Source organism: Polyodon spathula, chromosome 1, assembly GCF_017654505.1.
Source record: "Polyodon spathula isolate WHYD16114869_AA chromosome 1, ASM1765450v1, whole genome shotgun sequence".
Lineage (NCBI taxonomy): Eukaryota > Metazoa > Chordata > Actinopteri > Acipenseriformes > Polyodontidae > Polyodon > Polyodon spathula.
Genome location: NC_054534.1, coordinates 78,621,890 through 78,693,978, shown reverse-complemented (window position 1 = coordinate 78,693,978; position 72,089 = coordinate 78,621,890). Strand labels below are relative to the sequence as shown.

General features: G+C 37.9%; 2 protein-coding genes across 2 annotated transcripts; one reads left to right on the top strand and one right to left on the bottom strand.

Annotated features, from left to right (window-relative positions):
* The first annotated feature begins 26,318 nt into the window (after positions 1-26,318).
* LOC121299886 (apelin receptor early endogenous ligand-like) lies at positions 26,319-31,119 on the top strand. Its single transcript, XM_041228128.1, has 3 exons — positions 26,319-26,719; positions 28,107-28,196; positions 30,465-31,119. The coding sequence occupies exons 1-2, from the start codon at positions 26,638-26,640 to the stop codon at positions 28,193-28,195; spliced, it is 171 nt and encodes a 56-aa protein (XP_041084062.1). The 5' UTR covers positions 26,319-26,637; the 3' UTR covers position 28,196; positions 30,465-31,119.
* A 3,298-nt stretch (positions 31,120-34,417) lies between these two features.
* LOC121299829 (transmembrane protein 192-like) lies at positions 34,418-71,220 on the bottom strand. Its single transcript, XM_041227989.1, has 6 exons — positions 71,004-71,220; positions 60,631-60,774; positions 58,635-58,884; positions 55,888-56,010; positions 39,117-39,192; positions 34,418-35,257 (listed from the first exon to the last, which is right to left on the bottom strand). The coding sequence occupies exons 1-6, from the start codon at positions 71,100-71,102 to the stop codon at positions 35,137-35,139; spliced, it is 813 nt and encodes a 270-aa protein (XP_041083923.1). The 5' UTR covers positions 71,103-71,220; the 3' UTR covers positions 34,418-35,136.
* Positions 71,221-72,089: the final 869 nt, after the last annotated feature.

Below are 72,089 nucleotides of genomic sequence, written 5' to 3'. Positions count from 1 at the left end.
CAGTCAAGACACAGGCATGGTTTGGTTGTCAAGGATAGGCAATAACTAGTAATACAGTATAATGCCTCGGAGATTGTGGCAATATTGAAAAAAATAGTAATATCTCCCTTTTCATTTTTCCACGGGATGATCTTTTGATATCCGTAAATCAAAAATAAAGTTTAAAAGGATATAAGTAAAACATACATAAAATACAATAAGAACTACTATTGTTAGAGTATTCAAAACTGTTCAGTCATGAATTGCAACAATAACTGAGAACTGAGCTAAGAATATAAATAAAAGCTGATAATTTAAAAAAAAGAGATGTCAATTTACATTTTTAAATGAAGCAGTTGCTTTAATTAATAAGAAATAAATATAAACAGTATTTCTAATAATATACACTATTTTCAATAGTATTTTTAATAATAGACAATTTTAATAATGTGTAGACAATACATATAAGGAGAAAGGATATTTAACAGACATCAACCTATGACAAGCTTTTTAAAGGAATACATCTTTTTAATGAAACCGTTGCTATTAATGATTTCCATTACAGGTAGATATTAAACTTCATGCTGATTTGAATTTGCCAAGATAAGCACCAAATAAGATGATTAAACTAATGTGATCCATCTGCATCTCCATCCATTTGCGTTGCTTTCCATCTGATGATATAGATAGACTTCTGTCTGATGTTGATTGCTGAAGTGTAATGCTGGCTCCAGGGATCAGCTTATTTTGCCTCCCCAGCACATCAGCACACACAACAGCTGTGATGCTGGCTCCAGGGATCAACCCAGTGTGGTCTTCCCAGTGCATCAGCATGACAACCGTTTGGATTGAGCTAAATAGGGTACATCTCTGGGGTCTTCATGTGGGCACCTTCTATCCTCTGTGTTTCGTTGACTAGCCACAACCCCCCCCCCCCCCCCCCAAATTAATTCTGTGGATGCCCATGTGACAGTGACAATTTCTAACAGCACTTTGGCGATAAAGAGCTCATGTCAGGCCAGGTGAAAACATTGATTGTAGAAATAAAAACTACTCTAGCTGAATGCAATCCTTTTGAAAAGAGAAGGCTTGGAATAGGAAATGAGGCAAATTTTACATTATATAGATAAGGGAAAATTCGCTACCAGAACTCTTTGGATTCCCATGATGCACTGCTTAGGCAAGGATGGAAGTTCCAATGATAAATCAGTCCTGATGAAGATCTCTTGCAGATCGAAATGTTGATAATAATATATAAATAATATGTTGATAATAAAATCTAAACACTTTGGAGAATAATATATAAGTGTGCAGGTACTATGTCTGTTTAACTTTAAAATCTATCTGACCTAAACAATGCACACAATGGAACTAAACCCTGCAATACCAACAGATGCAAAACCTGTCCTCATATCTCTAAATGGAATACCATCCTCACAGCACAAGGGAAACTGGAGATAAAATGATAATTTACCAGCAGATCCAAAAATGTAATCTACATGATTAAATGTAGCAAATGCTCCGATAAGACTTATTTAGGAGAAACCAAACAATATCTTCGGACAAGGAGGAATACTACACCATCAGCAACAAAATTACCAGCACTCCTATTGGCAACCATTTCAACATGCCAAACCATTCTCTGCATGATCTAACGGTTTTTGTTTCAAAGAGCAACTTAAAAAACACGCAAGACAGGAGAACTTGGTAACTTAAATTTATAAAATTCCTGGAATCAAAAAACAAAGGACTCAATTGGAATACTAGTTTTCTACCTCATTACAATGTATAGTACTTGTGTACATACATTGCATATATATATGTGTGTGTGTATATATATATATACACACACATATACAGTGCGTGTGTGTATGTATATATGTATTTGTATATACAGTGGCTTGCAAAAGTATTCAGACCCCTGACCAATTCTCTCATATTACCGAATTACAAATGGTACATTGAAATTTTGTTCTGTTTGATATTTTATTTTTAAACAATGAAACTCAGAATCAATTATTGTATGGTGACATTGGTTGTATGTTGGGAAATATTTTTAAGAAAAATAAAAAACTGAAATATCTTGCTTGCATAAGTATTCAACGCCTCTGCTGTGGAAGCTCCCAGTTTGCTCCGATGAAAGAAATTGCCTTAATGAGGACACAATTACCTTACCATTGGCCTCCATCTGTGAACCATTAAAGTTGCTGTCACATTTTGTATCACTTCACAATCACAATCACTTTGAAGGAGCTACAGAGTTCAGTGGCTGGGAGTGGAGTAATGGTGCACCAGTCAACCATATCAAGAGCTCTGCATAACACTGGCCTGTATGGGAGGGTGGCAAGAAAGAAACCGTTACTCAAAAAGTACCATCTGAAAGCACGTCTGGAGTTTGCCAGAAAGCATGAGAGTGACCCAGCTGCGATGTGGGAAAAGGTTTTGTGGTTGAGACCAAGATAGAGCTTTTTGGCCAAAACTCAAAGCGCTATGTGTGGCGCAAACCTAACATTGCCCATGCCTCAAGACACATCATCCCTACCGTGAAATATGCTGGTGGCAGCATCATGCTGTGGGGTTGCTTCTGATCAGCAGGGACTGGGCATCTTGTTACAACTGAAGGAAGAATGGATGCAGCAAAATACAGGAAAATACTGCAAGAGAATCTGCTTCAGTCCGCTAAAAAACTAAAGCTTGGGAGGAAATTCACCTTTCAGCAGGACAATGATCCCAAGCACAAGGCCAAAGCAACATTGGAGTGGCTCAAGAACAAAAATGTGAATGTCCTACAGTGGTCCAGTCAAAGTCCTGATCTCAATCCCATTGAGAATCTGTGGCACTATTTGAAAATTGCGGTCCACAAGCGTCGTCCAACCAACCTGAACAACCTGGAGCAAATCTGCCAAGAAGAATGGGCCAAAATCACTCCAACACTGTGTGCAAAGCTGGTACATACTTATGAGGTGGTTCTACCAAATATTAACGTTTGGGGGTTGAATACTTATGCAAGCAAGATATTTCAGTTTTTTTTATTTTTCTTACAAATATTTCCCAACATAAAACCAATGTCACCTTACAATAATTGATTTTGAGTTTAAGTGTTTTAAAATAAAATATTGAACAGAATGAAATTTCAATGTACCATTTGTAATGCAATAATATGAGAAGGGTCTGAATACTTTTGCATACTATAATATATATATATATATATATATATATATATATATTTTCGAATTCCCTGCTCTGGTAGGCTGTGGCTGCAGCTGGGGTAGTTTTATATATATAGCTGCATAATATTCGAATTCCCTGCTCTGGAGGCTGCTGCAGCTGGGTAGTTTTCTGGCTGGGCTGGCTGCTGCTGCTGCTGCCTTTTCACTCTGCCGTTGCTGCACAGTGCAGAGGCTCAGGGGCTGAGGGCTCTGTGTGGTCTCGAAGGTGGGGGGCTCCTGTGCACTGGGGGGCGGCTAGGCATGCTCCTGATCTTGATGTAGGTGCTGGTGGTGTCTCGGCCCAGGGTGGTGTCCTTGAGGACTTTAGCAAACAGCCTCACGCCCTCCCGGTTGAGGTGCACCAGGTCGTAGAGATGATGGTGCCGGATTTCACGGTGATGTGCCAGGTGCACGTTTGGCCGCAGGGTGCAGCCTCGAGACACCTCCACGTTGATGCAATGGATGTCTTGTTGTGGCACGTCTGCTCTGGGCAGTAGGGTGGAGATGATAACCTTGCCTGATTGGAATTCCTTGGTGGCTTTAGCTGCTACCTGCCTCAGGGCTTTGGCCACATCACCCCTGTGTGCGCTCAGGTTGTTGGTCCCAGTGTGGAATGTGTTTGGGGTTACTCATTCTTTGTCCCGACAGCAACTCCAGGGCTGCCTATGTTGTTGGGCACCAGATCTTTACTCTTTTGCCAGGGAAGAGGCGCTTCTCATTTGGATACTTCCCATTTGAATCACTCAGGATGACAATTTCTGCACCGGTCTGCTGCACCATGTGTATAATGTGGTATAAAATATTTCCCAACATAAAACCAATGTCACCTTACAATAATTGGTTTTGAGTTTAAGTGTTTTAAAATAAAATATCGAACAGAATGAAATTTCAGTATACCATTTGTAATTCAGTAATATGAGAGAATTGGTCAGGGGTCTGAATACTTTTGCAAGTATATATATATATTGACGTTCTCTGTGTTTATCCATGTTTTCTTTTGTTGTGCTCCATCTGTTAAAAGCATTAACTGCCACTGTGTTGTTCGTGTGTGTGCTCCATTGTCTGTGATGTAGTTCTTCAGCGCCCCTGTCTGTAACCATATTGTGTTATTACTGTTGCTCTGGGTATGCTATGATTTGAGTGGCTGTTAAAATGTCTAAAATGTCTGTTCTTATTTGGTCAAGTTCGAGGGTAGGGCCAGTCGAATGTGTGTCGGTTTCCACACCTTTATTCGCATATAAGGGTGCTGGACTGAAGGAATAAAGGGGGCTGTGCTCACCAGTCTTGTTCTTTTTGTTCCTGGAAGCAGTGTTGCTGTCAGAGCTTTGGACTGTCTGCAAGAGCAGCATCAATAAGTATAATTTTCCCAAGAGTGTCTTCACTGTTTTCTTCTGCCTTGCTGACACATACATTGGTGCCAGAGTGTGATGGAGATCGATCCAGGCAGCGTGACGCAAGAGTGGACAGGAGACCGAGGGATGATCGGCATACTGGAGCAGCTGCTTCAGAGCAACAGGGAGTTCTCCCATGAGGCGGACCTAGTCTTGGCCACTGCCAGAGAATGGCGACTACCGGCAGTTGCAAGCATAAAGCCCGACTGTCTCTTGGAAGCACTCTGTTGAGCACTCAGACAGAACGAGCTGGGGAAGCAGAGTAACCATCAGTCAATGGCGGAGAGTTGTGCCTACCGACGGCATAGCGCATTGGGCCCGGCTGGGTCCCAAAGAACGCCATGCCGGATAACCAGACCAGAGAGAGACAAGCGGAACATCGGGCAAGCCAGCCTGACAGCAGCGATGTCATGACGGGACGGGGGCCTGCGAAGCTGGACAGTTTTGACAGCACCACTAGCTGGGAGGCATTTCATGCCCATTTGGTGGTGCTGGGCAAACTGTGCAGCTGGAGCAAAGAGTGGTGCTGCTGAATGTGGCCGAGGAGGAGATGGACAGTTGCAACTGGAGGTGAGAGCGAGCAGCGGGAGAGAAGCTGGCCTAGCTGGAGAGGGAAGCCAGGCGAAAAAATATGCTTTTATGAAAAAGTCTGTAATAGGGCTTCTCCTGTATCTGAACAGAATCATAATCTGTTTATTGGGGGACCCACATGCATAACTGCCATATTGGTATCTGGCATATCAGTGGTGTTCCCGCAAAAATCTCCCAAAAACCATATGCACTATATGTATTGTATGTCCTCTGCCAACCTCTTTGTAACACGCGCAGCTGAGTAACCACAATGTATACGCACAGTGGCCCACAGTGGAACATTGCCCAGTCACCTTGTCCACAACCAAAAAAAACCAGCCTGCTTCCTCAGCTCCCTCCCTCCAAATGAGAAGCATAGGCCTCCTTTTATATCAGGTGGCTGAGCGCTGATTGATCGTTAATCAACCTAATCACTAATCAACCCAGCCACCTGAACACAATGAACCCAGGCAGGTAGGTGAATTTAACCCCTTCCCTGCCAATTTAAAAGGGCAGAGCTGTGCTCTGCCACAAACCTCCCCCCATGTCCAACGTACACAGGCCGCAATCGGCCAACTCCCCCTCCCCCCCCCCCCCCCCCCCCCCCCCCCCCCTCCTCCCCCAGAGTCCCACGTCCCTTGGGTTGCTGTATGTGGGTGTGGGCGGGTTGATGTAGAGGAGGCCAGTCAACAACCTTTTGCGGCGGGCCCGCTCCCTCTGGTGGCGGAGGCGGCGGCACGGCTCCCTCTGGTGGCGGAGTCGGCGACTGCGGCCCGGCTCCCTCTGTTGGCGGAGGCGGCGACGGCGGCCCGGTTCCCTCTGGTGGCGGAGGCGGCGACGTCGGGCCGGCTCCCTCTGGTGGCGGAGGTGGCGGCCTGGCTCCCTCTGGTGGTGGAGGCGGCGGCGGCGGCCCGGCTCCGTGTGGTGGCGGAGGCGGCGGCGGCGGCGCCGCTCCCTCTGGTGGCGGAGGCGGCCCGGCTCCCTCTGGTGGCGGAGGCGGCAGCGGCGGCGGCCCGGCTCCCTCTGGTGGCGGAGGCGGCGACGGGCGGCGGCCCGGCTCCCTCTGGTGGCGGAGGCGGCGGCGGCGGCTCGGCTCCCTCTGGTGGCGGCGGCGGCCCGGATCCCTCTGGTGGCGGATGCGGCGACGGCGGACCGCTCCCTCTGGTGGCGGAGGCGGCGGCGACGGCGGACCGGCTCCCCCCGGTGGCGGAGGCGGCCCGGCTCCCTCTGGTGCCGGAGGCGGAGGCGGAGGCCCGGCTCCCTCTGGTGCGGAAGGCGGTCCCTGCTCCCTTCTGTGTGGGGCGGAGGTTGCGGAGGCGGCGATGGCGGCCCTGCTCCCTCTAGTGGCGGAGGCGGCGGCGGCGGCCACGGCTCCCTCTGGTGGCGGAAGCGGCGGCCCGGCTCCCTCTGGTGGCAGAAGTGGGGACGGCGGCCCGGCTCCCTCTGGAGGCGGAGGCGGCGACGGCGGACCGGCTCCGTCTGGTGGCGGAGGCGGCGACTGCGGCCAGGCTCCCTCTGTGGCGGAAAAGCAACCAGTGGTATACGCACAATAAACTCTTAATAATAATAATAATAATAATAATAATAATAATAATAATAATAATAAACCTTATTTTCTATAACGCCTTTCATGTACAAACATCACAAAGCACTGTATAGTTCATTAAAAAAACCACATAGCAGACATTAAACTGTAGAGATTTAAACATTAAGAAATACTAGTGTGTAAAAATATGTTTTAAGATGTGACTTAGAAATACCCAAAGTCTCAGAGTCCTTGATCACCCCAGGAGAGAATTCCACAATCTTGGTGCATGACTACAGAATGCTCTGTCGCCCGTTGAATGTAGCCTTGTTTTTGGAATAATTAAAAGACCAGAGTCCATTGACAGCAAATTCCATGAAGGAATATATAGTAGTTGTGTACTAATTTTTTTTATGTAGCATGACAAATCCGTTGAAGGATTTATAGGTCATCAACAGAATTTTAAAATCAATCCTAGACAGGCAACCAATGCAAGGGTGCCAAAACAGGAGTTATATGTTCGTATGATTTACATTTTGTTACAACCCAAGCAGCCGAAGTCTAAACATACTGCAGCCTGTTGAGGGCCTTCTTAGAGACACCGGCAAGCAGAGCATTGCAGTAATCAGGTCTAGAAGAGACAAAGGCATGTACTACTGTAACTTCTCAGCATCAGACAAAGACAGAATAAAGCTTTGCTCTGCCACACAGACAAAGACAGAATAAAATGTAATTGGCCAATTTTATGTAAATGAAAAAACTGTTTCTCATGGGTAAGCTTGTGGGACCCAAGAGCAAAACACTTTTGTGCCCAGATGAGCCAGCAGGAGATGCCTAAAAAAATAAACATTTAAATTCATTGAGCTAACAATTTTAAACAACTTTGGTCTCACAGGATGTTGAACTGTGAAGGCTATTCATAGTGAAACTCAATAAGCCGCTGTGGCAGAGCTCAGCACTGCTCTTTAGAAATTGGCAGGGATGAGGTTAAATTCCCCTACCTGCCTTGGTTCATTATGTTCAGGTGGCTGGGGTTGATTAGATGATTAGTTTAATTAACGATCAATCAGCGCCCAGCCACCTGACATAAAAGGAGGCCTCTGCTTTTCATTTGGGAGGAGGGAGCTGAGGAAGCAGGTTGGTGGTTTTTGGTGTGTGATTTTTGAGATTTGTGAATCCAGTGAAGGCACTGCCCAGCCTGGAAATTGTTATTTTTGTTAGTTTTGTTTTTTTGTCTTTCTTTTTGTGTTTAAATTGCTTTGTTTTGGCCATTGTGCCCTTTTATTTTTGTGTATTTATAATAAAATAATTATTTTTTTGAACTACAGACTGTCTCTGGACCTCTATCCACTTGCCAGCCTGCCACAGCCGCAAAGACTCATTAACACTTTTCTAGTAAAGCCAACTATAATGCTATAAAATATTTTTTAATGGGCAACAGATTAGGACAATGTATAACCCTTTAACTGTCTCTGCAGAAAAAGAAGATCTATACCAGCAATACAAGACGCTCAAACACAATTCAAAGAAGAAGAGCAAGAAGATGTTTCTTTCAATAATGGATAATGTGGTATAAGAAATAGCAGCACTCTTATAGTTTCTAGAGCCTTGCTTACAACTAAAGACCGTCTTTATGGCCTCCTTGTTGGAGCAAGAGGCACAGCCACTGATCTGCTGGAATTCAAATGTGACTATAATGCTTAATGGAGTGTGGGTGAAGGACAACCTTTGGCACCTCTTCAGAAGGGGGAACAAATAATTTGTGCTGTGAACGGTGACCTTACTGACCAAATAGTCTTGCTTGCACCCAAAGAAACATTTTTGTTTTACTTCTTATTTTATCATAGATTTATTTTATAGTTTATAAAACTTAATTTTAATATTTATGAACACACTGTTTGACTACAGCTAAAATAACATACATTGTACCACATTAATTTGTATATATTATGCAACCTTTTTACTGCTTTGTTGAAGCTACAGACAAGAAGGTTATTTTAAATTATTTAAGTAATACATTCAAATAATTAAATTGGAGGATTTTCTATGTGTTGGTAATCTGAATCTTGCATTTTAATTAGATGCTATAAAGAGCATATTCACTTAATATCAACACAATAATAACTGTCAAAGCATTTGTAGAGTAAATTACTTTTTTTTCAAGATGTTTGGCACTTAGGCGGACATCTGTGAATATTGGCCTGATAACATAATGCATTAAAATGCACTGTTTCCTAACACAGTGTTCTCCCTTTATAACACTGTAGTTAGGAGTCATAGTGTAGTTACAAGACTGGGTTATTTGGGTTCTGCATTATAACAAGTATGAATGTGCCTCTGTAATGACATTATGGGGCAAATGGGAGCCAGGACAATGGAGCCTTATAACCAATTTTGCAGTATAACGGGCTGTACTGCTATAATACTGCCATGATTCTTTTTATTAAATTAATTTACATAGCCAATTCAGTGAATGCTGTTGTATAATTGTTGGTATGAAAATAACCATACTATACAGACTAGGATTTGTCATGTTATAAACTCAACGTAAACTTAATAAAATAGATCTGATTGAGTTAATAAATCCAAACACTGTTGGTCTGTGGTCAGTTCAACAGGACTCTCCCCAATAGGCGCTGCCCCACCAGTTATGAAATAGGAAAACCATGTGGTTTTCAAAGTCTTGCCTGCTGCCCATCTGCTGTTGGCATCTGGAATATGGCTTCCAAAGGAGGAGCCCTCTTATAGGACAGGCATCCTGATGAAAATGTATTGCTGAACAGATGGTGTTTGTTTCTCAAAGGTATTTTACTCTGCCTGAAAAGAGGTGTGATGCCATTTTGAAAGGGATGTGCAGCCTGTGTTATGCAATTGCAAATTAAGAGCTTGTTTTGCAAGTTTTCATGGCATTTACCAATTAGGATGCAGGAGTCATGTTGCAGTACAAGTGGAGCTTCTTATGGCTAAGCCAATTAGCCTCTTCCCAAACTGTATATTGAATTTCAAAAGTTCATTCAGCAAATCAGAGGTTCATGCAGCACAGTGAACATGAATAAGAATACTGTAACCTTTCTGTATAAACCTTGACAAGCTTCCACAGCACAAAAAGAGAAAAAAAAGGAAGACAGCCTTTTACATTTCATCTGTGGAGTGACTCACTCCAGGTGCATTTACATTTCATCTGTGGAGTGACTCACTCCAGGTGCATTTACATTTCATCTGTGGAGTGACTTGCTCCAGGTGCATTTACATTTCATCTGTGGAGTGACTCACTCCAGGTGCATTTACATTTCATCTGTGGAGTGACTCACTCCAGGTGCATTTACATTTCATCTGTGGAGTGACTCACTCCAGGTGCATTTACATTTCATCTGTGGAGTGACTTGCTCCAGGTGCTTTTATTACTAGAAAGTGTCTCGTATTATTTGTTTATTGAGCAGACACCCTTATCCTAGGCAACTTACAGAGACTAGGTAGTGTGAACTATGCATCAGCAGCAGAGTCACTTACAACAACATCTCACCCGAAAGACAGAGAACAAGGAGGTTAAGGTACTTGCACAGGGTCACACAATGAGTGAGCTGAGATTTGAAATGTGGACCTCATGGTTACAAGCCCTTTTCTTTAACCACTGGACCACACAGCCTAATTACTAACTACTAAGCAGACCTTATGGAAGAGCACTCGACTGGAGCTAATACAACCTGTACCATGCCTAGAAGATGTTCACATCCTGATCTGTCAAAGTTAAACTAATTTGAACCCTGCCTAGCATTCTATCCTAGCCAACCAAAGAAACAAAGTTGCAAGTGCCCAGTACCCCTAAAATTGTCCTTGTAATTCTTTTGGGGCTACTTCCCTAAGGAAAAGGATCTGGTGCTTTTTCTCATTTAAACGTATAGTGCTCCATATGGGTTTACATTTATGTCATGATTTTAATGTCATGCCTTTGTCAGCATAAAAAATTAGCTCCTCTGTAGCCCCAATACAGCTCTAATAATCAAGTCTAACCTCAAAGATTTCCCAGTGTAAGCATTATTTCCATCTCTTTGCAACACTGCCCCCTAGTGGATTGTAGAAAAACACATTTATTCACATAGCACTGGTGTTTTTCTTATTACATCTAGAGCAGGGTCTCCAACCCTGGTCCTAGAGAGCTATTGTGGCTGCTGGTTTTCATTTCAGCCAATCTCTCAGTTACTTAACTATTGGCTTAATTAGTCAAGATTATCGGGTGTTCCAGGTCTTTAGCCACTGATGATGTAAAGACACCTATAAAACCTGCTGGATAGGGGATTTCCAGGACTAAGGACCAAACCCCTCATCTAGAGGGAGGGTATAGCAGGGTGCCAGTGTTTACACATTGGTGTTCTAGATACACTTAGAGGTTGGACTGGGGTGCTTTAAACTTTGGAGCTTTCAAGACACCATTATGTGACAACAGAAGTGAATCTAAACACATTTTTTTTTTATATATATGAATTGTTAAGCAACCAACATTCCATTTCAGAAGCTTGGTTGAAGCTGGTCTCTGATAAATCTTTGTGCACAGAAAGATATAGGAATGTAAATGATCCATTAGTCTACAAGGTAACATGATTGTGGAACACTGCAGCTTTATACAGCGGCAGACCATGATACTGTCTAAACAAAAACTAAGCTTTGTTAGCTTTGTTTATTCTCCAAACAATTGAAATGAACTCACAATGCTCCAAAATGGTGTTCTGAAGAATTATTCTGCTTGCATGTTCCAGATTACTAATCACTTTGGTTTGATCATGTTACAGTGATCCATAAAGTTCATGGAGTGTGCAGATAGATGGCGTCCCAGGGCAGCTTTAATGTTAGTGGTTGGCTATGCCCTGTGTAGTTGCACCACATGGTGAGTTACCGTTTATTTGCAATAAGATGCTGCAACCTCACTACTAGGCCTCTAGATTGTACTGGGTAAGTGACACAACAGAAGACAGTGTAACTGAAATTGTTTTGGTCAGTCTTGAGATAAACTTTCTATTTCACATCTGATAACTATACATATGAGGAAAACTCAGGTGACCGCAATGACTGTCCAAAAATCTTGATATCATGTCTCAATAAGTGGGAACCAAGCCAAAGATTTCAGAAATAAATAACACACAGAGTTACTTGATATTGAAAGCACCAAAAACAAACAAGCAAATAAATAAATAAATAAATAAATAAATAAATAAATAGATACTTCCTGTCAGTTATGTATATTGGTGTTTCTGAATGTAAAATATCTAAAATATTAATAAAAAATAACATATGCTATTGTTTATAAAGCCAAAAGAAAATCAATGAAAATATTTTGGATTATATTGCTATAACAATTCAACACTTTAAAGTGAGCTGCCAGTATACCCCTACCGTGCATGCGTCCTGACTAATTAACACCTGAAGGTTAGCAGAATATCTGCACAAATGACAACTGCTTTTAAGTACTGTCAATCAACATGCAAAGGGATTTAAATTTATACAAAAACAAACAATAACAGAACAAAACTTCCAGCTGCGCAAGGGTGTAAGATATTCATAATTTTGAAGAATGTAAGATATTAAGTAGTTACAGTGTCAAGTGTCTTCTTTTAAAAGAGTGGGATGATTTTGTTTTTTAAATATGGCACATAAACTGTACATGTATACTGAGTCTGAACAATATATATGAAGATTTACTTATATGGTCTTTCCTGCCAATTGAGATCAATCTTTAATGTATTGATTATTGCCTTTTCTTTTTGCTCTGCTTTTGTGTAAGGCATCAGGCTGTGTTTCGTCAAGCTGATATTGTTTGTCTGAATAAAGAGTTTTCAGTTATGTTATGATTGCTTTCCTCCAACATTTCACGATCCTATGTAGTCACATCCTTGTTCTTTTATTAGATTTTTTTTTTTTTTTAATTTAAACCACTATATGTCTGTCTTCCTTTATTGTAATGTGATTAACTGTAGCTTCTGGCCAACGCTAAGGTTTCTGCTTGGATATGACTTCAAATGGTTTTCAGGAATACGTGAAAATATTATTTTGAGAATGTGCGTTTATTTCAAACAAACACCTCACAAAGTAAAAGAATATGCAGAGTGTACCCTACAGCTAAACATGGTGTGCTACTATTTTCCCCGCTGTGCACATGTTTTTTGTGTCAAAAAGTGAGGGGGCATGGTGAACTTTTATCAGAAACAAGACCTGTGACAATCCCTCAATGCTCACTTTCCTGTACTGACCTAAGCTTTGCATTAGGATTTGGTGATAAAGCTACTCAAGTGTTTGTATAGTTATCTGAAAATGGCTCTTTAAATTGATTACATTCAGACATTAACACAACTCTGTACAAACTAGCATATTTTTAATAGGCCTTCAGGAGACCCTCTACAACAATCAAATGAAGACAAACAGATCTTCCTGTAGTATCTGGGCCCCAATTTGAATAAGTATTAATCAAAAAGATTGGTTATTCAATCCCTTTTACACAGCCTCAGGGGATTTATTTTAAACTGCAACATTTCTTCAAATTCAAAGTACTTTGTTAACTAATGTGTTCAACAAACTAGCAACTTTTGTAATACATATTGTGTATCAAACTAGTACGTTTCAATCATTTTAAAAGAGTTGACATTGTTTGATGTTAAACTTCTAACCACACCTCTGTGAAAAATATGCCACTACAAACTATGACTAAAAAAGTTCCAACCAACATGACTCAATGAAGAGAAATATGTCAATGCCAATGAGCTTCATAGCACTTTGACTTTTTAACAACAAAACTAACCAAATGACAGGGCCTGGAAAGATGCTTCAGGTTAAGGGTTGAACCTATTAAAGTGCTTTAGGCTAGCATTTTTTAAATTTTACCTGGTTAGAAAAATATTGGCATGGGGTCCCAAGTTAATCACTTGGTCTTTAAGCTGCAGTTTGAGTACCACCAGTTATATAGACCAATAAAACACATTGCTATGAGCCCCTTTGTTGCTGGGTGCTTGAAAGAAGAATAAAAGACCAGCTTGAAACAGACTGGAGAGGTTGGCTCTGGCTTTAAGTTCACAGCTAGGCCTTAGAGTAGTCATAAAGTTTAAGGGTTAGGGTTTTAGGTTTTGCTATTGGGTTCGATATTCTGTTAACATGAAAAAAAGAACATGGAAAAGTAAGTGTTATGTACATGTACCATACCAATTCAGAGCCAAATCATTTCTAATGTTTTTTTTTTTTTTTTTTTTTTTTAACAGTGCAGTTTATAAATTGACCTTTGTTTTTTATATTTGTCCTTTTATCCTACATTAATTCCTGTTATTATGTTTTAGTTTCATTGTCCTCTGTACAATGTTTGAATAAAAGCACACAGGTTATCACATTTTTACATCTACCAGTTCCAGCTCAGCAATTCTGGGGCCAAGCAATTCCACAGTGTCTTACCCTCAAGCAAATCTCAAAGTGTTTTTCTTACTGCTAGAATATGCTTATGACATCTAAAAGATTAAATGTCATTTTCCCAGAAGAGGACAATTGCATCCTTTAACACTTACGCCATGTAAACTGGTGGCTATAGAGAGAGCAGTCATGTGAAACTGTTGCACTGCACCATGAATGCTTTTTTTATACAACCATATTAATTAAACATAAGATAAACCATAAAATATCAAGACATCTGCCAATTAAGTGAATGAGTATTACTAGCATCAAAGTATTAACACTGATTGAGTAATCTGAAAGGTTAGTCTTGTAGTTTTGACATCTGGGTATTTTTACATATTCAAAATGTTGATGTATGTGGAACATCCAAGACTGCAATAGAACACAGTCTAATTTTTAAATCAATATACAAAGCCTATCGATAGAACAACAGGGCCAGCATACAGTACAACCAAACAGCTTGCTTATTGTACAGTTTTGTTCAAAGAATCAAAGGTTGATCTGGCTGGCTTCATCACAGGACTATTAGTCATCAAAGAAACATGAACTATTGAAGTAGCAAACCTTCCTCACCAATGGTGGCCTCTTTTGTTAAAGTACTTGTTGATCAAAGCCATTTAAAGTTCATAAGAATTACATGAAACCCTATGTTAATGATACTAACTTTCATGTTGTGTAGTTACACTGGAATTCAAACAGACTATGTTAGACCATAGAAGGCAGAAACTGGTTACAAACTGGGTTGCAGATGACCTTAAATGTACAGGATAAATTATCCCAACATTACCATTGAATTTGCAAAAAGATTAAGAGTTGAGCAAATAAAAAAAAAAACAAACCCAGTACATACCCCACCTCCCAAAATTGATTGCCTAACTGATGGAACAAGGATTTATTAGGAAGTCCAAAGCTACGAAGTTGCTTTCCAATCATGTTTATTTCCAGGTCATGTTTATTAATTGATATGTGCGTTTGTAAGAAAACAGTTATTAAGTACAATAAGTTAATTGAAGAGTATTCCATACTGTGTTTTGGAGCAGACAAAATGCGCCTGAATTGTTTTAACCTTTAAACTGTAAAACATGTAATACTTTTGCAGTATTTCAATTCTAAAAGTTCTGTGGTTTGACAAACAGAAATAGTCCAACAAATACCTGTATAGTATAATAGCTGTACTAAATTTTTGGCACAGCTTGGAAGAACAAAATGTCAGTTTTTACTCCAACACTTTAAAGTCTATACAAGACCTTGGTATTTTTTGTGCAATAAACAGTCACTGTACATAACATTTAAACACAAACTATCTCAGGTTTAGAGATTTTAGGTTTTAAAAAGAGTTTAAAAGATTTTTAAATGTTACAATTGGGCTTCAGAGTTTAACCAATTGTTTTGTTCTCACTCCACCACCCTTAAGTCCCTGTTGGCTAATGAGAGATTAGTGCTGTGTGAGCAGCTAATCAGGGTGAATGAAAAAGTTGAATTTTCTGCTCCTGCCTTTTGTTTTCAAGGCCGGGGCAAGGCAAATAGGGTCCACAACAAAGAGTTCCTGTCTGAAGCCCAAACAGAGTCAGTGATACTGACAACACGGCTCCGGTTCATCGCAGGCCAACCAGGGCATAAGTAATGGTTTTATATGTATGTCTATAGCTGATGGAGCTTCAAAGCAATGGGTCAGAAAGTCTTGGGAGTAACTCTTTGTAAGATTGACGGCATGGCTTAAATGGACATTACAATGTATTCTATTACAATGTGCAGGGCCCGTTGCCTCAACCATCCAAACATCTGTATATTTAAAGCTGTATTATTTAAACCTCATACATAGATCATACACTCGTTGTAAAAGAACATTTTGAATTCTCTGAATTCTATCTTTTTTGCCAAAACCAAAGAAAATATAGAAATGTTTTATAAACATTGGCACCAAGGTTATGAAGTGTCCCACAGACACTCAATATCCCTATTGGAACAGTGGATCATATTTTCCCTTACCATGGTAAATTTGCACTCCAATACTGCAGCTTCCCATGCGTATACTATACATTTACTCTGGTTTAACCATGCTGCAAAGTAATTATTGGTGCTTAATGATGCTTGCATGTTCTTATGCTTAACTGACCTTTGCTATGCTTTTAAAATGGTATACTACAGTAAATAGGATTCATTGTTAACTATAAATCTTCAATATTGGTAAATTTAGAAATACAAAAAAAAAAAAAGAAAAAACTTACTAAATTTACTATGTATTGCAAATATATGTTTTTAGTGAATTTAATGAATATGTTCTGTACAGTCTTATAGTTCCGTTTTTTAAATCTAAACATTTACTGTTGAGCACTTTTCTCATTTTATACTTCATGCTTTGGATTTAAAGACATTTTTATGTTTCGGATTGTGGTGAATTTTTTCAGTAGTTAAAAAAATGGAATAAGGAATACAAATATGAAAATAGGGATTGGCGTTATGAAGTGTTTTTTTCAAGATTACACCAAAAGATACTGTAATATATGCAATTATTTCCAGTGGTATATACATTGTAAAAAAGTTGTAAATGGGCCCTTGCAGTTATTTTGCAAGTGCTGCAATGTATATTGCAGTTAGATAAAAAAAATATACATCTGGTCTTCAGCAATGGAGCACTGCATGGAGAAAGAGTAAATAATTAGAGTGGAATCAGCTGAAGAGGCCATTTAACAGTTTGGGCTGCATCTGCAAGAAAATTAGCCCAATTATTCTGTAAATTAGATGAAGTGCAGTGCAGACCTAGTGTCTGACAGTATTTTGCTGTTCAGTCAAGTTAAAGCATATTAATTGCTGACAGAGGAATAAGCTAAACAATCTCACATTTCATATATTTTAGTTTTAGACTTAGCAATATGTTTATAAAAAAGCTAAACCAATTACATTTGAATACCAGTATGAGTAAAATTGGCTGGTTGCTTGCGATTGTGTAAGTTGTGAACTTACTAGCAGCTGGATTCCCAGCACCCTTATGGCCTGGCTGGTTACCAACTGCCATGCAGCCAGTTGCTAAGGTACAAAGTGACTAAGGGACCTCTTTCTTAGTGGACATATACATCCGTTCCACCAAGGACAATGGGGGATGTGTTTTGGTCACAGATACTCACCCTTTTGTGTTTCTTTCAACACACTGACAGAATGCCAGCAAAAAAAAATTAAATTAAAAAAAAATCCATATGTTTAAAAATAAGTTTAAAAAAAAAATGTTTAAGAAGCTAATACTATATATATATATATATATATATATATATATATATATATATATATATATATATATATATATATGTATATATATATATAATATATATATATATATATATATATTTTTTTTACCTAACTGATATGTAATGGGAAATAGCATTGCTCAAGATGAGAGATATTTAATAGTCTGAGGCAGTTTAATCCTCTTGCTAATATGCCTAGGTATAAGGGCTGCAAGCACCTCAGTGGTTAAAGTGCAAGCATGGGGCACAGAAGGTTGGGAGCCCTTAACCTTTTAAAAAATGATTTCAGGCTTGAATCCAGGTGCCCCTCAATTAGATCCAGCTGTGATTGATTAGCGCGATGTCAGGACCTCTTGCTTCCATATCCCTACACTCCGATATTTCCACTGTCCCATAATTTGATATCTTGTTGTGGTTGTTGTAGCCACTATGTGTTTCCAAACTATTTAGTGTGATGCAAAAGACGTAACCCTAGAGGTGAAAGCTCCTTATTTTATAGCAGGAAACAGGAAACGTGCAGGAATTTTATGATCCCTTGGGAATTCTTTTTTTTTTTTTTGGATAGTACGGTACAGCTATTCACATTGTTTTGGATTTACCCATTAAATATATCCAAGAACAACACAGTATTTGTTGTACTATCATAGCATTACTCCCTGAGACATGGTTGGCAACAGATCCTGAAGGAGCCACAGGGAAGCTCTCAGTAATAGTCCATCACACAATGAAACTTTTTAATGGAAACAAATGTTCTCTGTGTTAGTGAAGACACATTATGGAATCAAACGGGTAAGAAAATAAAGAGTCACTGTCCACACCACTCACTTCTTTAATAAGGAATAAGAAAACTAGGTCGCTCTCCAGTAATGCTCTATTTTATTTGAATTGTACAATCACTGAAGCCAATGAAAAACCTTTCAGGCTTCCCCAACTAACACTAACCCATAATCTAGCTTTCTGAAACAATATTTGATTACACTATCAGTATTCACCAACATTCATGTCTTTTAGAAGTTACCCAGCATTTACAGAGTGCATGGTTCTAAATTCACCTGACTTGACCATCAAATGTTTACAATTATGCAGAGTAAAACCATGCTGGGTAAATGTGGTGGAGAGCAGTTATTTGGCAGATTGCAAAACTAGTTTGTACTGTCATAGCATGTTTCAGCTCCCTATGTAGTACGTGTCAGTGATATTAACGTCTTCCCCATGGTCTACCATTGCTGCCAGTCAGGTTTCACTGCTGGAGAATATTTTTTACTTGGAATTCATGGTAAAGAGGTAAATAGGTTTTTTAACCACCCTGCACATTTGAGACAATGTATGTTTTTGCACCTATATGTGTTTAATCATTAGATATTTCCAGGTTAAATAATGTTAAACACGTTTAAAAGTAACTTAAATGTGTACAGGTATATGCAAATTGCACAAAAGTGTTTAAAACAGTGCACAATAGCTCATGCGCTGTTCCTGGCTTTGGCCTTTGTTAAAATCTGGTTTAGAGCATATGTTAAGTGAGGTTGGGGGTCTCAAATTAGCTGCAGTAAAACAACCTCACAAAAATAGCACACAATTTGGCACAGTTGGCAAAAGAGAGGAGCCTGATTGGATGGATATGAAGACTGTAGTGCTTCATCCCCACCAATTAGGATTGTGCCTCCAGAAAGGGCCCAAATTCTGTGGCTATAATAAGAGGCTGCCAATCCAGAATATGGTATTTAAAGCAAAAAAAAAAAAAAATTTTTACTTGGCAAATGGAAAGCACTGGTAATGTCTGTAACTTGAAGCTCCTGTTTTCTCAATTCTTATGCAGATGCTAATAACGACAGGTGCTTGTGGCCCTACGCTTAACATATCAATTGCTTTATAGGCAAAAGATTTGAAAAAAAAAACCTCTTGTTTATATGTGTGAACCAGTGAAAGGTCCACAGCTTGACCCTTCTCTACGTAATAAAACACTATAAGAAAGTTTTAGATTCAACAGCTAAGTGATTATAAAGCATGCACTCCCAGCTCCTACACAGATGATTGAGATGTGGCTCTATGCTCAGCAGAACAATGCCCAAGTAAGGTAACAAAATACATAATAAAACTATGGGTGCTTATGTGGCAAAGAGAGCTTCAAATATGACGTTTAGACTTTTGGATTATATTCAGGAAACTCCAATACTGAAAATAAAATACTGTTTTTTATTTTTTATAAATTTGGTCATTGCCAATTATTTTTATTTTCTCCTAATTTGAAAATGGGCAATTATTATTTAGGCTCGGCTGACCGCTACCACCCCTGCGCTGACTTGGGAGCAGCGAAGACGAACACACGCTGTCCTCTGAAGCGTGTGCCGTCAGCCGCCTGCTTCTTTACACACTGAAGATTCACCATGCAGCTGCCCAGGAGGACAACGCAGCTCCCGGGCAGCTAACAGGCAAATCCGCAGCCGCCCGGCCAGACTATAGCGGTCGCTGGTGCGCGGTGAGCCGAGAACACCCTGGCCAACCTAGACCCCCTGGCGATGCTCAGCCAATTGAACGCCGCCTCCTGGGAACTCCCGTCCACGGTCAGCTGTGGAATAGTCCAGACTGGAACCAGAGATGTCCAGGCTACAGGGCACATCCTGCACTCACCCAGAGCGCCTTTACTGGCCTTTACAGTGCAGTGAATTGAAAAAGTAAATGTGGCAGCCATTGTGCAGTCAGAAATAATACCTCATACAGCCTCATGTTTCAGTTCAGGCATAGATTTGGTTTAGTGTTATGGACCAATGCCCCCTCAGAGCCAAACTTGAGACCAACAGAAATGTTCACTTTAAACCAGGCAAAGGCTTAAAAACACATTTACAACCTCAAATATAAATAATTTGTGGCCAGAAATCCAAATTAAATACTGCCACACTAAACATTTTTTTTTAAAACCTGGTAAAATAAATAAATAAATAACGAAATATTTTAACTAAGAATTTTTTTAAATGCATTTACACCAGCAATCTAAATATATTTGTGTTTTGATTTCTAAATACAACATGAACTTATTTGTTTTCGGTCAAACCATTCCATTTAGCCAAAGTAAGGTATAAATCCATCAGTTTTGCTTAATTAACTAATGACTGACTGATACCAAAATGTTATGGTAACATTTGCTTTTGTAACTTATCTCCTTATGGAATTTTATTATTTGATGCTACCAACTGACATTGCTTTATCTTAGGCTGCTTGAGATCTAAGACTTAATGCGTTTCATGGCATCAAACATTCTAAATTTCATTTCACTACATGTCGGCCACTTTATCACTAAATAAAACAACACTTTTGGTGATATAGTTGTTTAAAGATCAAATTGCAGCTAGTATGCCTCCTCTGTAAACTGGAATGCCACTGCCTTGTTTGAAATGTGATTCATTGCCAATGCCTAAAGAGCTTGAAGGTGATATGGCAATTCTATAGTAAATCAGAAACAGATATTTAAAGTCTCAGCAAACTGAATGTCTTTGGATTAGAAAAGCATTGATCTAAATCTGATCACTCAGATACAGAAAGGTGAGTAAACATGTCCCACTTAGATTTAATTTAGTTTTTTCCTCCTGGGCACTAGAATTAGCTGCAATCTGCATAGTTCCCTCTTATGGATAGATAAGCACCTCTGACCAGCAATATAAACCCATTGCTCTGCTGTTGAGACTGTCAATAACTTAAACTGTTCATCTAGAGAAAAATCCCGCATTGATTTTTGGTGGTGTCAGACAAACCAAGCCATTTTATTATTTTTTCCATCCAGGAATTATCACCTCAGTAAAGATCAATTAAATAATTAACTCAAAAATAAAATTTGAAAAACTAAAAATCACTGTCAACATTGACAATGGCCATAGTCTTTTGAAAAACAAAACAAAAAATAAATGAATAATTAACCAGTTCAAAGGTGAACGTTATTTTATATCCGTAGGTCAAGTACACAAGAAATGACACATCTTGAACAAATCCCATCTTATTACATGTACAATAATGTAATCTGTTTGTAAACTACCAGAGGTACGAATCATTTAACACATTACAATACAGCACACCTGCTCAGCAGGGTTAATTATAATGCCAGACACCCCCAGTGATAACACTATCTAACACAATTTTTGTTCCTGGGTAGTAAGTGTTATTTCCTAATTGCTTATGCCTCAAAAGTATAGAAAATGGCTAATATTCCCCAAAAACTTTGCTTTTGTGACCAGGACAGTAATATTTCAAAATATCACTATTTCCAACGGGAAAACGGGAACATGTGTGTCTTTTCGTTCACATAAAGTCAGAAAAAAATAACATATGAATCCAAATTAACATGTATTTATACTAAAGTAATACCAAAATGACTACAAAAGATTTAGAAGTGAGTAGTTTTTCGAGATGTACGATTATACTGTATTTACAGTATAATCGTAAATCTCGAAAAACTACTCACTTCTAAAAGACACACATTTGCATGTTTTCCCGTTGGAAATAGTGATTTTTTTAAATATCACTGTCCTGGTCACAAAAGCAAAGTTTTTGTGGAATATTAGCCATTTTCTATACTTTTGAGGCATAAGCAATTTAGAAATAACACTTACTACCCAGGAACAAAAAATAAATAAATAAATAAATTGTTACACAGTGTAATCTGTATTTAATCTTGGGGTATTAAGTGCAATAACAGAACTTCACTCTTACTAGAAAGTTTACATGCCTGTGTCTTTTTTTTTTTTATTGATTTTTATTACCTCATAAGTGGTAATTACAAAACTGAACTTTGGGTTTCTGAAGTAATGTGAAATATATGTAGGCTTTCCCCTTTTACAGAAATATTTGCAGTTGGAGAATTCTGCACAGCCCAGGCAAAAGGAAACAACTGTAATTGACATACTGAAACAATTTTCCAATAAGACAGCATGATCGATCCAGTTTAAAAAAAAAAAAAAAAAAAGTTTAATTTTAATTTTATATCATTTAAAAATGATTGTATTAGTGGTAAATTTAATGTAAATTAAAATATATACTGTACTGTACAATATTACTTATTTTGAAATGTAGTGTTAAAGCATGATTAGTCTTAGTCCATGTTCATCCATGACAACATTTTTTTGTTGTCAACAAGTAGGTTAGTTAGACACTCCCTCTCCAAGATTGTAAATACAAAATTAGAGCTATCAGACCTAACCTGAAAAAGCTTAGCACTGTGATCTGTATCCATCAAATGTACATAAAAATGGACAGAGACGGATAGAAGGAAAGGTTCCTCCATCTACATCACCAGCAAGGGATAATAAACTTTAATTTCAGTTTCAACACCTACTGAATGCAACATCTGGAGAAGAAGAGAGAGACCAAGACTACCTTTGTTGTCTAAAATTAGATTATATGTGTATATGTTACATGTTACATGTTACAAGGCACCAGATCTTTGTGTTTAAACCCTGACATGTTCTTTCTGTTATAATTAGAAGACTTTTATTTTTGATTGTATAAATTAGATTTTTGAGGACTACATCACACCTTCTATGAAATGTTTTAGTATGCTTCTACTAAATATAAAGTTCTGTAAATTTAGTTGAAGACAGATTTACTAATCTTCAGCCACTGTACAAAGTTTACACCACTTTTTATAGTAACACCTTATTTTAAAGGGTAACTTTTTTTGGTACTGTATATTCATTGTTAAGATATAGTTTACAAATGATTTTCGATTTTGTATTATTTTGTGTTAACAGTAAATAATAGATTTTATAAATTACTTTTAAACCTATATATATAATATAATAATTTATATATATATATATATATAAACATGTTACAAAACTGCTAAACATTACTAATCATGCCATTGTACCCCATTTCCGTCAGACGATCGGCTTGGTACAGTAGGGATCTGGTGTTTGCTGAACAGTTTTAGTTGCTTTTTAAAAATTTGTTACTATATATTAACATACCATGAACAAATGATCAAATATAGAAGTTCCCTTTAAAATATATTATGACGCTTGAAAAAAAAACAAAAAACAAAAGACATGTTGTAAAACATGAAAAATTCTAGATGTTAATTAATGACTGTGGTAAAGTGGGTTATAGTGTGCAGGTGTAGAGGTGATGCAGTGCTCCAAACAACAACAAACAAAGTTCTAATGAAGTGATGTGTTTTTAATTGTAATCCAATGGTCGAAACTGACCAACAGAAGTTACAAATTAAATACAGGCAGTACACAACAGTGTGTACTCCTCTGTATAATTAATGCATGGGGAAGTTCCAAATGGTAAAACATGATAATTCACAAAAGACACACACACAGTACACATACATGATCACCAGTCCTCAGTGAGTGCAATAGTGCTTGTGGTGAATATACAATTTATTGTGCTCTGGTACAGTAGTGTTCTGGGTACATGCTGGCCTCTGGCGACAGTTCTGGAACTTGTTTTAGCCATCTAATAAACAACAAGTAACAATTAGACAAACAAACAAAACACTCAAAATACAACAATATGAGTCCTTTCGGGTTCAATACTTTTAACCAAAACGAAGGAACAGATTATGTCACTCCGTTCCTTATACCATCACTCATGACCCCTTGGCAAACAATTGCAGCCGCTCCCCCAATCCACGGCTGCCACATCATTTCCCTTCCGGGGCGATGAGTTAATGTACTGAAGCTACGCCTTTTTCTAAATGACCGGCATCCTTTTAACCCTAGGAATGAAGTGTCTGGCCAAGCAGTCCAGGGTACTCTATTTCCATTACTTAACGCCCTCACAGGTCGGGAGGGAGATTTACCACCAAGAATTTCTGTCACAATGACTTCTGCAGGTACCAACATTGTTTCCCATATAAGTCATTGTGGAGCAACAGTTTAGTAAATATCAATTATATGGAATATCTCATTTGCATATTTTGGCCGGCAGAAGATATATACTATTTCATATATTTACCAGTCGTTTGATAACTTTTACAGCTATCACTTTGGTGACTGTACAGATTGCTTACATTTTCATATTTTACTTTTACACCTGAGCCAGAGTAGTCAGATCAAGTAAAACATAAATGAACCCAAGACCTTTGAATCCCCTTGGATTAGCTATGACACTTAATTGAAGATGACAGATTATCTGGAATTCAGTCAAAACATTTATTTATTTTTTTTTATCTTTGTGTAAAATCTATACAAATGTTTCACTACTTTATTAGAAGCATAAAGGCTGCACAACTCTTTTTCAACTCTTTTCAACTGATCTAAATGATGGCAGATCTAAATACTGTAGCCATTTAATTAAAACAATCAAAATGGTTATCCCCTGAACAGCAGAGGTATATAGATTGAATACTATTTAGACTGAATTGATATCAGTATCTCTTAAATGGAGTACAGAGCAAGGATGCAACTGTTTAGCACCGTTGTTACAGGTCCTATAATGAGTTGCATAATAAGCAGTAGCTGGAGCCTTAATATACCAAGCAGAAAATGAAACAATGAACATTGCTTTTTAATGAACGTGTTCACACACAGTTAAAAAAAAAAGCAATCAAGTCAAACAGATGGTCTTTCAAATGTCAGATAACTCAGGGGATCAATAAAAAAAGGGTTTGTGAAGGTTTTACAGATAACCAAAGCAAAGTAAACGACAACTTTAGCACATTCTGCTTCTTTAAAAGTTTAAGCATTACCATGAGGAATGTTTGACTTAGTGCCAGCATTTCTGCAAACATAATAAAGTAATAAATTAACTTTGTAAGAAAACAGCAAATTGCCCAGAAGAAAAAGTAAAAAGCAGACAGTAAGAGGACCCAAGTAGCCAGCGATTTTTCCCCTACCCTCAAATAAGAAACAAAAAACCATCAGTAACTCATGCTGAGTTTTAATCCTAGTTGGCCAATACATTTCATCTTAATGTGTTAATTCATTCGCTTTGGCCCAGGACTGTCTATGTCTAAAGGCCTAGTATAAAGATTAAATGCTTACACATTATCTCTAAAATGTTGTTTTGCAGCAGCAATTTAAAAATTATACTAGGCTATATGTACTGCACTATGTAAATATGGCATCAATATATGTGCTATCCATAACTTATGTAAAACAAGGTGGGTGCTGTTACCAAAACACATCAATTAGCAAGCAGTCTATAAATGTATCTTGTGTATTTATGTATCCTGTATTGTATTGAAGTTCAATTTAAAAATCTAATTTAAGCTGGGGTTTTTTGTTTTTGTTTTATTTATTTATTTATTTTTAAATTGTAGGCAAGGAAAAAATAATGCACAAGCAATTGCATGTTTATGTTTTTAGTAAAAAGTTTAAAAATGAAATATTCTTATCTATTTATAATCTACACATTTTTCAATATAAACATATATTGGTAACACATATATAAATTGTAATTAATTCCCTTTTAAACCCAAATGTATTAAAAGACTCAAAGGTTTATGTTATGTATTTTCATAAGATTTTTCCTTATTGAAAACAGCAAACAGACCCATATATTTAATAACCCATGTTATGCATATTTAACCTATTGCAGTAAATGTGCTAAACAAATTGTCTTTTTTTATATCCAAACTCCAAATGTGACACTAGATAGAGTTTCCGAACCTAGGATGTTCTTAGCCTCCCAGGAAAATATCATGACACAAAAGCAACTCATTAAGCTTAACAGCTTACAGATTCAGTTTGAATGGGCGCCACTTTGCAGTTAGTTTACGTACCATTCAGCAAAATAGTTGCAAGCTGAAGCCCAATGTTTCTGGGGCACTAAAGTATGCGCAAAAAGTGTGTTGGGGGGGGGGGGGGGGGGGTTGGGCTTCCTGTCAGTTCCCTTACCTTCTTCATGTAGGGGTAATATGTGCAATACAAAGTGTATCAGTTGCAAATAGGGGAGGCACTCCAGTTTACATATTCCACCCTCTTTCCTATGTATAAAGAGGGGGTAGCTATAGCTTTGTTCAGATAGTCTTCCACTGGGAGACAACCACTGTTTACATGGCTATTTTCTTCTAGGATTTTTGTCTATAGAAAGAAAAGGGGTGTGAGTTTACAGCTTATAAAAGAGAGGGGGATAAGAGAGAGAGAGTGAGAAAGAGACTCTCACAGCAACCAGTAACCAATAGCCTTGCCTGATTTGATCATTAACCTTGTTAGCAAATGCAGCAAGCAGGCAATTCACGCTGAGACTTGCCAATGTGATTAGAATTGGGATACTAGATTGCAGCTAACTTGAAAGGATTTTTCTTTTTGCTCCAATTGGATAGTAACCAAGGAATCTGTTCTACATCAGCCTGACCAAAAATGAAAATGAGACTACAGAACCTCTTCTACATCTTTTTTCTCATAGTAATGAGTCTTTTACTTATAAATGGACAGAGACCAGGTATGTGACAATTCAATAGCAATAATCACTAAACTGCACACACTGATGGATGATTGATACCTTTTTATTTTTATAAATGTATTGGTATTTTTTTTTATTGTAATGTAATCATTTTATACCTATATGCTGCCTTTAATATTGGATTAAGAGTAAACTATAATTCTGAATTAGTTTTCTTTTTTTTGCATTAAATGAAAATGACATAGGGTTTTATGTTAAATCAATTAAAAAGTTTAGTAAACCAATTAAAATATTGGTAAATATTGGTTCCTATGTGATTAAATTGCAGGTCAGGGATTGAATGGCTAATTTAAAGTGACCTTTAAAACAATCAAGTGGCTCATAGACCAGGTCAGCATCTAAGTGAACCCTTTCCAGCCCTGCAGCGCACTGAGGACACCTGATAATGTTATTATAAATTGACCTAGGATGCAGGAAGCGTGTAGCACAAAAGCAAATAGATTTTAGTTTTAGACAAATTATTAATGCATTGCTGTTGGTTATAATGATTTGATTCTAAACTCGCTTTGACATTTGGGATTGTGAACAGCATTTCAAGCTCATAGATTGTGGTTAATCATAGAATTATCAGTTTATTTTACTTAGACAAAAAAAAAAAAAAAAGTTCTATAATAAATTTAAAATGAAAATGCATTACCGGTACATAAAATTTCTTACTTAATTATCCAATTAAGTTTATTTGTTGTCATTTTACTATTATAAAGTATATTTGTTTGGAGTTTCATTCTCTAAACAAATGTGTTTTACAGTCTGCATTTTTGGAATTATATATTTAAATAATGTTAACTAGCATTTACTGTAGTATTTATACAGAAAACAGAATGGCATGTTTTTATGATTAGCCAACTGTTTTCTGTTTACTTCATATCATGTAATGTAATTGCAGAGAGGTTAATTGGCCATAGTGGTGCCAGACTAGCAGGCTGCATTCCTGACTCTGTGCCTTATTGTTGTCGTGATGCTCAATCAATGGCTAAGATGTTGACCACTGATTTCCATTCTACCATGAAGTTGCTCTTAACAGAGGGATAACTCAAACAATTGAGTGAGAAAGACTGCCAAACCTATATCTGAGCTTTAGCTGGAACTCTACATTTCAAAGAGTTTTTCTGTTACACACAGAAATAATAATAAAATAATAAATAAATAAATAAATAAATAAACAAACAATAATGTAATCCATATTTTGATACTGTATCTCCCTCTCACTAATTAAGGGTTAGTGTTTGTTTATTTTTCCTTAGGCAACAGTTTCTTCAGATTTATCTCACAACTACATTTTCTATAAGATGATATTTTGTGTCAAATGGGTTCTGTATATTAAGCGCTCATTAAATATTAATGTTTCCCTGTCTTTTAATTTCAGGAAACTTCACCCAAAGGAGAAAATTCCATAGGCATCTCTGCCCACACAGAAGATGCCTGCCCCTTCATTCACGAGTCCCATTTCCCTAAGGTATGTAGAGGCTTTACTTCACTTTCTTAAGCGAGGATTATAAAAAACATATTTCTTCCATGCATTTTGGTTTATAGGATATGTATCTGGCAACACTTAAATAATGTGGCATTCTTTCTCAACAAAGCGTGTGTTTTGTATATTTCACCTTATTATCTTGAAAAAAAAACAATCATACATTTGACCTGACAACCAACATCAAAGCACAAGTCTTAATTGTAGATTACTATTGCTGCCTAGCATTGTCGAAGGCTTTCCCTTCTACTGAGAACTGATTCAAAGAATACATGACACATTCATATGATATATGTTCTGAGAACACAATTACATTTTAAACCTAACTTAAAGGTAGCAGGTTAAATATTTCACAGGGATGAACCCCACCAGAAAAAAAAGATCTGGGATCTGTATTTATTTATTTATTTATTTAAATGTAAATTTAGCATCACCCTTGACTGGTCTTTTATATTTGACCTCCCAATTTATTTATTTATTTTGAGCAAAATGTAAATTTACCATCATCAAGGTCTTAGGTATTGCAACTATTGTGACCTCCCAAATCCTTTATAACCATTTTGAGCAAAATGAACTGCCAATGGCTGCAGGATCAAGGTCTTAGGTATTGCAACTATTGTATCAAACTCAAAAAAGTTATTTACCCAGACAGATAGCAAATTACAATCTCCCACCTGTTTATACTGCACTCCAGCATTTGCATTTTTTGTTGTATTATCTATATAACTGCCAATGATAAAAACTCAGTGAGCCATAAACAAAGTAAGTAGGGTACCAGTAGCCAGATGGGTTTTATGACTAGAGGTTTGAAAGATTTAATTAGCTCTCTCTTTTTTTGCTGTGAGAACATGAACAAACTCATGATCGAAATAGTCAATAGCTGAGTCCTGGTCCCCATTGCTGAAAATCATGACTCAAGATACCCTGGGTATCATTAAATTGTCTCAGCTGATAACTTTTCAAATACGTACTCAGTCACTTAGCTTAAAAAATAATCACACTAACAATGTATTCAGATTTTCTTTGTGGATGTGACTTAATTCACAATAGCATCTTCTTGACCATTCAGCCGTCGTATATTAGGTGTTTCTGGTTTTCAAATGTTAGCTCAGCCTACGTGAGTCTCACTCAGGTCACACTGACCCCACGTTAACAGTTTTTCTATGACTTAAAAAAAAAGTTAATTGTATAATATTCTCACCAAACAGTGAAATTGAGTGGGAGGAGGACCCAACAAAAATACAGTAGCTCAGTCGGAGTTCATCTAAATTTACAATAGCTGAAATGAGTAGGATGAAACTACATGTTATTGTTTGCAGTAAAGGTGTTCTCAGAAGTCTTATCAAGCACTGATCATTAAGACTGAAAGCTGGAACCCCCCCCCCCCATATAAACCTCCTTTAGAGGCTTTACCAGTTTACTGAAGTTAAACAAAAGTTAACAAGGGCAAAGGGGGTTATTTGCTGATGACTGCATCAAATGCAGTTAGCAGGAAGCTGACAGCTGAATTGAAGGCCAATACTGACAAACACTCCACCTTATTGGTACAAACAAATTGGCTTACAGACAACAAGCCTGATTGATCACTCATTCACTGTCCCCTAATCACTGTTTCTAATTTAGGAAGCATGATCTATGGAATGTGGCATTCCAATTTAAAACCGTTTACCAGAAAAGAGGCTTCATGTGCATTTTTGAGTTTTTCAATCTTCCTTAAACAATTGGGTATAGAGGGGACTACTTAAAAGTCTTTGTTAGTAATCATGGTTCGGCTATGAGCATATCTATGCAACAATGGAATGATCATGCACTGTGCAGCGTTGTGCAACACAAGACCAACTATTGGCATGTGCCAACAAACCATATGCTCTTACACAAGAGCAAATCCAACCAACATTGTTGTTGTAGTGGCAGCTCACAGAAAAATAGGGTTAAACCATTTTTTAACCACCAGATAAACAAGTGCATTTTCAACTGTGTCGCAGAAGGTTAACTGCATGTAACACTTGACCAAAAATCTGCTAAGGTCAAAAGCATTTTTAGATGTTGTGGTGTGTGGTGTAGCAGGTGTTAATAGGATATGCAGCTGTTAGTTGTAGGGTGGTCCTCTTTTTTAATTTTTATTTTATTCAGCAGGTTTTAAAGGAAATGTATTTTTTACCAAAACTAAAAATAAGTGGGAAACCAAATTAAAAATAGCAATTGTAAAAAAAATTTTGCAGTCTAACTTAATTTGCTTTTTCTGTCCTTCAGGCTTACATTTTGCTGCCAAAACTGTGAGAAGATGAAGATGAAATGGAGCCAAGTGGTGCTGCCTGGACACAGCTTTAATTCTTACAGTGACAGGGACTTGGCACGGCTCTCAATAGCTCCTCTTCAGAGTCTGTTTACTAAGCAGTCACCTTCAGACTGCAACCCACTGACACTAAGCTATGGCAACCAAATTAAAACTCCCAAAAGCAAATAGACTTTAAAAAGAGAGATTATAATTTATTTACCAAGTACTCCCCGGGATTGTGATATGCAAATGCCACATATAGTTTCTGGAAAGGGACTGTGCTTGCAGTTTATTAGATATTTAAGAGAAAGTATTAACATAGCAATCTTTTAACCATTATAGCCTGTAGGACATGCTGATACAAATCACATGTTTTAATAATGGGGGTTATTTAGAGCCATTGCCATTGCTGGGTCTGGCCTGTGAATATATATTGTTTGTGATCACTTGACTTTAACGCGTGTAAAGGAACTTCAATGTAAGTTGACATCTATTCAACATATAATGTACATGGTTGCTTGATGAAGTAAAACATATCTAGAAACAAGACATTTTCACTACTCTTTGTATAAATTACTGTGCTCTCTGGTGTACATACAATATCACACTACTTTTCTCTTAGTAGTTATAACGTGCACTAAATATGTATTACTATATAAGAAGTTTATAAGCAAGTTATGCACTTCAAACATTTTATTAATGTCATGTTAATAAAATTTGTACAGTTTTCAATATTGGCTATTTATTTCGTCTTTGTATGGCTGAACAATTGAAACCTTCTATATTACTTATATGTGTGTCCAACATTTCTGTTTTAAATCTAATTTTATAACAGCTACCTACTGGTATTTCTGCTTTACACAATCCTCAGGGTTCAACTATGAAGTAAAAGAAACAGCATATCTATCCACTACACTGGAGTCATTGACTATTTAGCCCAACTTTCTTCCTTTTGCTATTTAAGAGCTGCTAGACAAAACTAAATCAGTATTAACTTTATCTGAACCCTTTTTGCTAACATCATCACATTAAACAAAATGTTGAGAGTGTGGCAAAGTGGTGAGTGGATACAGGTGAGTGCAGTGCAGTGCAGGTAAGAATTACTCAGACAATTATGAGCAGGTGCAAGGGTGTTTATTGAAATTACGTCTATATGTCCAGAGCCTTATGGCAAACACCTGTAAATAATAAATGATGGAAGTGAATAAAGCGGCGTGTATCACTTAGTTTGTAAGAATCCCACTGGTTTGACCCGCAACCAAAAGTCCAGTTTAACACACCAACACTAAACACAAAACACAAACACAGTTCTTAGTGATAGTGAATAAGTGCTAGTGGTGAATTACAGTTCTCCGTGAAATGCAGGGGTGAAAGTGATGTCCGGGTTTATACTGGCTTTCGCTACAGCTCTGGATCGTGCTACGGTAGTCTATTAAAAAACAGACAACAGTTAACAAACACAAGACAAAACTCAGTTCACAATACAGCAACAAAGACTCCTTATAGGTTAAAACACTAACCATTTACCAAGGAACAGATCACTCACACTACACCCCCTATTTATACCCTCGCTCATGACCCCTAGGTTAATGAGCGCATCCGCTCTTCCAATCCTCGGATGCCACGTCGTTTCCTATCCGAGTCATTGAGCTTGGGTGCCGTAGCTCCGCCCCCTTCCTAGATGACCGACTTCCACCTACCCTAAGGAATAAATTGTCATGCTATTTTCTTAAGGGTACTCTGTTCCTTTTATACAGTGCCCTCATAGGTTGGGAGGGAGATCTAACACCAAAAATCATTCGATCTGTCACAGCGAGGCAACACTCGACATGTTTCTATACATCTGGAAACCCACTTTTCCAATTGTGATAGAACTTTGCGTTAACATTATTTAGCATAATCTATTAAGACTTTTAGATTGTAGGAATGTATGGCGGTGTCTGTCTGTCTATACATTTTCCCATCTGCATGTCACATTAACCATTTTGCATATGTCTGGAAAACATCTAATTAACTTGTAATGAAACTTGGTATTAACATTATTCACCATAAATTAAGAACATCAGATTGTGGGGATATATGGAGGTGTCTACCTGTCTATACATCCATCCATCTGTATTGTCATTGTCAGAAGTTATTTCACATACTCAATCATAGGAGAACACAAAAATGTATTCCACATACTCATATAATCATTTTTATATACATTACCATGATACGTAACCTAATGACATATGGTGTAGGTCCTAATTACCACTGAACCAATTTTCATGAAACTATTAAATTTCAATTTCTTAGTCTATACTGTTGTGTACATCGTGATCATCAACTCTAATTTTGAGCCGATTGGATGTATAAACCTGACATACTTGTTTAGGATGCACAGCTAATAGCAATGTTACTATTATACTGTGCCCAAGTTTTTTTTTTTTTTTTAAGGGCAAACAGTACAGTATGTAAATGCCTTGCAGGCTTTGTATTACCAAACTACTGTTTCATTTACCTGCACTGGTGTATTATTTTGTGTAAATCCTCAAAGGTCTTACACTGTAATGCAACAGATCTTACAGGTTAACCTCAAAATAAGTAAAGCCACAATGCAATGAGGACATAAAAAGTTATTGACAGGAAGTTATTACTAACATAGATGTAAGATAGTGTTAGTTCTAAGAAAAATAAAAATGCTTACAAGATATACCATCCATCATTTTGTCAATTAGAAACTGTGCTCGTTAGAATAATTGAGTCCCAGTTTTAATGCTATCGTTACTACCTATATTCCTATAAAAACACAATCTCTGAAAAGTCTATCAGAATAAGTAAGTACTACAGCAACAAAAGGTTGGCCAAAATGTCATCCCCGCCAGCAAAAAAAAAAAGAATCTATGCAAAAGCAAAAGGGGAGCACATCAACATTAATGCAAGAACAGAACACAGTTAACCTTCAAAGCACCTCCCTCGTTGTTATAACATCATATTAAAAACTACATGACTGCATGTAAACCTGGAAGAAATTAAAAAAACAAATATAAAATTATCTTTTCTTTTTTGTTTTTGTAAAAGGATTTCAAATACATATTTTATACTGCCCCAAAACAAGAATAAAATCTCTGAAATAGAAGTAGATTTTCAAAAGATCTTTTTCATTGCATATATGCTATTTATCTGGTGTGGCCCGAATATGCACTAGCTTTTGTTAATTTACATAAGGATTGAAAATATATTGTATAAGCATAAGTTGTAAAAAAAAAAAAAAAAAAAAAAAAGAAAGAAAAAATTGAGTACTTTTAAAGTTACATTTTTACTATGGTTAACTTGTCAGGGTGGGGTGGAGCTGTAATTACAACAAACCAAATTTTTCCATCCATGTTACACACCCCTAAACAATCACATAATGCATTGACTGAAGAGAAGAAAACAGCCTGAATTTCAAAAACAGAGAGGGGAGGGGGGGAGGTTATGTTTGCTTTAATTTGCATTAGTAGGGACAGGTTGGGGTGAAGGGGAAAGCCACAAAGTAGTTGCATTGTCTTTGTGGGCATCATCTTACAGGAGTCAAAAACTTTATCAGAACAAATTAAGGGAAAAGACAGGGTCTAAATAAGGATTTTAGTTTTTTTTTTTTTCTTTCAAAAGGGAAATACTGATAAGTTCATAATGAGCCTTATCAGAACCTCTATGTCTTTCACAGTATTAGTAGTTGACAGTTGCTACAAAGTAAATGCATACCAGTGTACATTACTGATTAAATACGTACATACATCTCAAATGACAGATTTGGACTCCAATCACTTGGAAAAACTTACCACAGCACTTTATTTTTTACACATCCTGCAAAGCATTGGTTAATAATTTCATTTAAAAAATTAAAAGGACACAGGTTTGTAAATGTATATTTGGCCATTTCTGGTTGTTTACAAATACCCCCATGTTATATTGATTTAAAAAAAAAAAATAGGCAGTATTTGGCCTGTCAATATTCTTCACAGAAAACACTGTACAATAAAAAATACAAATAGTTTTAACCTTATGTTAAACAAATGATGTACTGTTAAGCCTATTTTTTGGTAAGTTTTATCCAAGATCATTGCTGACAAAGTAAGTCCTATAGGAAAGGCATTCTGACTGTTTTTAGAATAAGCACAGCCTACATAATTCCTAACAAGAACAGAAAACTCACACATTTGTCATTTTAGTGCAGCAATGCTTAAATAACAAAATGTAACAATAGCAATTAACTGCTTAAATGAAAGAAATGAAAAACAACAAAAAAAAATAAAAATATACAAAAAATGCTCTCAGATACCAAAACATACTATGTAGGTAATTTATGGGGCTGTTTTGAAAGCATTAACTAGAGGGTTAACCATATATTAGTGTCACAAACTACACCAATATCTTAAAAACACATTTTGTAACATGTCACAGTTATAAATTAAACTTTTTTTTTGTTTTAAAAAACTATTTTGTTTATTTATTTTTTAATTACCATGGGTTTGTTGTACTATTAAAATCCCTTAGTAGTATAAATTAAAAACACAAGCAACAGAAATCTGCTCACATTAATCCAAATGCATTTTTTTCAGAGCTCCCTTACTTGCCAAATATGTATTGAGCTCTATTTTTACCCTTTTATTTTGTGTGTCTTCAATCACGGACCTGCTTTGATGTCAAGGACAGAAGCTGTTCACTAAGTAATCTATTCTGTTGCTTCAGATACTCTATTAAATCTGCTTGCTTCTCCATAACTTCCACACTTGAGCTATTCCTGCAAACAAAAGAAATACATAAGTAAATAAATCAATAAAACTTTAAGTCTTAATCACAACCCTTTGGGAGATTTGTATTTAACAAAAAATGAATTTATTTTCTTTCTTACATTTGTTGGAAGAATTATGAATAAATTGATAAATGAGATGATCTCGACTAAGTCAGATCAATATTTAAAACATGTAATAAAATAGTGCCTATTACTAAGTTTTAAGAACAGTTGCCCATTTTTAACATAAAGGGATGCAAATAACACATATCCCCTGCCAAGTTTACAAATAACACATTGCAGGAGTCAGTAGCATAAAAAGTAATCAGCATCTAGCTTCACTGAAAAAAATATAATAAAAAACCATATATATTTTAATTTAATCAATTCATGAAAATGTTTCCCAAGATATATCATTCAAATATTCAGCTAATCAGGTGCTGCTTGGGTTAACTGTACACTTGTGGTTAGTTCCTAGTTTCCACATTTCCACATTTGCATAAGCAGAAGACTTTAACTAGCCTTCAAATCTGACTTATGTAATAGAAAAAACCCACAAACATTAAATGTTTATAGAATACATTAAACTATAGTATCACCCTATGGTAGTTAGTATGTGGGGCTCCATTTCAGTTACACTTTCTGTTACTGTTAATGTTCAAAGCCCCCATAGGGTATCAGAGGTATAATCTATCAACACCCCACCATGGTGTGTGTCTGTTCGCTATCCTTTAAATGAAAACCTAGTTCCTTCTTTGTAGATGTTAATCATCCCATGGTGCTTATCAATGAAGAGCAGGGCAATTGACCCCAGACTCCCCTCAAGCATCACATCTACATCCTGCAAAATGGACGTGGCTCCGTTTGAAAGGAGCAAATAATACAGAGAGAAACCAGAAACCTACAAAACGTGTATATGGTCATAGGCAAAAGATTATTTAGCAAATCGCATTGGTTAACATGAAGCCATAAGCTATTTATCAACTGCTTATACTCCTTTAATAGGGACTGCTATTTTAAACAGTAAAATACTATATTTACAAATGTACATTTTTTAAAATTATTTGTGTGTGTGTGTGTCTATATATATATATATATATATATATATATATATATATATATATATATATAGTAAAAGATTCACACCACTCACACAGTTTGTTGCCCCTTTAAAATAGACCCAAGACTCAAGAAATTGATTTTTACAGCGCTGACGCGCACTTTTAATAAACAGAAATAAACAAAACAGAAAATAAACACCTAGCTCCCATTCGGAGCACTAAGTATAACACAATCTGGAACCTAACTGAAACAGGACAGCTAAGCTGTTTACCTGTAACACTCAAAACAAAAAGACGTATACACACTCGCGTACCCTTTCGGCACCACAATATTTTACGGTTGCCTTGCCGCAACCGGGCTCTTCACTCACAGCAGCCCTGAGCAAACTGGCTGCTCTCTATAAATACCCTGCACCTGGGTTTAATTTAACAATAGCTACCTGGTGCAGGTGATAATTAATAATAAAACAATTACCAAAATGTGCATACGCACATGTTTTCTCTAGGGAGTATATTAACCCCCTCCCTGCTGTATTACAATATATATAATATATATATATATATATATATATATATATATATATATATATATTATATATATATATATATATATATACACACACATTGTATATATAGCCAACCTTGGTTAACTTGACTGCACCTTTGCTCAATTGTGCCTCTTATTTTTTAATTCAACACCATGCTTTACTCTAACTCGACACTTATTACCAGTAGCGAGGGATAAAAAGTATTAAAAAGACTAGTGGATAACTCGACACTGCCGTTTCACATGACTGAACTCTGACTGGAAATGGATAGTTCATACATTGAATCACAACTACCAAGTGCTACTGATTACTGGATCTGTGCACTGCACTATGAGTCAGAAGTGAAAAATTTCTTCTCCTTCAATTGGCTTTAAAGCTCAGGCCTGTCAGCAGTTCATTATATATAATGTACGTTTGTTAATTTTTGCTATTTAAGTCATCAAATTAGACAATACAGGCCAATACATAAAAGTATATCCATCTGTGCACAGTTTGTAGATGGATTGTTTTTGTAAAAATAACGCTGTACTTATTTTATTCATTCTTATCTCAGTCAAACTATACCTGTTGTACTGAGTGTAGCATCCAGAAATGTTCTGCTGCCTCTTTAGGAAATACAACATAACCAGTACAATAGTAGCACAAAGGAAGTAAGGTCAAGAACCGAAGGATTAGACAGACACTGCAAAGCAGCAGAGCTGTAATAAACATTAATGTTACTGGATAAACCATGGAATAAAAGTTAATGTGAATTGAGACCCACTTGTGCATCCAAATCTTCATTACATGTTTACTAAAGAGTAAGGACATTACAATGAGTTTGTACAGTACTGTAATTGATTCATTCACTGAGCAGTTCTTTCAACCGTTTTCATAAGGACATTTAACATAAAAATAAACTTGTAAATACTGTAATACTGTAACTGTGTGAGTTCAGTTACTTATATGCATGTTAATGCCATGGCTCATGTGCACTTGTGGTAAACTCAACACCTCGGATAAGTAGACACTAAATGGCATCCCCGTGAGGTGTCGAGTTAAACGTGGTTGACTGTGCATAGATAGATTATATATTACGTCACCTACCAGCTCTGCTGCTGCCTTCCCTCGTACGTGCTACAGTATATTATTTATAACAAACAAAAGATTTTACACTTTAACAGTATGTAACCAATATTCTTCTTGCCTGCACTCTGCTCGTTTAGTTCATTGAGTACAGGTGTCGGATATAGTGAGAAGGAATTCCATAGAAGTGTCAGAGGTGAAACAATAGCGATTATTAATACAATTGGAAACTTTAATGAGGTGTCAGCGTACTGATTAAATGTGTGACTTTTACAAGGAAAGAGCATTAAGAATACGAGAAGAACGGATACAAAGGAAGTCTGCAGAATAAAACAATTATTTTGACCTTGAAGTAGGAACTCATTAAACCAAGATCCCATGACTCTACCTATAAACCAGTCTATTTCCTACACCTTCAGGTTACTTTCTCAGTATTTTACATGTGTTAATCAGCCAATCATATGCTCTCTAATATGTGTGTGTAGGTCTCCCATGACCTACTTGAAAAATCAAAGGTTCCATATCAATCAACATATTTATATGCCATAAAATAATTGGATTAGAAACAGATCAGATTAGCTAATCCAAATACATATTTACTTGGTGCTTGGATTCACAATCTCACTATAATTCTGCAACCTAATTATATAAAAGTACTGTATTCATGAATGTTATTTGTGTAGGTCTGAACATCTGTGTTTGTTGTATTTCTTTTATGTTTGTGGCTGATTTTTACTAGTTCAGTAGTCGTGATGTGTGATGGAAAATGAACAGAATTATCATTCAAATTGCTATATATACAAAAACAAAATTAGTTACCATGTCATCAAATACCTAGAGGTTTTTGAAACATACACTCCCTTGAGTGTAAAGAAAGTTAGTATTGAATTAGTAAATGCATGGCATGGTGTTTTCTGTTTATTTTTTGTTTATTTTTATTTTTTTAGTATGGTTAGTTTAATAAACCAGGCAGAGGCTGCGAAATATCAGATATAATTAATTCATATCTGTGAATTAAGTAATATACAACGACTGAACAAAACACCTGCTATAACACTTTCAACAGGGTGCTCATTTGGTACAAAACCTTAGATGCTACCATAATTATTATTTTTTTTAAAGTTAATAATTTAAAAATTGATGGAACCATATCACAAGTACAACGAAATGTGAGCTTTGCGTCAAATACTATACCTGAAGTCGATCTTTGAGAGCCCTTCCTGGTTGATGTCTGCTGCTAGTTTCTTTGTGTTGAAGTGCATTACCTTCACTGAAGGAAAAATAAAAAATAAAAAAAATTATATTAAGGACTTTTTTTCTTACCACTTCATAAACCTACAAAAGCCATATATAAAATGTAATTTAAAAGAGCCTATGACATGGAATTTGACTTTTACCAAAAACATAAAAAATAATATTAACAGGTCTCACTTGAAGATATAAATCACATTAATTTTACCAAATTATGTTTAGTCGCGCTACAGTTAATAAAATAATACCCAGAAATACACAGAGGGTGATCTCCATTTCCTGATTCGGAGCCAGGAGACTGTGATGTCGCAGAGGGAGATAACCACAGGCTCCTTGCATCTGTCAGTATGGCTGACAGCGACAGTAACAGTGAAAGTTAGAGTAGCCTAATTTGATCAGTTTCAGACACCTCTTATGAATGCAAATCATGTAATGATGAATCTGACGTAGAGACAGAGAACAGGGATTGTCTCCTGTATCAATTTGAGCCATATGCCTCCGAATCAGAAGAGTCAAACTCGGAGAGACTCCAACACCAACGTGGATGGACCAGAGGGACAGCAGATGTCCGCAGAGAATCAGCATCTTGGCAACATGGAATGGTTAATAAAAACCCTTACATTTAACATAGATTGATACTTAAAATATTACCCATAATTGTATAGTTATGTCAGTCCTTTAGTTAACACTAGCACTGGCATAGCTACTTTTTGAACGGCTTTTGCAATTCAAATTTAAATATCTCTGTGTATGTGAATATCTCGTGCATGTCCATTTTTAAGTGTTACTAAATATTTGAAATAAATACCTATATGGTGCTTCAGCTGCAGAATCATAAAAATGAATAAGTTATAAGCCAGGGCCGGCATCAGGAGGGGAGCGAGAGATTAGACTGTACCTGGGCTCAGCCTCTGCTGGGGCCCATATCAAAGACATTCTATAATATCTTTTCCCATACCAATTTTATTTTATTTATTTATTTATTTATTGAAATCCATTATCGAAAAACCAAAACCAAAAAAAATGTTATCCCTGCGGATAAAAAATAAACCGTGGCAAAGTTGTACTGTCAGTCAAAACACACATTATCAAATCAGAGCTACGTAGGCGGGACTCAGCGTGAAACTTTATAATAGGTCAGTGATTAAAAAACAACAGACTGTTCGGGGGGGGGGGGGGGGGGGGGGGGGGGGGTGCAGCTGCTGTTTATAAAGATTGTAACAAATAGTTTACTAACATGGTTTATAATCACAAATACTTCTGAAAAAGATTAATTCATAGGCCAATCAGCCAACTTTAATTCTCTGTGAGAATTACATCACACCTCAATTTTCCATAATAGACTTGCCTGGTTAAAAAAAAAAAAACAAGTAAGCGAAGTTGTGGTAATAACTACATAACGTCAAACACACGAAAGTCTAGTTGTTCAAAGCGGAAAAAGCAGAAAAGACAGTGTAGAGTAAATGGTTTTAAAGTGGGCAGACAAAAGCAGATGGAAGTATAGTGTGCCAGCAGAACTGCAACAGTTGAGCCAGAGGAAAGACCTGAATCAGAGATATCGGATTGTAAATATACAACAGCAGCAAATACAAGGTACTGAATCATGTACTGTAAACCCGGTACCCAGTCAGTCACCTTTATGTGATTTTTATGATCCAGCTACTTGGCCTGACTTTTGTACCAATGAGCTAAGAGTTGAAATCATGAAACATAAACCTGTGCAGCTAAATAAACTGACATTGAATTCACCAAAAATCACAATTTTTGGGGGGGGGGGGGGGGGGGGGTTTGGTGGCTACTTCACACTCTTGCACCAGGGTCCAGTGACTCCTAACAACAGCCCTGTTATAAGCACTTGCTTCTTCAACCGCCAGACTCATAGTTTATGCGGCATATTGAAACCAATAGAATATAGCCAACAATTTAGTCTGGGCTTTGTAATAAAATCAAAGTCATTGTGAAAGAATATATTATAATCCTGTTGAGTGCTAGAAACGCTGATGAAAGTCATTCTACACATGATTCCCATTACATGTGAGTAGATGTTAAAACTTCCTGCTGATTTGAACTTGGCTCTCGCCAAGATAAGCACCAAATAAGACGTAGCTTTGCAGTAAACTAATGTGATCCATCTGCATCTCCAAACATTTGCGTTTCTTTCCATCTGTTGATGTAGATATCCTTCTGTCTGGTGTTGATGGCTGAAGTGTAACGCTGGCTTCGGGGATGAACCATAGTGTGGTCTCCCCAGCACATCAGCATGACAACCGTCTGGACTGAGCTAAGTAGGGTACCTCTCTGGGGTCTTCAAGTGAGCACCTTCTGTCCTCAGTGTTTCGTCGACTAGCCAATGATACCTCAAGAGGGCTCAACAGTGATTCTGGCGTCCCAGCATCACCCCCCTCCGCTGCCTACTCAACTCAGCCCAGCTTAGTTACCCATACATCAGCGCTGCTTTCTTTCTATTGTGCTTGAGATCCCCATCCAGAATCCTTCCATCTCAACCACAGCCCTGCTCCTTTCTGTTACTTCAGATAAGTTCTTCACTGTGCGATGCAACTCTTGGCCACTAAACCCGACATCTCTGAGAAACCGAGTGTGCCACAAATCCTCAACAACCCACCTCCACTGGGTAAACTCGGACTCTCCATCCTCGCTGTTCCGCTTCAGTTGAGCAGTTGAGCATGCCAAAGTTTCTTCCTCTCATACACATCATCCACAGCATCCTCCCATGGCACTGTTAACTCTACCAGATGAACAAGGCATGCTGATCCAAACAACAAGACAATGTCTGGTCGAAGGTTAGTGGTGGCAATCTCAGGTGTAATAATAAGCCGTTGACCAACATCTGCCAGCATCTTCCAGTCTCTAGAAGCTTTCAATTGTCCCTGGCGAGGCTTGGTTTTAACACCTTTTCTTGGTGGTTGCTCTCCTGGACAGAGAAATATTGTTTTTTGTGTGTAATGCTTTGATGGAACTGGTGGCAACCTATTGGTCAGGTTACATTTGTCTTTCAATGCTTAGGCCAAACATCGCAGCACCTCGTCATGGGGCCAAATAAACCGTCCTTGGCTAAGATCCTCCTTACATCCTGTCAAAATGTGCCTTAATGTTGCAGGTGATGAACACAAAGGACATGAGGGATCCTCACCCACCTAGAGGTTTAGGTTTTGTGGTGATGGGAGAACATCATATGTTGATCTTGCCAGCCGATCTTGCATTGTTCCACATTTTCCCATCTCATCCATTCTCCCTGCTTGGCCCAGGAAACGGCCTTTACACACCTGATCCTCTCCTCCTGCTTTTGCCCCTCATTGACTACCAGCTTCCTCCACTAGAACTGGGGTTGCCCTGTGCCATATAGTAGGCGCTGAACTGAGACCAAAACCTCCTTTTCCATGCTGAACTTGCCCCATAATATCTCTGATTTGAAGAGCAACCTTAGCATCTTCCACAGCTTTCTTTACCGCCCATTTTCTTCCAGTTTTCAACACAGGTGCTGCCTCCCTTACGCATCTGTCGCGTGAATCTACTATTGTCATTTCACTTAAACTCCTCGGTCAGAGCAGAGACTGGTAGCTGCAGTATTCCTTTACCATAAAGTCTCACTCTGCTGAGGCAGCGTGGAACTCCCAACCATGTCCTGACGTATGAACTAATTAAAGCTTCCAGCTTCTCAACTGTTGTCAAGTAAACCTCATACATAGTCACAAGCACAAGAGTTTCAGTTTACCTGGTAAAGTGCTCTATGCTCTTCAACTCTTCCACTGCTTGTTGTCTAACTTCTCCCACACAAACTGTATCCTTTAGATCCCCATCGTACCATCCCCTAGACTTTTCACTGGCTTCTCAGACACTGTTGGTATTGCCTCACCGTTAATGTAGAAAACATTTTATCTACTACTTTACCCTTAATTATAGAGATGCTTCTTGATTTAGTGGGCTTGAATTGCATTATTGATTAATTTGCCCAAAAACCAATTCATGCAGGCTACTGTTGTAGTCATTGTTGTCATGTCATCCAAGTATTTTCGAATTGGTGTTAGTCACATTCCAGAAGCAAAGTGCTCTCCTCCCATTACCCTAGTGATGCACTAATAATTACTTCCATTGCCATGGTAAGAGCCAGTGGAGAAATGGTACATCCTGCCATTATTCCAACTTCTAGGCATATTATTTACACTACATTTCTCAGGCAAAACGACTGTGCCACGCTGAGTACGACTGTGCAAATTTTTTTTTTTTTTAAATGTGCATATTCTAAGCTCTCTGCACAGATCAATGACCATCAGGACTGATGCTAAACGAAAGCCAGAGACTGTTGCATTTTACAATGCAACGAAGTATGGTGTGGATGGCACGGCTGTATTCTGTCAAAGGTGGTACTCGCAGGTGGCCTGTGGCTGTTTTTTATAATGTTTTGGACCTGGCAGCCATCAACGCCTTGGTTTTGTGCAAGGAGTGCACTGGCAACACAATCACTCAGAGGGACTTCATTTTGCAGCTAGCCCTGGAGCTACGGCAGAAACATTTTGATAAGAGACACAAAAGCCGGCTGGCAAATGCCCCTCAGCCTTCAGCCAACGCTGCGCCCACTGGCACATGGAATAAAAGACAATGCCAGGTTGCTAATTGCAATAAAAACAGAACTTTTGATGTCTGCGCCCATTGTGAAAAGGCAGTCTGTGGTAAATGCACTGGTACAATTGAAAACCGTATTTTCTGCATAGATTGTACTTAGAAACCTAATAGAACTCTGAACAGACAGACAGAGCCTTTGAACTTCGTTTCACTCAAAGTGCTTTCACGTTGCATAAGATATATTTTAGTTTTATGCTATTTGTATAACTAGTTGTTTATGTTTTATAATTGTATATGTTCATACAGCTTTCTACATTTGTTTACACAGAAGTTTATTGCGTAAAGTTTATTTTATTACAGTTTTTCATGTTTATGTATATGTGCTCTTTTTGAAAAAAAAAAGAAAAAAGTTAAATTTGCAATGTAAATACGGTGTTTCTGCTCTGAAAATGTTATGTATGATGTTCATAAATAAAAATATTAAGTTCTATCCGATTTGTTTTTCATATTCATATCGAAGCCGTTTTAAAATGGAGCCGCACGTTTTGCGAGTGTGGTGGTTGTATGTAGTCCGAACTCTTGGCAGTTCTAGTGTTAACAATATTGATACATTAATTATTGATACTAGCGGAATAACTGAACACTATGGATTGCTACTGGCATGTATTTGACATATCTCTCTATATATACATATGTACAGTATATTAAGGATGTGCACATTTTCAGTTTTTATGAATATTGCCCCTAATCAATGCACAGATTTGGCTGTAGCAGCTATTATTTTGGAGGTTCTGCTACAGCATTACGTTGAAGGGGTACAATACTATGATTTTTAATAAAAAAATAAATATATACTCCCTGAACATTTATGAAATATTATTTCAATACCATGTGTGTTTTTTTTAAATGAATTGTTATATATTGATTTAAATTGTAAAACCAAAATTACAACAGAACATTATACAACCATACGTCAATTAAATAAATAATAATAAAAAAAGTTTATTATATGTAAGCATTATTTACTATTGTTATGAATTTACTATTAATCAATATTACAAAATCAACTTGGCTCATTCAGTAACCAAACTGAATTAATAACAGAAGTCGCTAGTTGTTAAGAACAGGATTAACTAGTGTGGTTGTCACTACACTCCTTTTGCAACCAAAATATGTGTGTACTCAAACCGTATTAAGAGGAAAAGGTGATCTTGCAACCGCATTTAAGCTGTGAGTGTATAGGGAGAAACCTAAAGTTTGTTGCATACATGTTTTTTTATTTATTTATTTATTTTTTTGGTGGGTTGATTGCTGATTGCTGTATGTTCAATTATTAGGACAGCCCCACAATAGTAGGGCAGTGTGTGTGTGTGTGTGTGTGTGTGTATATATATATATATAAATATACAGTACTGTGCAAAAGTTTTAGGCAGGTGTGAAAAAATGCTGTAAAATAAGAATGCTTTCAAAAATAGACATGTTAATAGATTATGTTTATCAATTAACAAAATGCAAAGTGAGTAAAGAGAAGAAAAATCTACATCAAATCAATATTTGGTGTGACCACCCTTTGCCTTCAAAACAGCATCAGTTGCCTCTCTCTCTTCATGTAATCCCAGACAGACTCGATGATATTGAGATCATCACTTCCAAGACACCTTGTTCTTCTTTACGCTTAAGATAGTTCTTAATGACTTTCGCTGTATGGTTGGGGTCGTTGTCATGCAGCAGAATAAATTTGTGGCCAATCAGATGACTCCCTGATGGTATTGCATGATGGATGAGTATCTGCCTGTACTTCTCAGCATTGGGGAGACCATTAATTCTGACCAAATCCCAAACTCCATTTGCAGAAATGCAGCCCCAAACTTGCAAGGAACCTCCACCATGCTTCACTGTTGCCTCCAGACACTCATTCGTGTACCACTGTCCAGCCCTTCGGTGAACAAACTGCCTTCTGCTACAGCCAAATATTTTAAATTTTGACTCATCAGTCCAGAGCACCTGCTGCCATTTCTCTGCACCCCAGTTCCTGTGTTTCCTGTGCATAGTTGAGTCGTTTGGCCTTGTTTCCACGTCGGAGGTATGGCTTTTTGGCCGCAAGTCTTCCATGAAGGCCACTTCTGACCAGACTTCTCAGGACAGTCCTGCCAATTCTGAGCTGATGGCATTGCTGGACATCTTCCGATTGCAAAGGGAAGTAAGCATGATGTGTCTTTCATCTGCTGCAGTAAGTTTCCTTGGCCGACCACTGCGTCTATGGTCCTCAACGTTGTCCATTACTTTGTGCTTCTTCAAAAGAGCTTGGACAGCACATCTGGAAACCCCTGTCTGCTTTGAAATTTCTGCCTGGGAGAGACCTTGCTGATGCAGTATGACTACCTTGTGTCTTGTTACTGTGCTCAGTCTTGCCATGGTGTATGACTTTTGACAGTAAACTATCTTCAGCAACCTCACCTTGTTAGCTGAGTTTGGCTGTTCCTCACCCAGTTTTATTCCTCCTACACAGCGGTTTCTGTTTCAGTTAATGATTGTGTTTCAACCTACGTATTGAATTGATGATCATTAGCACCTGTTTGGTATAATTGTTTAATCATACACCTGACTATATGCCTACAAAATCCCTGACTTTGTGCAAGTGTACCTAGAAGAATTGATGCTGTTTTGAAGGCAAAGGGTGGTGCAACAGAGACAGCCGAAGTGGGCGGCGTCAGAACCAGGAAGGAATGAAATACACAACAGACAGAATGAAATGAAATGATGATGGCGCCTCCTTGCGCCGGTTTATTGTAAATAAAAGGTTTAAACAAACAAACAGAAACAGAACACGGCACTTTACGCCAAAATAAATAGACAAACAAAAACGGACTATACTTAACAAAACACGGTGCACTGACAGACACACTAACAAACACAGTGAGCAGATAAATACACGGATCGTGCTGGTCCCACCAGCACGCAATAGCAATTGATATTTTAACATTCCTACTCTCTCTCCCGTTCTCCACTCACCGAACACCCAACCGCGAGTATGTGAAAACGTGCATCTATATATACTGTTGTGCTGGGATTCAATTACTAATAATTATTCACTTGAATCCCAGCATGTGAATTAATTATGTGCAACCTTGTGCTCCTGTATTAACTACTTTAAATTTAAGTGGTGATGTACAATCCCATGCCTAAATACAAATACACATTTTAAACACTTGTGTTACAGACCCGTTTATATCCCTGTGTACCAATGACTATACACCAACATTTTAATAAACCACATGCACCATACAGACAGTATACACAGGGGCGGGAACTTTGTCACATATACCACCCCCCTGTGCAAAGCACACATGGCCTCAATGGCCACCTCCCCCCTTAAAAGCCCAAAAGTCCAGCAATGCTGACAGCAGAGTGGCACACTCCTGCCAAGGTAGTCCTGGCAGCGGAAAGGCTGTTTGGGGGGGTGGTCTCCTGACCTCCCCCCTTCTTCGGAGCCGGCAGCTCCCCTGGGTGGGGCTCCGACCAAAGTACTTCCAGCAGCGAAGAAACTGCAATAGGAGCAGGTCTCCTGACCTCCCCCACGACCTCCGTCAGCGAAACTGCTGCTGGGGTTGGTGGTCTCCAGACCTCCTCCCCCTTCTTTGTGGCCGGCAGCTCCCCTTGGTGGGGTTCCGGCCACAGTACTTCCTGCTGTGATGCGGAGCAACAGGCAGCCCCTGGCGATGCAGATTGGCTGGCAACCCCAGGCGATGCGGAGCGGCAGGCAACCCCAGGCGATGCGGAGGCATCCTTGGGCGAAGCATGGCAGGCGTCCTGGGGCGAAGCGAGGTAGGCGTCCTGGGGCGAAGCAAGGCAGGGAGTCAGGACAAACTGGGGTGCGGGTGTTTGCCTTCGTCGTAGCCACTGCGGCCGGGCCATTTTACCCCGTGCTCCCCTCAGCAGACTATATAGTGACTGTTGAGGAATGCCAGCATCAAGTCCTGGTACTCTTTCTTGTACAGGGAGAGGCAGCTCCTGCTCCTCTCCCCCTGATGGTGATGGAGGCAGAGGCAGCTACAACTCCTCTCCTTGTGAGGGTGGGGGAAGTGATACCAGCAGGCATTCACCCTCTGCTGGTGGGGAAAGTGATACCAGCAGGCATTCATCCTCTGCGGGTGGGAAGGGGCCCAGCAGGCATTCACCCTCTGCTGGTGGGGAAAGTGATACCAGCAGGCATTCATCCTCTGCAGGTGGAAAGGGGCCCAGCAGGCATTCACCCTCTGCTGGTGGACGGGGACCCAGCAGGCATTCACCCTCTGCTGGTGGAAAGGGGCCCAGCAGGCATTCACCCTCTGCTGGTGGACGGGGACCCAGCAGGCATTCACCCTCTGCTGGTAGACAGGGACCCAGCAGGCATTCACCCTCTGCTGGTGGACGGGGACCCAGCAGGCATTCACCCTCTGCTGGTGGACGGGGACCCAGCAGGCATTCACCCTCTGCTGGTGGACGGGGACCCAGCAGGCATTCACCCTCAGGGACCCAGCAGGCATTCACCCTCTGCTGGTGGACAGGGACCCAGCAGGCATTCACCCTCTGCTGGTGGACAGGGACCCAGCAGGCATTCACCCTCTGCTGGTGGACAGGGACCCAGCAGGCATTCACCCTCTGCTGGTGGACAGGGACCCAGCAGGCATTCACCCTCTGCTGGTGGACAGGGACCCAGCAGGCATTCACCCTCTGCTGGTGGACAGGGACCCAGCAGGCATTCAGCCTCTGCTGGTGGACAGGGACCCAGCAGGCATTCATCCTCTGCTGGTGGACGGGGACCCAACAGGCATTCACCCTCTGCTGGTGGACAGGGACCCAGCAGGCATTCATCCTCTGCTGGTGGACGGGGACCCAACAGGCATTCATCCTCTGCTGGTGGAGGAGGCAGAGGCAGCTCCTGCTGTTCTGCGCCTGCCGGTGGAGGTGGCGGAGGCATGTAGTCTCCTGGCGACGGAGGTGAGAGCAGCGGGTAGTCTACCCTTGTTACAGGGGACTGGTGGGCTCTCCCTCACTTGCAGGGGACTAGTGCGTCTCTCCCTCACATGCAGGGAACTTGTGCGGCTCTCCCTCACATGCAGGGGACTGGTGCGGCTCTGGAGACAGCAGTGGGACCTCTCCTTCTGGCGCTGGAGACGGCAGCAATGGCTCCTCTCCCTCTGGAGGCAACACCAGCAGGCATTCTTACCCTGCTGGTGGAGACATGGGCGGTGGACACTCTGTGGTCCTCTTCCCCTTTCCCCTTCGCTGCCTCCTCCTCATCTTCCTCTCCTGGGCCAGGTCCTTCTCTCCCTTTTGGTAGGGGCCGCGGAAGGGACAGTTAGAGAACAGATAGTCCTGGTTGCAGAGGAAGCACCGCAGCGATGGCTTGTTAAATCGCCGGGGATGTCTGGCCCTTAGGCAGCACTCCTCCTCCCTGTCCTTCACCTCTTTATTCTCCTTCCATACCATTTTATAATTTTTTTTTGTAATCCAAATTATTATTTTTTTTTTTTAAAACCAAAAACACCTCTCCCGGTCTGACGCTTGGAGGCGGTGTTATCCCCGCAGGACTCCACGTGTCACAGAGACAGCCGAAGTGGGCGGCGTCAGAACCAGAAAGGAATGAAATACACAACAGACAGGATGAAATTAAATGATGATGGCGCCTGCTTGCGCCGGTTTATTGTAAATAAAAGGTTTAAACAAACAAAAAGAAACAGGACATGGCACTTTACGCCAAAATAAATAGACAAACAAAAACGGACTATACTTAACAAAACACGATGCACGGACAGACACACTAACAAACACGGTGAGCAGATAAATACACGTATCGTGCTGGTCCCACCAGCACGCAATAGCAATTGATATTGTAACACTCCTACTCTATCTCCCGTTCTCCACTCACCGAACACCCAACCGCGAGTATGTGAAAACGTGCATCTATATATACTGTTGTGCTGGGATTCAATTACTAATTAATTATTCACTTGAATCCCAGCATGTGAATTAATTATGTGCAACCTCGTGCTCACATATTAACTACTTTAAATACGTGAAGTGATGTACAATCCCATGCCTAAATACAAATATACATTTTAAACACTCGTGTTACAGACCCATTTATATCCCATGTACCAATGACTATACACCAACATTTAACAAACCACACGCAACATAACAGATAATATACACAGGGGCGGGCACTTTGTCACAGGTGGTCACACCAAATATGGATCTGATTTAGATTTTTCTTCTGTTCACTCACTTTGCATTTAGTTAATTGATCAATATAATCTATTAACATGTCTATATTTGAAAGCATTCTTACTTTACAGCATTATTTCACACCTGCCTAAAACTTTTGCACAGTACTCTGTGTGTGTGTGTGTGTGTGTGTGTGTGTGTGTGTGTGTGTGTGTGTGTGTGTGTGTATATATATATATATATATATATATATAAACATACATACATACATACACACACACACACACACACACACACACACACACACACACACACACACACACACACACACACACACACACAGTGGCTCTCAAAAGTATTCACCCCCCTTGGACTTTTCCACAGTTTGTTGTGTTACAACATGGAATCAAAATGGATTTAATTAGGAGTTTTTGCCACTGATCAACACAAAAAAAGTCTATAAAGTCAAAGTGAAAAATAAAATCTACAAATTGTTCTAAATTAATTACAAATATAAAACAGAAAATAATTGATTGCATAAGTATTCGCCCCTTTGCTATGACACACCTCAATAAGCTCTGGTGCAACCAATTGTCTTTAGAAGTCACATAATTCGTTGAATGGAGTCCACCTGTGTACAATTAAGGTGTTTCACATGATTTCAGGTTAAATACACCTGTCTCTGGGAGGTCCCTCAGTTGGTTAGTACATTTCCTAACAAAAACTACATCATGAAGATGAAAGAACATTCAAAGCAAATCCAGAATAAGGTTATTCAAAAGCACCAATCAGGGGTAGGACATAAGAACATTTCCAAGGCACTGAATATAAAAACGGAGAGAATATCGCACAACTATGAATCTGTCTAGAACAGACTGTCCTCAAAAACTGAGTATCTGGACGAGAAGGGCACTAGTCAGGGAGGCCACCAAGAGGCCTATAGCAACTCTAAAGGAGTTACAGTCTTCCATGGCTGCGCTGGGAGACACTGTGCATTTGGCAACAATAGCCCGGGTGCTTCACAAAACTGTCCTTTATGGGAGAGTGGCAAAAAGAAAGCTATTGTTGAAAAAAACTCACATCAAATCTTGAAAGAAAGCATGTGGGAGACTCTGATGCCAAGTGGAAGAAGATTCTATGGTCTGATGAGACCAAAATAGAGCTTTTTGGCCTCAATGCTAAGTGCTATGTTTGGCGCAAGCCTAACACCGCACATCATCTTGAGAACACCATCCTTAAAAACAAAAGGTCAATGTCCTGGAGTGGCCCAGTCAAAGCCCGGACCTCAATCCAAATGAGAATATGTGGAAAAAGTTGAAAATTGCTGTTCACCAAAGGTCCCCATCCAACTTGAAGGAGCTTGAGCAATTTTGCAAAGAAAAATGGGCAAAAATTGTAGTGTCCAGATGTGGAAAGCTGGCAGAGACTTATCCAAATAGACTCATGGCTGTAATTGCTACAAAAGGTGCCTCTACCAAATACTGACTCAAGGGAGTGAATACTTTAAATACCTATGCCCAAATACATACATACGTATTAAATAATAACGAAAAACAAAATATGCACAGGGGTAGGAGGGTACCAAGCCACAGAACCCTTGCACACCACACTGTTTTATTAGCCCATGCAGGATTCTCATACAATATGTTACCAGCATAACACCACCTTCATCTGTAAAATAAAGCTTATCACATTTAATGCATTTATTTCTGTTTGGTTTTATGGGCTTAAGATGTCATTCATAAGTTTATACTGCCTCTACTTCAATAGCAGGAGCCTGTCTGTCCCAGCAGTATACAAATTGCTTTATGGATTGTAAATCTAGACTGCCAACAAGAGCCGCTTTTCTTGCACAAAAGTGTGTTGGAAGGCTAAACTACATTATGGAACGATAAGTAAACATATACTAACGAATTGCCCAAGTATTATTGTGAGACACTGCAGCTTTCATTTTATTTAATCAGTACAAGGTGCAAATAAAAATGTTGTGTTGCACTTGGAAGTGAAGCCTTCAATGAACACCAAAGTGAACGATCGATCATTCACTTTCCGGCCCAACTTTCTTACATATTGTTTCTATCACAGACCACCTGCCTCTGCAGTGTACAATCGCATGACTGATTAAAGGGAAGCAATATATATATAATCTGATATTGAATTGCTACTGTCAAACAGCAGGTTGTAAAGTAATCAGAAGACCACCTATGAATCTAGGCTTGGTGGTCTGCTCCGCCTCTGTGCTCAAGCAATACATCTTAGAATAGAGCGTGTGAAATACAGCATTGAAGTAATTTAGGACAAACAATGCTAGCACATCCCTTACAAACGACAGTGTGCTAATCTGTAGGACAACTGTATTAGGTTACGTGATCTGAAATCTGTCTTAAGGCACAGTGAGTTTTTTTTCCCCTGGAACTGCTGTTTGTCTGTGTGTGTGTGTGTGTGTGTGTGTGCTTGTAAAGGCTTGCATAATTGTGCCACATTTACTTGATTTAATTTTACAAAACCATCAACAGTAAAAACTTATAAAAAAGACATAGCAATTATGGTAATGCTCTCTATTTTTATCATCAGTTATTACCGAGCCAATGAAAATTGAGAGTATATAAGTTTCAAGCGACTAGAGACATTTTTTACTGCACAGACCACCCCCGATGCTATTATGCTTAATACATGATATGTATCTGCACAAGTATATTACAATGTGTAGATCTTAAAAAAAAAAAAAAAAAAAAAAAAGAAGAACTGCATGTGTATATAGATGCATTCACACTAGTATTCTAGTTGACACTAGAAATGTCATGTTGTCTAAATGGAAAACAGAATCCAGCATGAATCCAGACATTTTTTGGAGGTGTTTTCCATCATTAAAACACAAACATTGGCTACAATCTTGTAAATTAATGTACACTCTATATAAAGATTAAGTTAATTATTAATTTAGTTAAAATTTACTAGAGAACGTTATAAGCACTATATTAACTTTCTTTTTTTGGAAGGGGTGTGTAGGGTTGTCTCAACTCATTGTTTGTTAATGGTTGGACTCCAGGGGAGTGAAAACCTTTAAGAAATATTCACAGACCCTCTGGCTACTAACTGTGTGCCTGGATGAGCTTTAGGAGTGGGCCATCAGTGGCACCAGCTCCAGTAGCCTGTGGCTACTTCTACTCTATCTGTCACAGTGGGGGTCACTGTAGAGTTAAACAAGGCTCTGCCCAATAGATCCCAAAATGCCTGTAGGCACCTAACTTGTAGAGTTCTAAAACTCCCACATAATTTTCTTCCTCCTGTAGTGATTATTAGTGAGTGAATAGGCTCAGCATTACTGTGCATGTACTTAGGATTAAGCAATTATGCATGTTCACATGTTAAATTTAAAATCTCAGTTTGATGTAACATAGCAGTTCTGTACTGTTCTAGAAATCTGTACATTTTTAGACATGTTTTAAGTAATTGTCACATATAATATATAATATATATATATATATATATATATATATATATATATATATATATATATATATATATATACACACACACACACACACACACACACACACACACACACACACACACACACACACACATACACACTCACACACATAGTGCTCACCCTTTATAACGGTATAGTGGAGAGCCATAGTAACAAGACTGTGCTAATTGTGTTCTGCCTTACAACAAGTAATATATATGTGTGTGTGTGTTTTACCTGTATGTTTATTTTAAAGAATAAAATGATACTACCAGTAGGAATGTTTAAAAAACAAAGTCCTAGGTGTAAAGGGTTAAAATAAAATCAAAATTTAAGCCATCTAAAGCATTTATGAAAAGGCAGATGTTTTGCTGTTTTATATACTTTCTTCTAATTAAGCTAAACGGTGAAAACTGGCAATTAAATAGAAAAAAAAAATAGTAGAACATCTGTCTCACAGTATAAATCACTGCTGATTTATATCTGATCATATGCTGAAAAAGCCTCACTCTAAAGAAAAGCAACTCAACTTTAGACAAATCACTCACAGCAGTGTTAAAGGCTGAATGTAACTTGAATCAGACCAGGGTGCTCTTAGATAAAACTATCTTTGCTCACATGTTGCTGTATAACATGTAGGTGGATAGATTTCATGTTTAGTTTGGTTTATTTCTCTTTTCAGAAAGGTACAAACTTTCAAAAACAGACAGTAATGTGTCAACCAAAGTCAATCATTGATTAAAAGCAAATATCCTGCCTTGAGGTTCCACGACTAATGGCCTGGTCTTCCTATGGTCAAGTGTTTATGTGTTTGTGTATCTGTGTTAGTACTACATCTCTGGCTCTCAATCTGTCAGTACCATGGACCTCCATAGTCATTGTAACATTATTCACAGACTTGCATTACATTAGGTATCACATGTTTTAATCTGCTTTCCTCCAATATGTACTTTAAAATATTTTTTTAAAAATCTGCAAGGTGGTAATCATGAGATTGATTTCTGCTGTGGTTGACTTGCATATTGAAAGACCAATGCGACCTTCTTCACACAGTATCTTACACACAGAATCAGGAATGTTCTTGTTGTCAAATGAGTTACCAAAGCAGTTCTTGGCTGAATACTGTATTTCACGATTATGGGACTATATCTACTGTGTAGGCAAAAATGAATATTTTACTGTCTGCTTCTTTTTTTCATTAACTCTTTGAAGACCAAAGTAAAATACTTTGATGTGAGATCTCTGAACACTGCCTAACACAATGGTTGGTATTCATGTTTAAATGAAGAGAAAACAAATACCTTAGTGATCCAACTCTAAGCATTAAAAATATCTTCAAAAGGACTTCAAAGGCTTAGCTAGCTCTTTTCCAGGCAATGTCTTAGTTTCACTTGGAATTAGAACTTGAATTGATTAAAAGGTAATGGCAATTGGACTTGGGAATTAATTTTAAAAAATTAATTGGAAATGGAACTAGAACTGAAAATAAAGAATTGACACCAACTGTGTTTCTAATAAGATAGAAAAAAGGATGGTTTGAATGGAAACTTAAAACAACTTTCTATTTTAAAAGCAACAATACACACATTCCTTCATCCCACAATATGGGTGTTTGGAAGGTTGTGCTGTTCTATGATCCCCATCAAATATGTATCCACATAAATTTTAAATTATCCCCTGTGTTCCCCAAATACTGTAATGGTTTGCTGAACCTGCATAATTCATATTTTCTTCTGAATGCTTATTTGAAGCTGTGAAACAAGACTGTTATTTGCCATCAAACTATTGAAAGACATTGCAAGACTGCCATAGTAGTTCCTTAACATAGATTTAGACATCTATGAATGAAAAAACTAAAATGGCTTTTAAACAAATCTGGTATTAAAGCTGGCATTCCTTTAAAAGAGTGTTTTTTTTTTTTTTTTAACAAAGCTGATAGGGAGGGGTGAAAGGGGGGTCTCATAAGGACAACACCTTAGAATGCCACACATAAACACAAATACAATGCTGAGGCATTACTGGGTGGGGTATATCCAATAATTGCCCAAGGCAAGACTGAGCACATGACCTTCTAACCAGGAGGCAAGCTTGCTAACTGCTGAGGCTCACATCCTTATCTTTAATGCAGTGCAAGTTTTAGGCACAGCAATTATACTTACTCAGTAATGAGTAAGAAAAACATCTTTAGCTCTGTAATCTTTCTGATTACAGAGCATTTATTACAACTGAAAAGCACTGCATTTACTTGAAAATAAAAATAATAAAAAAGCGGTTCTTTTTTTAGTTTTTACTGGTACATCAGAAACCCAAATGATGTGGTCACAAACTCCTTATTACAGTGCTACTGTAAACTCAGTGTTTTGTTACAGTACATGGATATTATTCTTGTAATGTGCAGAGAGCCCTGCCATATGCTCCCTATCCCAATGGGCCAGCAGTGCTTGTCCTCACCTACGTAAAAGAGAAGGAACGGAATTGAAAAGCAAAGCTCCAACATCAGGACACCCAGCATGAGGTACACGTACAAGTGTTCCATACTTTTAGATGACAGTATGAGCAGAAAGACTGCATTTCCTGAAAGAAAACAGCAAAGAAAAAAAATAAAATTATATATATATATATATACACACACACACACACACACACACACACACACACGCACGCAGTGCATCTTACACATAAAACAACTTTAGTCTTTAAAAACAAATGTATAACTTTGAACTTACAAATGCAGTTTCAGAGTCCCATACAGTAACTGCACTACAGTTTTAAAGCTGTAGTATAAAAGTGTAGTTAAAGGCTTCACTGTTGGGCATAATAATTTCAATTCTGCTCATGTTTGACTAATCAATTCTTTAACATTAAGAGTCACTTTTTAAAGTGGTGGTGGGGGATACAGTTCAATACAATGAGCTTAACTTCTAAAAAAATGTACTTGTTTTAAAGACCATTGTAATTGATCCCCTGGCAGTCACATATCTAGTCATTACTCTGTAAAGGGTGCCTCCTAGTGGCAAGCACCAGAAATAAACATTTCCCTTCAATACTGGTAAAAGGACAGTCAACCTTATGAGACGCTTTATAAAATGTGTTATAGTGTTCTTTAGTAACTACAATATACACATGTGATTTTATGCAACAACACATTTGTTCATCCATAATTTCAAATTATTGGCTTTTGGCATGCAGAGCTGCTAACCTAAAACACCCTTTAGCACATACACTAATGTAGGTGAGTACAAAATAGTCATAAAACATAAAGGCTGATCGACACAACGACATCACAGGATTCAATGTATTAACCACTGTTCTCTAGTTTTGTTTTTCATAGTCAATAATAATTCTCTTCCTATTTGACAGACAGGCAAACAGAGGTAAGGGTACTGTTCAAATACAATGTATCATGATAAGTCACTATATGTTGTTATATGCTACATTTTCATTTAATATCTTGATTGCTTGTACATCCGATTCCTTGGGATACATTATTATAACGGCAAAGGGTCGAAATTGTGGATAATCAGAGGATGATGGTTCAATATTAGTAACACAAAAATGATAAATAAGGAAGTTCATTATGTCTTTCCTCATGCATTGATTATTTTTGCATTACCCATTCTTATGATTTGAAACAGCTGGCCTTTTTCTTCTTAAACTTCAGCAGTTATACCAAAGATACTTGCAGATACCCTGTACTGTTTCAATTGAAATTTCTCATTAAAAAAGTTAAAAATATTACACTATAATAGCTTGATATCAATGAAAAGAACTGATTCTGTAGAAAAACAGCAGCAGACCCTTTTTCAGGACTAATATTAGCTAACTGAATTGAAGGTTCCCAAAAAGACAACTAGCAAATGGCCAAAAAAGTATCTTATTTTAGCTTTTACCTTAAAAAGAAAAGCATTTTTTTATAACGCAATTATAATGGAATATAATGAATCACATGTTGCCTCAAACTTTTGCACACTACTGTGTGCATATTATATATAATTTAAACGTATTGTTTGTTTATTTTTAGAATGGGGTCCCCCCTCCGCCCCTGTGTCGTATTTGTTTATTATGATTTATTTATATATGTATTTGTATATATGATGGTGAAGCACCGTGTGTTTTGTTGTTTTATTTGTTGCTAAGTGTTCTGGCAGAGGTGAGATTAGTAAACTCGTCCTCTGCCGGAATGATTAAAAACCTTGTGCAGAAGGTGGCCATCTCCCAAATTAAGTGATTAATTTGTTGCTAAACCGGGAGATGGTCACCTGTATAAAAAGCCTGCAGCTCTCCATGTTCAAGGTGGGTGTTCGGAGAAGTGAACGAGAACGGGTAAGAAAATAAAAATAAAAATAAAAATAAAAAAATGAATCTTAAAGGATCCATGAAGGCTACTGCCCAGCCGGACCTTAAGTGTTATCACTGTGTTTGTGATTTGTTTTTGTTCATCTTTTTGTTTTGCTCTGTGAGCAGTGTCTTTGTTTAAATATTTTATTTTTATTTTTGTTCTTTAATAAACAGAGCGCAGCACGTCTTTTTGCAAATGCAGTTACCTGTGTGTTCTTCCTCATTCTGGCCTGACGTCACACACACATGTGTACACATATACAATACACACACTATATTTTTTGGTTAGTGGGCTCATATTTCTTAGTTTATTGGCAATGTAAGAGTTAGTTAAGTAATGTTTTCATAAAAATACGTTCTTTAAATAATTAGGCAAAAATTGATGATTTAATTTAGTAGTTTGCAATGCAAATAAGGTCCAGAATGTTTTAATACAGCACATTTGAGAAGTCACCTCAGTAGTGTCAAATGTTACCTCAGTTGTAATATGGCATCTACTATATATACATTAATTTGTGTTCTGGTAAAGTGATAACATTTTACTAATGGACTACATCTGTACCTCTGTTATTGTTCCCAGGGTATTCTAAAAGTTTAACAGTGTTCACTTGATGGACAAAAGACTACTGTATTTTCCACTGCTGTAAGAGTACAAAGAAAATAGCATTACAACAAATGCTTTTGAAGGTTGTAGTGTGGAGCTGTCAGAAAACATAAATGTAGACTGATCTATATAGTCTAAAGTTGCTTGTGAGAAGAATTAAAATGAACCAATAAGGAGTTTGTACAGGGCTATGTAATTTGTCTAGTAGTTTGTAATAAGCAAAGACTTCTGGCACTGTCTACAATGTTTGTATTACCTGCACTGTGTATGAAGAATGGCAGACATTTGAGGTTTCTTGTGGATCGGTAAAACTGCAGGTAGCCTTTGTTTCTGGTCCAGTTGTGATGGTGCTGAACATAACGTTCAAAAACCGTTGTTAGGAGCCATAGAGCCAGCTTAGCAATGACAATTATAGTTGGAGTCTGAATATATTTCTGGCAATTAAATTGACTCTCCTTAATCGAACAAAAAACAGCAAGAGCAACAGAGAGACCAAAGGCGGATGCCTAAAAAACAAAGAGCAGAAACAGACTGTTAAACACAAAGTTGCAGCTATTGGTGGTTTAAGGTGGTTTGCAAAGCAGTGACTCCACTTGTCAAACGATATACACTCTTCTTGTCTCAACAAGTTTGTAAATGACAAAGCTGACTGAAATAAACATGCAAGCACGACATACAATATTTGTGAGCAACACTTTTTTTCTGATTCTTATTTGATTCCACGGCAAGACATTTGAAAATCCCTGCATTTTGCAATGATTTCATTGTATTTCTTTTCTTTTCATCTAGAATTCCACATTTGATCCACACAGGATATTTTGCAAACTTTACTTGTATCAATTGGTACAGCATTGGTTAAACTATCAATAGACAGGTCAAATGAAGGTTGCAAATATCACAAGTCAAACAAAGGCCAAGAACGGCAAAAGGTCAAATGAATACAATAATGACATTTATATATCAGAAAAAAATGACATCCAATTGAAATCAAATTAACTAACTGGGCAAATGAATGAAAGTCAAACTGTTCTAAAATAATCTTTTCCAATTCAACACGACTACATGAGTGTGGTGGTACTTTTCCACTCGACTTGTCGTCACAGCTTTAGAGATAAGCGTTGCTATTTAGTCTTAACCCTAAGCTGTAGTGTTTATTGTGTTCCACCTCTTACACATTAGAACATTTCACTTCAAATACGTGTGTTTTTGTTGTGTTTTTTATTTTTTTATTTAGGTCTTTGCCAATTATTTTTTATTATTTTCTCCCAATTTGATATGCCTAATTATTTTTTTAGGCTCAGCTCACCGCTACCATGCATACACTGACTCAGGAGCGGCGAAGATGAACACATGCTGTCCTCTGACGTGTATGCTGTCAGCTGACCACTTTTTCACACTGCGGACTCGCCATGCAGCCACCCAGGAGCTACAGTGTCAGAGGAAAATGCAGCTCTGGGCAGCTTACAGGCAATCTCCCAGGCACCTGGACAGACTACAAGGGTTGCTGGTGTGCAGTGAACCAAGGACATCCTGGCCGACCTAAACCCTCCCCTCCTTGGGTGACGCTCGGCCAAATGTGCGCAGCCCCCTGGGAGCTCCCGTCCATGGTCTGCTGTGTAATAGCCTGGACTTGAACTGATGATGTCCAGGTTATAGGGCACATCCTTCACTCCATGTAGAGTGCCTTTACTGGATACGCCACTTGGGAGCCCCCTCAAATACATGCTCTACTCTTGAAAAAGTCTCTGCTAGTATGGAAAGACTTTCCTCCATGTCTGTCCCTATTATTTGTGACTACAATGTTCATAATATGTGATGGAAACTGACAGTCTTCTCTCAAGCAAAGATGTATCAGTTTCCAAAGTGTGTGTGGTTTTGTGATGTTGATTAATGTCACCTGGGGGTTAGGTTGACTGAGCATCAAACTCTTTTCAACTATGACCAGAGACAGATCTGAACTCAGGCTGAGAAAGACATAAGCACAGTAAATTGTAACCGATACAACTTTTTCAGTTATAGCTCCCCTTGGGATGCAAGCCTTTCATTTTCTAAAACAAAATTTAATTCAAGAATCTCCACTAGAAGACAGTGTTGACAAATAGCAGGAGATTTCACTTGTTGGGCACTTAAAAGATAAGAGTAGCTCTACAGTAATATAAAATGTTTAATACCTATATGATTGAAAAACACAGCTAAAGTAATAAATACATATTTTCTGTAAAAAGGAGAATAAAAGAGAATACAGCTCTTACATGTATGCAGGTTAGGAGAATTGCCAGCCATGAAGTAGGTAAAGACTGAAACTGTGGTGTTGTTGCAGAGTCCAGGACATCAGGGGGAATGACAGGATCATCAACGGTCGATGCTAAACTCTGGGTAATCTCCATGGAGGAATTCTGTGGATAAAGAAAGACTGTATTACACTATTTGGCCACAGATGGTAATAAGTAGAAGCAAAAAATAGACAAATGTACAATCATAAAGTGCTAATGCAGGTTTATGACAGAGTTTGGGGAGGATGCGTGCATATGTGTGTGGGTGTGTGGTGATGGAAATAGTTTTTAATTGGAGATGGTATGATGGGGACCAAGAGGACACAGTTTGTGTGGGAGAAGCGAGACAACAAGCAGTGCAAGGGTTGAAAAGCACAGACAGCAGGGCTTTACCGGGCAAACTTAAGCTCTGGTGCTTTGCAAAATAGGCTGATCCCTGGAGCCAGCATTACACTTCAACCATCAACACCAGGCAGAAGGATGTCTACATCATCAGATGGAAAGAAACTCAGTAAAATAAGTTTACAGTAAAATAAGTTATGTCTTAGTTGGTGTTTATTTTGGCGAAAGCCAAGTCCAATGTCAGCATGAAGTTTTAACACCTACTCTCATGTAAAGGAAATCATGTTTAATTGTTTAAGTGATGAATTGTGTGATTGTTTGAATGGAAAAAAGTGTGGAATGTAGCTAGGTGGTGATTGGATATTTCATTGTCAATCACCCCTGGCCACATGGTATAAAAGAGAACAAAGGAGTGTTTGTGGGGGGTAGGTTAGTTGAGTGAGAGGCTGAGTGCAGCAAGGTGTGCTCTCAGTCTGAGCACCGTGATAGCTAAGGTGACCATATGGCTCTGTGTTCAGCGGGACAGTTCAGGCTTTTCAACTCACAACCCAATGCATTCTGGTAAGCGTTGTCCTGCTTCTCAAAGGAAAGAATGTTACCAGAGACAGGTAAAATACAACAGAATGCATTGGGTTGTAAGTTGAAAAACCTGAACTCACAAAAAGGGAGACAAAACCGAACCAGGTAACTACAGACCAATAAGCCTGACTTCTATTATATGTAAACTTATTGAAACTATAATGAGATCCAAAATGGATAATTACCTATATGGTAACAGTATCCTGGGAGACAGTCAGCATGGTTTTAGGAAAGAGAGATCGTATCTAACTAACCTTGATTTTTTTTTGAGGATGCAACACCGACAATGGATAATTGCATATGACATGGTTCACTTAGATTTCAAGAAAGCTTTTAATGTAGTCCAGCATAAACGATTAATTCTTAAACTGAATGCATTATGGAATCAAGGAAATGCATGCACATGGATTAGGGAGTGGTTAACATGTAGAAAACAGAAAGTACTGATTCGAGGAGAAACCTCAAAATGGAGTGAGGTAAGCAGTGGAGTACCACAGGGATCATTATTAGGTTCTCTGGTCTTCCTAATCTACATTAATGACTTAGATTCTCGTATAGTAAGCAAACTTGTTAAAAAATTTGCAGATGACACAAAAACAGGAGTGGCTAACACCATTGCAGCAGCAAAGGTATTTCAAAATGATCTAGACAGCATTGAGAACTGGGCAGACACATGGCAAATTACATTTAATTGAGAAAAGTGTAAGGTATTGCACGCAGGCAATAAAAATGTGCATTATAAATACCATATGGGAGCTAATGAAATTGAAGAAGGAATCCATAAAAAAGATCTAGGAGTTTATGTTGACTTGGAGATTTCTTCATCTAGGCAATGTGGGGAAGCTATAAAAAAGGCCAACAAGATGCTTGGATATATAGTGAAAAGTTTTGAATTCAAAACCAGGGACCTAATGTTAAAACTTTACAATGCATTAGTAAGAGCTGATCTTGAATATTGAGTTCAGTTCTGGTCACCTCGTTGCAAAAGAATATTGTTGGTTTACAAACAGTGCAAAGAAGAGCGATCAAAATTATTCTGGATTTAAAAGGCATGTGCAGACCGCCTAAAATAATTGAATCTGTTCATTCTTGAACAAAAAAAGATTACTGACCAGGGGTCACAAATGGCGATTAGATAAAGGGGCATTCAGAACAGAAAATAGGAGCTACTTTTTTACACAGAGAATTGTGAAAGTCTGGAACCAACTCCCCAGTAATGTTGTTGAAGCTGACACCTTGGGATCCTTCAAGAAGCTGCTTGATGAGATTCTGGGATCAATAAGCTGCTAACAACCAAACGAGCAAGATGGGCTGAATGGCCTCCTCTCGTTTGTAGACTTTATTGTGAACTGTCCCAAACTGTCTCGCTGAACACGGAGCATTATGGTCACCTTAGTGATGGCTCAGCTCAGGTGTTGTTTTGTTTTGAATTGTTTTTGTTTAACCCTTTTATTTTGAGTTTGTGTATTGTTAATAAAAGTTAATACATCTCTACAGGCACTCTCCCGCTCCCACTGTCAAAGCTGATGAACGGCAAGAAGCAGACTCTGTAAAGAGTAAAGATCGTAAAGATGACACTGGCTGCGAAACAAGGACTGCGACTATATTGTCGTTTTGTTATACACAAATAAGCTTTCTTGATTTGAAAAATGTCTTGAATGATACCAACAAATTCTTACACTATTTGATTTGATTGAATGAGTAGTACACACAAGCTTCAATATGAAAGCTGAACATTAATGTCAATAAACAACAAGTTTCTAATGAAAAAAAGTGAAAATGGGCTTCTGTTATTTTAAATACCACTGCTTCTGATTTTACTACTGCTTAATAACAGGAAGAACATTTTACTTAGGTTTTGAAATGTATTCATGCCTGCTAACTTCCCCAATTCAAAAAAATATATAAAAACAATAATAACGGTCTGGTTCTCCCTTGCCTTTTTTCAATGAATAGAATTTAATTAATAGAGAATAAAAACAAACCAAGCTAACAACGATCTAGCCTAAATAGAATTGTTATTTATTTATTTATTTTTTTGCAATCTCCACAGATCTCTGGCTCTTTTGTACTCACAGAGCTGACAATGTTAGATATAGCTAGGCAGTACTACAGTGCAGACCATGGGTCAAACCAATGTTTGTGTAGGGTGTTGTCTATCTTTATTAATTTTTTTTTTTTTTTATCAATGTCAACCTTCTGGAGTCACCTGAATGTCTTACCATGTTTTATTTCATTCCCCTTTAAACTGTTTAAATGCCAAGCCATAAGAAAGCGCATATACACAGAGCAAAAAAAGTGGATGGGCAAAATTGAATTAAGCACTGTCTGTACAGAAATGTGACATTAGCAGCTGTTTACCAATGCAGTAGAAGAAACAAAAGCCATATTCTCATTACATTGTTAAGTCAGGCACGTTTCTACATTTTCTGACCATACTGAAGTCACTGCACTGCTACCTACAGCACACTAAGGAAAATTGTATTGCCAATTAAAACTGGATTGTCAATAAATTCAACTGACAATAATGTAAAGTGTAACAAACACATCTGAACATGCCTTTCAGACATTTAAAGGCTGACTTGCAACAACAACAACAATAATAATAATAATAATAATAATAATAATAATAATAATAATAATAATAATAATAATAAAACAATAGCAGTTTGTTCTGGGTGCTGCTTACATTTATGCAAAAAAAAAAAAAAAAAAAAGCCATCCAACATATAGACTACATGGTACTCAATTCTGGACCTTGAGATCTATTCCAGCCTTGGTCTTTATTCCAACCAGGTCCTAAATTAGTTCATTTACCTACTTTAGAACCTGCTTGGAGTAAAAACCTGGATTGGACTAGATATCGAAATGAGTGCCACTGAGGAAATCTTTGCATTTCAGCTAGGGTTGCCACCTGTTACATACTTTATGGAATCGTTCAAAAAAGCAACGCTCCACTTCAGGTAAGAACGCAATTTGTTCTAGGTCTTTTTTTTTTTTTTAATTTAATTTAATTTTTTTTAACTCATAGTTTCCAACTGTTCATCATTAACCCTGCTGGGTTTCATCACTTTAGTTCAGATTCCATTTCACATTTTACTTGTTACACCACTGAGATGAGAACCTGTGCCAATATTTACACGATATTCAACACGAAAACCAAAAATCTGCTTCCTGCGTCATAACTCCCACGCACATTCAATGTGAATAAAGCCTCATGATATAATATATCATCATCATCCTTTTAAAATACACTTCTGGATGAAGGCCTCCCCAAGATTCTTCCACAAAAGCCTATCTGCTGCGTCCCTCCTCCATGTGTTTCCTAATTTCATCTTGATTATATATTATTTTTTATTTGTTTTAAACACATGTTTTTTAGGAAAGGACTGATGGAACAACTTCATCATGACATTGTTGTGCTCCTATACACTAAAGAAGAAGTGCAAACAAATGCAAAGCTACTGGGAAGAATGGGGAAAAAACCCAGGGAAATGTGATGCGAAACAACGTGTAGCTGGAGAGGTGCATATTCAAAATTTTAACCCAGATGTCTGAATTGTAATTTCAAGTGACCTACAGTATATGTAGGACTATAGGCATATCTAGGTTAAATTCTGGTATTGTCACAAACTATGGAATGGTTGATCTATTGGTAAAAACAAATGTAATATACAGGTGATAGTATGATGAATTAGTATTATAAAATGAGATTAACTACACATGGGGTAGATCTAGTAATGATTGCACAAGAAACTTTAATTTCAAGCCCCTCACCTCAATCGGAGATGCTTAATAACATGTAGATGCACTGTATTTACCATAAAAATGGTTGAATAAGTCGATTCTCTAGGCATTTTTGCGTGGCCCTTAAATGAGAGGAGCGACGAATACACCGGTGCGATGTATGCACTAGTGTGTAATATTAAACTACTACAGCCACGGTTGTAATGGCTCACACAAAATTAATTGCCAACAACCAGATTTGTTTGTTCAGGATCTAGGGCATTCAGATCATGTTGCTAGGTAGAAATACAAAACCACTGTTCTAATTAAGAACATAAGAACATAAGAAAGTTTACAAACGAGAGGAGGCCATTCGGCCCATCTTGCTCGTTTGGTTGTTAGTAGCTTATTGATCCCAAAATCTCATCAAGCAGCTTCTTGAAGGATCCCAGGGTGTCAGCTTCAACAACATTACTGGGGAGTTGATTCCAGACCCTCACAATTCTCTGTGTAAAAAAGTGTCTCCTATTTTCTGTTTTGAATGCCCCTTTTTCTAAACTCCATTTGTGACCCCTGGTCCTTGTTTCTTTTTTCAGGCTGAAAAAGTCCCTTGGGTCGACACTGTCAATACCTTTTAGAATTTTGAATGCTTGAATTAGGTCGCCACGTAGTCTTCTTTGTTCAAGACTGAACAGATTCAATTCTTTTAGCCTGTCTGCATATGACATGCCTTTTAAGCCCGGAATAATTCTGGTCGCTCTTCTTTGCACTCTTTCTAGAGCAGCAATATCCTTTTTATAGCGAGGTGACCAGAACTGCACACAATATTCAAGATGAGGTCTTACAAGTGCATTGTACAGTTTTAACATTACTTCCCTTGATTTAAATTCAACACTTTTCACAATGTATCCGAGCATCTTGTTAGCCTTTTTTATAGCTTCCCCACATTGCCTAGATGAAGACATTTCTGAGTCAACAAAAACTCCTAGGTCTTTTTCATAGATTCCTTCTCCAATTTCAATATCTCCCATATGATATTTATAATGTACATTTTTATTTCCTGCGTGCAGTACCTTACACTTTTCTCTATTAAATGTCATTTGCCATGTGTCTGCCCAGTTCTGAATCTTGTCTAGATCATTTTGAATGACCTTTGCTGCTGCAACAGTGTTTGCCACTCCTCCTACTTTTGTGTCGTCTGCAAATTTAACAAGTTTGCTTACTATACCAGAATCTAAATCATTAATGTAGATTAGGAATAGCAGAGGACCTAATACTGATCCCTGTGGTACACCGCTGGTTACCACACTCCATTCTGAGGTTTTTCCTCTAATCAGTACTTTCTGTTTTCTACATGTTAACCACTCCCTAATCCATGTACATGTGTTTCCTTGAATCCCAACTGCGTTCAGTTTGAGAATTAATCTTTTGTGCGGGACTTTGTCAAAAGCTTTCTGGAAATCTAAATAAACCATGTCATATGCTTTGCAATTATCCATTATCGATGTTGCATCCTCAAAAAAATCAAGCAAGTTAGTTAGGCACGATCTCCCTTTCCTAAAACCATGTTGACTGTCTCCCAGTACCCTGTTACCATATAGGTAATTTTCCATTTTGGATCTTATTATAGTTTCCATAAGTTTGCATATAATAGAAGTCAGGCTTACTGGTCTGTAGTTACCTGGTTCAGTTTTGTTTCCCTTTTTGTGGATCGGTATTACGTTTGCAATTTTCCAGTCTGTCGGTACCACCCCTGTGTCAAGAGACTGCTGCATGATCTTGGTTAGCGGTTTGTAAATTACTTCTTTCATTTCTTTGAGTACTACTGGGAGGATCTCATCCGGCCCAGGGGATTTGTTTATTTTAAGAGCTCCTAGTCCCTTTAACACTTCTGCCTCAGTTATGCTAAAGTTATTTAAAACTGGATAGGAACTGGATGACATGTGGGGCATGTTGTCAGTATCTTCCTTTGTAAAAACTTGTGAAAAGTAATCATTTAACATATTTGCTATTTTTTTTTTCTTCCTCTACGATTTTGCCATTTGTATCTCTTAAACATTTAATCTCCTCTTTGAATGTTCTCTTGCTGTTGTAATATTGGAAAAACATTTTGGAATTGGTTTTAGCTCCCTTAGCAATGTTCATTTCTATTTCTCTCTTGGCCTTTCTAACTTCCTTTTTGACTTGCGTTTGCAGTTCCGTGTACTCTTTCTGCGTACTTTCTTTTTGGTCCTTTTTTAATGCTCTGTAAAGTGCCTTTTTTTTTCGCTGAATATTTTTTTTAATTGATCTATTAAACCATTTTGGCAATTTAGTTTTACATTTAGATTTGTCTACTTTAGGGATGTAATTGTTTTGCGCCTCTAGTACTACATTTTTGAAGAACAACCATCCTTCTTCTGTGGGTGTTTTCTCTATTTTACTCCAATCTACTTCTGTTAGTCTCTGTTTCATACCTTCATAGTTTGCTTTTCTAAAATTGTAAACCTTAACTTTAGTCTTTACTTTTGGGGATTTAAAAAACACTTCAAATGAGACCATGTTATGGTCTGAGTTTGCCAGTGGTTCTCTGACCTCTGTTTTAGTTATTCTATCTTCGTTATTTGAAAAGACTAAATCAAGGCATGCCTCCCCTCTAGTGGGTGCCTTCACAAATTGTGTTAGGAAGCAGTCATTTGTCATTTCCACCATTTCTATTTCATCCTTCGCGCTACCCACCGGGTTTTCCCATTTTATTTGGGGGAAGTTGAAATCCCCCATTAGTATGGCTTCTCCTTTGCTACACACATTTCTAATGTCATTGTATAACAGATTATTGTGCTCACCGTCTGAATCTGGTGGTCTATAGCATGCTCCTATTATTATGCCTTTTGAATTTTTGTCTGTTATTCTGACCCATATTGATTCGGTTTTATTTTCTTTGTCCAGGTTTAACCCCTGGGCTTCAAGACTGTTTCTTATGTATAGCGCTACCCCTCCTCCTCTTCTGTCCTGCCTGTCTTTCCTATACAGTGTATACCCACAAATATTATATTCGTCCCCATCACTCTCAGATAACCACGTTTCTGTAACACCTATCACATCATAATTACCTGTTAGTGCAGTAGCTTCAAGTTCTAGAATTTTGTTTCTGATACTTCTAGCATTTAGATAAATACATTTAATGGTTGTCTTACCTGAGTTGTTGTTCTTGTTTTGATGCGGTCTCCCTTCTGTTTTTTTGTTGATTTCTCCCCCCTTCCTTTCTAGTTTAAATGCTTCCGAATTAAAAGTTTTAATTTCTTACTCTCAATACCTTTAGTCATTTTGAAAGTTAAAAAGCTTTCAGACTCAACTGACCTCTGCTCAAAAACGTCACAGCTAGTTTTAACACAGTAGTTGTCAGTTTCTTTGAATTTCCTTATTCCCACTCTCCCGAGCCATTGATTTTTCAACATTCAACTTGAACCTGCCCCTGGGATCTGTACCAAACAGCTATTGGTTAGAAAGCAGAGTAGTGCCTTTTAAGTGTTCCGTTCGTTGTAACTGCAATGCTATAATAATGCAGGTGACTTTGAGACTGAATAAAGTAGGACAGTAAGAAAAAAAAAATATTCTACTCAACCAGTTTGAAATTGTGCGTTGTTGAATTTGTCAAAATACACGTTAATCGCAATGCTGAAAAAACAGTACCTGACTGGAGATGAAACAAAGACAAACTTAAAATGGCCAGAGAAAAACAATCTGACAGGAGGAAAGTGTTTATGGCCAGATGTACGAAACATTTTGTTAGAATGGAGTGCTTTGAATGACTTTAATACATACTGTAACTTGTTCTACATGTCAGTGCAACGCAGTGGTACACTTGTAAAGTATGTGTATGGTTATGATTAACAAAACAAAATGAATGTATTTGCACAGCTGGTAATTGAATGCAATTGTACTGTATGCAACACTAAAATGTTTTGTTTACTGGTTATTAGATTGGTAATGTTTAGTTATTTTATTTTATTGCTTTTGTAACTGAAGAAGCAGCACTGTTTAATACTTTTCTTTAAAATTTGAATTAATACAATGAATTTGTAAGACAATGCAGCTGGAACTATTGTCTAAGTATGGTTTTCAAAAAAGAAATGTTTAGTAAAGCAATGAAGATATGTTCTTGAACTTGTTTGGGTACTTGATAAGCTAAAATAAAATACTGGTAGTTATGTGATATGCGATGTATAACTTGATTTTACGCTCTGTTAATTGTTACTTTTTAAACTTTGAAAAAATAATCGTTTCTAGCAGTTTAACAAAAAAAAAAAAAACAACACTGTAAAATTATTAATGGAATAAAATGTTGCAAACAAGTGTTATTCGAAACTAAACCTGTGTGTCTTTGTTTATTTACAATTGTTGCGCATGCAGAAAAAAAAAATGTAAAAAAAGTATTTTAAACACAAAAGAGGAGTTTCCTTCTCAAAAAGGTTGGAGTGACTTTTAAGCCAGTGCCACCTATGATTTGTACGGTAAATTCTGGTAAAAGGACAATTTGAGCCTGCCTGTTATTAGTCTAATGCAGCCTCCTATCCTTTCAAAGCCAAGCATTAGTTCTATAAACCATACTATTTCAGTAAATATAAGTGTTGCAAAATATGCCAAGTGTTAAATTCCATAATGTCAATTCCTCTTTATTTATTTATTTTTTTATTGAGAACTGTGCACAAGTGCCATGAAATACCATTAATAAAGATTGCAGAAAAGAACACAATTTAGTGTATGGAAAATTACAGTATACAACATACATGCTGTACAAGATAGCAGACATACTTTTTATACTGTGTTTCTTTCGTGATTATTTGGAATTTGTGGACTAGCACTGATGGATCTCAGACCACTGGACTTTACCAGACAGTTAAATAATTGTTAAGCCCTGATATATGTGTGTGTGTGTGTGTGTGTGTGTGTATATATATATATATATATATATATATATATATATATATATATATATATATATATATATATATATATATATATATATATCACTTTTTAGTGCTTTTAGTGCTTACTTTTTAGTGCTTACTGTTACCACACCAAAGAATACATATGTAGGAATAATTAACAACCTAAACAGTATTTAGTTTCCTTTTTTTCCTTTTAATCTTATAAAATAAGTTATCACATTTCTATTTACTACAGAAATCAAAAGTGTTTATACACACATCCAATAATCAAAAAGGTGCAGGGCACAAATTAGTCCAGACAAGTCAAAAAATAGAATGCCCGCACACTTATGAAGCGCCACATTTTTTAATTAGTTTAAAAACACCATGCAATCAGGTAAAATCACGTTTCCATCTATAGAAGATCTTCATCGGGATATGAGATCATGTTGCAGCAAGCTTGTCTTAAATAATGAGGTGTTCTAAAACTTTCTGGCCATCACATACTTATATATATAATATATATATAATATATATTATATATAGTATACATATATATATATATATATATATATAAAACATTTAAATCTCAGTTGAATATGGTATTACATAGTACTTTGGTAAAGCTGGTTCATTGAACCTCGACCAGCTGGCTCAACCACAGTCAAATGCAAAAAAAAAAAAAAAAAAAAGTCACACTAACATTATTTAAAAAGTGACACTAACATTATTTAATGTTTATGATAGTAACTTTAGTAACCCTGTCTCAGCATAGAAAATAGTTTAAGCACGTACTTGTTTTGCCGCGGTTCTTTCTGTATCCATTCCCCCTTTTATTTTTTTGTATTGTTTTATCATTAACTGAGAAAAGAACAATTGCACAGAAGCCAACATCTCATCTATTTATCCTTGAGCAGACGAAAAGTTGTTGATGATGAGTTCTTGACTTCCGTATTCCTCGCTCCTCACACTATTTTCATTGGTCTATACACAGAAGGGTCTTGCCTCAGACGTTCTTTGTGTAAGATATTTGGCATAATGTTGAGTACTGTAGCTGCCTGTCGTTCTGCAGCAAAACAGAAGAGGAACCTGCATTTGTAATTTCCTCTTTTCCATTTTCACATACTTCCTAAAAGGCACTCTAGGATTTTGTACAGTACAGCATTGTTCAGAGGTTGCAATGTGTATTTACACCGTCATATAACACAGTGGCACACCAAGCATATTTTTATTATTTATTTATTTATTTATTTATTTTATTTTTACTTTTTTTGGGGGGGGGGGGGGGGGGGGGGGATAGTTGGGGAACATTGTCAGAGCAGAAGGAAGCAAATTTTCTTCCAGGACAACCTTGTACTTGGCTTGATTCATGCGTCCTTCACAAAGACAAATCTGCCCGATTCCAGCCTTGCTGAAGCACCCCCAGATGAGTCCAATTTTCAGCTTTGCCCAACACCTGGTCATCTAATGGTTAGACGGAGACCTGGAGAAGCCTAAAAGCCACAGTGTCTCGCACCCACTGTGAAATGTGGTGGAGGATCAGTGATGATCTGGGGGTGCTTCAGCAAGGCTGGAATCGGGCAGCTTTGGCATGAATCAAACCAAGTACAAGGTTGTCCTGGAAGAAAACTTGCTTCCTTCTGCTCTGACAGTGTTCCCCAACTCTGAGGATTGGTTTTTCCAGCAGGACAATGCTGAATCCCATTGAATACCTCTAGAATGTGATCAAGAGGAAGACGGATGGTCACAAGCCATCAAACAAAGTCGAGCTGCTTGAAGGTTTGCGCCAGGAGTTGCATAAAGTCACCCAACATCAATGTGAAAGACTGGTGGAGAGTATGCCAAGACGCATGAAAGCTGTAATTAAAAATCAGGGTTATT

What these genes read in the sequence shown, in the direction of transcription:
- LOC121299886 (XM_041228128.1), top strand. Translation starts at nt 26,638, where the DNA reads ATGAAAATGAGACTACAGAACCTCTTCTACATCTTTTTTCTCATAGTA. An exon ending in TATAAATGGACAGAGACCAG is followed by an intron (nt 26,720 to 28,106) that starts GTATGTGACAAT and finishes TTTTAATTTCAG; the next exon opens with GAAACTTCACCCAAAGGAGA.
- LOC121299829 (XM_041227989.1), bottom strand. Translation starts at nt 71,102, where the DNA reads ATGTTGGCTTCTGTGCAATTGTTCTTTTCTCAGTTAATGATAAAACAA. An exon ending in ATTCTTCATACACAGTGCAG is followed by an intron (nt 56,011 to 58,634) that starts GTAATACAAACA and finishes GTTTTCTTTCAG; the next exon opens with GAAATGCAGTCTTTCTGCTC. An exon ending in CTCTCAAAGATCGACTTCAG is followed by an intron (nt 35,258 to 39,116) that starts GTATAGTATTTG and finishes TTTTGTTTGCAG; the next exon opens with GAATAGCTCAAGTGTGGAAG.